Consider the following 54,751-nt stretch of genomic DNA (forward strand, 5'->3'; position numbering starts at 1 on the left):
GTATGTGCCAGGTAAATATAGAGGCTGCCCTTGTTTGTTAATGCACAAGTGAAAGTGAAGGAGACGGAGAAGGGAAGAGCATAACTGGATGTTGCAGAGATTCGATTGCGCGGGCTGTAATGATGGAAACATGTCATGTGCAGGTGGAACAACATAAGGACACTGTTGTCATTGATGGTAATGATGATGCACTGCTCTGTCTGACTGCTGAGGGAAGCTCTGTTGCCGCACTAGTCAATTCGTCTTGACTGAGTGTGTGTTGAGTCGCTTAGACGTGTCTTATCTTCACCTCATAATGCGCAGGCGTGATCCTATCTGAGCCCAGCAAAAAGCTGTTCCCGTCAGTATTGGCCGTCGTGTGCGCTGCTCCTCATGTGGATCTCAAACGAATGCTAAAATTGTGATCGGCTGCATCCATTTTGTTGACAGTCGGGGAATGAGGATTTGCTTGCTAGCTGATGTTTTCGGACAACACAGTCCAACCTGTGGATAGTGTGGAGTGCGTCTGTGGCCACCGGCCAGCCTCCACTATCTGGGACGCTCTGCTTTCAGCCTGCTGAGCGAGTCTTTCGTTGCGTCCGATCTGTGTCGGAGTGGGATCCGGTGGTCCGTTTGAGCTACACTGTGTGCAGGTATTCAGTTTATGAATGGCACTGACATGGAGGAAATACCGTTTCAGAAAGTCAAAACCAGGCGAAAGAGAAGTCACTGTCCATCGGGTGTCCCTTTGACCACCATCGTGTGCGAGGACGAGTTCGACTGCAAGGAACTCGAGTCCCTCTTCCAAAACTACAACCTGAAACTGGAGCAGACGTCCACTCTCAAAGCCCTGGCGGTCCTTATCTTCATGTCCTCTACACTGGCCGTAGTGGAGTTGCTGTCCGGCCCCAGCCTCACCATCTCCAAGGGGTCCCACCCGGTCCACTGTGTCATCTTCGTCTCCCTTTTCATCGTAACTAATGTGAAGTACTTGCAAGTGACTCAGCTCCAACAGATTGTCAACCTTACGTTGCTCTTCGGCTTCACTTTCTCCTTCCTTTGCTGCCCCTTCTCCCTTGGCGCGATGGGGATGGAGCCCCCGACGTCCCCGGAGCAGGGTGTGTGGCAGATCATCCTGGTCACCTTTGTCGCCTACTCGCTCCTACCTGTGCGGACACTCTTGGCTGTGGTGTTTGGAATAATGGTGTCCATCTCACATTTAATTGTGACTGCCACTTCTGTTACAGTGAAAACACAGAAACTATGGAGAACAGTAAGTATCTGCTGATTAGACTAAAGGGACAATCAAACCATTGTCATGATTGTAATATTCAAAATTTCAAAATAGCATTTGCATCCACATGCAGTGGACTGTAATGTAACTTAAACCACAACAGATACACAATTTGAACGTCAGTTCAGGACCAAGGATAGCTCCCTGCAGTGAGATTTGATCGGCTTTGCTTGTCAAATCTGCCAAAAAGCCATAACAAACTGTATTCGTGCCACGACCTGCTTTCCAAAAAAGACAAGTGTCAACTCAGCCACTGGATGAATGCTAGATAAATTCAAAGAGTGATTTTTCAGTTTACATGCCATTTACAGTAGCTTCCCCCCAAAGTACAACATAATGGTTGTATTTTTTATAACACATGATAGTGAGCTAGGCCATAATTGAGTTGGTCTGTATGCAGAGAAAAACAAAACAAAACAGGGTCAAAAAAACAACAACACATAAACAAACTAGTCAGTATGCTAATGACCCTTTCCTCAGGGATGTGATTAAATCCCAAAAGAGTTGGTTGGAAAGGAAGGACTACAGTGACATTCTGCTAGCACCAAAAATAGAGCAAATTTGAAGGACACACACATACACTTCTTGAACTAAACTATGTGCTTCAGTTATGGAAAAGAGGGCAAAGTCATGTATGTCATGACAGAGCTGGAATAGAAATTGATACACTACTCTCTATATCTTTGTTTTGCCACAATGTCACACACACACACACGCGCATTCACATTCTTGACTGTCATCAGGTATGTGAGAAGAAGATATGTCACATTAGTCAAACCCTGAAGGCATTTCAGAGCATTTATGCCAATTTGCAACATATGATGTGAAGACTGTGTGGTACTTGGAGGCAAAATATGATATTTGATCAGTTCATCGCACTCTGGGATGATGACAGCATATTGACAGAGGAGATTGTTTTTCTGTTTGTCGGCTATGAGATACCTGTATTGCCATGTGAAGGACAGTGTTAGCTGTACTACTAGAGATAGCTAATCCATTAAGCTTTGAGATGAGCTTTGTGGCATAACCCCGCACATCGCAGGCTTGGACCAATCACCCAACTATAGGTCCCAGGCACTCAGTTCCTAGAGCACTGTCTACTTCCACAGCTCAGTCTACATGAAAAATCTTATTGCTGAAGTGAGCGTGGACTTCAAAAACATGTTTTAACTGGTTTCCTGCTCTTCAGCGTTAAGTCTAAATGTCCTATTTTGCATTAACAGAGCACCTTTAAATGTTTTCTGACAAGAATAGGGCCAAATTTGACACAGCCAAGTGTTGATTGTAGAAATATTGTAAAATGTTATATGGTGTTGGTTTAAAACCTTGTTCCTAAAAATAATGCTTATAGAGTTTAGAGTTTCATTTTGATATTACTTCTTCTTATCATAATCCACTGCATATACCTGTATGGTACAGTTTAATACACTTCTGCCGGTAAGCATCACCATTATAATGCACTTTTAAAGCAACTGTTTTACTAAATTAAAGTTGCAGTGTGAAACTATACTGATCTGTCTTTCATGGATAAAGAGTTGGTAAGCCAGCAAGGTCAGTATGGCCAATTTCATCTCAACAGATAAGCACAAGAGTGAGCGCTTTACACCAATTAACTTAGATGTCCACACATACAAACTCCAGGCTGTAAAGTAACTTGAGCATCAGTTGAGCATGTCTATGCTTGCCAGCACTGCTGGCCAGCACAAAGATAGAGTGCTGTCTTTTCAAGGCGATGCATTATTCATTTCTGCGGTAGACAAGTCTGTCTGTTTTCGTACAAGTTTGTCTCAATTTAGTGGAGGTGTGAGCTTTGACAGCGGATCTATGATGTTTTGTAAAAAAAAAATTTTTTTTGCATTTTTCAAGGCCATGTTGTGAAAAGGCTTATCATAAATAAAAGGTATGCGCATAAAATCATTCATCGTTCTACAAGTATGTGATTTATGCCCACAATGATAGATTGCTCGAACACACTTGAGAGTTGATTACAGGGCCAGTTTGTTCCATGTGCCAAGTCAGCCTGCCGTGATCAAAGAAAAGTTGTGTCCTAAAACAAGGTTAAAAAAAGTTGTGCTACTTCTACATCTGTTGTGATGAAGGTTCGGAGAGCAGATTCTCAAATGATTTGATGCCACAGATACTCAAAATATAGAAAAATAAGCTCCACTTCTAACTTAACTATCCTAAAATAGGATGATCTACTCAAACGCTCCAAATCACAGCTACATTATTTCTCCTAAGTATACATAAAAATAACTATGAATTTCTGCAAAAGGAAGATTCTTGAGAGCCCGTACAAGCTGTATATATGCAAATGTACATCTTTATATACATCAAATATTATATGGTAGACTGACTCACAAACAAATGCACACAATTTGTGCATCAACCAAATGACATATTTGAGATTTCAGCATTTTTTGCTCATAAGGAGACATATGAATACACTTTTCATCTGTTATTCAGGCAACACATAATAGTAATTTCTGTAATATCCATTTAATAATAAACTAATGTATTGGTACTAATCAAATTCAAAGCTTTCCGTGGTTAATTAACTGAAAACTGAATGTTTCTGTAAAATCTGTACAAAGAATTAACACTGCCTTTTTTTCTCTTTCCTGATTTGCAGCTAGTTGCCAACACAGTGCTGTTCACCGGTGTCAACCTGTCAGGGCTGTTTGTGCGCATCCTGACAGAGCGAGCCCAGAGGAAGGCTTTTCTGCAGGCTCGCAATTGCATTGAAGAGAAACTTCGGATGGAGGATGAGAACGAGAAACAGGTAGAGGCACCAGGATTCTACTTGAACCCTGGGTAAAATTAGATATGTGTGCCCCCCGCCCAAAGCTGTGACTCATTTCAGCACATTATTCATTTCTGTTAGATTTCATACCCTTTTGTCTAGCACATTTCTTATTGCCACTAACATTTTATCTAATGACAACTTTGCTGTGTTTCACTGAATAATGCTTTACCCCCCCCCCCACAACCCCTCTCCCTTTTTCACACACACACACACACACACACACACACACACACACACACACACACACACGCACACACACACACACACACATACACACACACTTAGGAGCGCCTGCTAATGAGTCTGTTGCCCAGGAACGTAGCTATGGAGATGAAAGAGGATTTCCTGAAGCCACCTGAAAGGATCTTTCACAAAATCTACATCCAGCGTCATGACAATGTCAGGTAGGACCTTATCAAATACAAGGTACATCACAGCTGCACATTAATTCTCATGACATTATAACTCTTCTTTGCAGTGAGTTGACTCAAGTCTTCCCATTTTTAACAGTGGGATCTGGAGAAACTAGGTTGTCTTCATGGGAGAATTTTCAACTGAAATAGTAAAATAAACACTGTCTCAGTTCATTACAATACACTCTAAAAAGATCTGAATTAAATGACTATACACATTCTTTGGAAGGAACACTGGGGGCTATACAATGTGGTGTAATCTGACCCAGCATTGTCTTAAGACATTAGCAGCACTCCAGGCTGCTAAAAATAAATATATATTTCTTCACACTATATATCAAGGGTTATTCTCTTCTTTATTGCATCTACTATGTTGTTTTGGTTACAGTTCTAGGTCAAAATACATCTCATATGAAAGTACAAAGGTAGTAATTGGACAGATGGTCTTACATATCATTAAGCTAAAGAAATAAGCAGTACTTTCAGAACTGCTTATTTCTTAGCTGTCACCATGTAGATTGTTTGCCTCCTAATTTTCTTCAAGTTGAAATCCTCAAGGCAAGTACATAGATTTTAAAATTTCACTCTGTGACTATGCTTTGTCATAATCTAGTGTTTCAAAACTACATCTGGCTCCTGCTCTTTTCCTCCTGACTCTGCATGTAATGTAGTTGTGTTTGACCTATAACCCTTCGTCAGAAAAGAGTTACCAGTGTGTTCGGGGAAAAACACACTGATGTGTGGAATTTGTTGCTTTCCTTAGCTAGGAAATTGTTTTTTGAATTGGCTTTCTATGTATGAATTAGACTAATTTTGAATTTAATTAATTGGATTTGTTTGGATTATGATTACAATGAATTGGACTCTCATTGGCTTGAATTGGACTGTGTCATTGAAGTGCCTTTTGATGACCTTTGTTGTGATTTGGCGCTATATAAATGAACTGAATTGAAAAAAAAAGCATTACAAAAAATCCTCCATTCTCCACAAGAGGCAGATTTTCTTTATTTCTTTCCTCCTCTTGCTGCTTCCCCGACTGCATTGTCAAATTTGCCCTTTCAGCTCCGACATTTCCTTGTTTTCTTGTCTTATCTTCTGCTGTTCATCCTTTCCTCAGTGTTCTCTGAGCAGCAGGGAGGCTTGAGGAGGAGAGTTTGCTTAGCCCCAGAATTAAGTTGCTACAGGGGATTAAATGCAATGGAGACTAAAGTCCTGTTGCATAACGCTCTATGTGTGTGCGTGTGATTGCACACGCTGGTTAAATATGGACAGATCTCAGTGGAACTCTACTGATTGCTTTCTGTGCCTCAAACTCCTTTGGACAGCAACACCCTATGAGGGCAATCTAGTCTGGAAATAATTAGACAAACATGATTTATGCCTTTTTGACAGACTTTAATTAGAAACTTAGAAACTGATTAACTGTGTGCAATACAATTTTCTAATGTTTCTTTATTATGATGTGAATATGTGGGCAGTGTTTTATTAAATTCCAACAAGAGGGATATTGTAGTTATCTGTTAGTAAATAAAAAATTAACATAACTCTTAAATTTGATTTAACAAGATATATGGGACACTACCGCACCATACTGAGATACGTTTTAAGGCGTTTAAGCATAGTGCAGCATTACTATTTTTCATTTATCCAGTTTATTAAAAATCACATGCTGTGAACAACCCCACTTTATGAATGCTTGTTGTTTTCTATCACTTTGTACCATGTTTATTTGTAGAATTTCTGCTAAACTGCACACGTGTGATAGGTATTGACAAAATGGTGTGGTTAAGACAAGTTCCCACACGTACATCTACTGATAGAAATACAGTTTAAAGTTGCTAAGCTAAAAAAAAGAACTTAAGTTGACTTTGTGTGAAATACTTGATGAGGAGCATATGAGAAACAACTTAAAGTTGAATGAGTTTTTTGAGAGAAAATCAAAACAATTAAAGCTGCAGTCTGCAGGATTTGTTGTTGTCATACGTAAAGTCCTAATTTTTGGCATTTTAAGGGTTTACATGATCTATCAGAACGCTTGAAGTTGAAAACGGTGACCTCCGTAGTTGCAAAATGCAAGAAATGCTTATTTTTTAACCGAAAAATAAAAAGTTATTCAACTTCCTGTCCCGCCCCATCAAAACACATGAGAACTCGTGCACGTCTACGTGCACGCCAGATTCGCGTGCACGACTCCTCATTCATCAACTCACCTGTCATTTGCGATCATGGAAGACACAGTAAGTAGACTAGCCCGTAATGAAGTTCAATAGTCTAGATAAATAAGCGTGGGGACGAGCCTACCTTGTATCGCGCGTGCATAATCGGTGATTGACAGGCAGCAGAGCCCAGCTCGTAACCTGATTGGTTACCTTTTACCGGTCCGGTCTGCAATTTTGTAAACAAACCTGCTGGCTTTGGAGGGACCTAGCGGGACATATAGGGGACCTAGAGAACTCTTTTTTTTTTGTATTGGGGTATTTAATGTACTACTTTCAGAATCCCCGGACAGTTCCAGGCATTATGCTTGAAAAATAGTTGCAGACTGCAGCTTTAAAGTTTCCAAAGAAGACCTGCTTGGTTTGCTGACAGGAGATTAAGCAATCTTTGTAGATGCTTACTCTAACTAAAGAGATTGCACATTATCCACCTAAAGTTCATCTATAAGCATATTGCACACTTATTGAATTGGCGTCAGCACATCCGCTGCCCACACTGTATCTCCAGAAGGGCCCATCTAAAGTTAACCCATGAGCTGGCACATGGCTTGTATTTTCTGCTGCATGATTAAATTGACATCACATCTGCCAGTGAAGCGACAGCGATGCCTCCCAGAGAGGGAAAGAAGAGATTAGCATAATTGGGGAAATAACTCTCTTCAAATAAGTGCCACTGGAGAGGAAACGATGAATGAATGTTAGTGTGTTTGTGTGTGCGTGTGCGTGTGTGTGTGTGTGTGTGTGTGTGTGTGTGTGTGTGTGTGTGTGTGTGCGTGCGTGTGCATATGTGTGTATGTGAGTGAGTTTTCTTGAACAATTTTAAATATTAGATATTACAAAGTCGTAGTCTCCACAGCATTAATTCTGTTTTTATTATGTAGCTTATCTAAGAGATATTCAGCTCTACCATAGATAAAAGTTCCTGACTGAAAGCACCTGGATGCTTGAGATGGAATGTGGTTTTGACCCTATAATGCTGTCGGTTTTCTATAGTTAATGGCTTGGGCTCGAATAACTTGCTCATGTATGGTGTACATGGATGTTCGAATAGATTGGCTCATAAATAAAGTTCTAAAATTCATAATTGGTCACACGTTTTGAAAAATTACCTGTATGCTCCACACACACTACTCTCATATTCATATTTCATATTAATACATATATTGATATGTTTTTCATTTAGATACAAAAAAACACCATATGTTTTCTCCTCTTTCATGTGTAATTCACGTGTTAATGAATGTTAGGTTCAGTCATAAACCTTTTAATGTGCCGAGTATCCTGTTGTAATATGTTTTTGTGGCTTATGTGTAATCGAGTATCTCTGGAGACATATTATTTGCTGACTGCAGAATGTATTTTTTATGACTAATGCTGTATGGTATTTATAGGGAATATGTTATCATGGTGACATGACAGCAAATCTCTATATCAGTGCAGATCATGACCGAAGAAATTTCTCTCTTCTAAGCACTTTGGTTTAAAGAGTTTTCTCTTATGTTTGTAGACTTTTAAAAATGCTTACAGGTCGTTTGTTCATACAGGAGGCTCATTATCATTACGCTCGCAGAATATGCAACCTGTACTGGTTGTGAGAGCATCTAAATGTAAACTGTAAAATTAGCTTCCATGAGGGTGACAGCCGTAGTGTATGTTAGCCTCTTCTATGATCATTTTCTAACCCAAACCACATATTGATATTGTCTAAACCCAATCGGAAAGTTATAAGGGTTTCAGAAAAGTGTTGTCATGTTATTGACTGAACTTAACTCGGGGGTGAAAAAAGCAATTCTCATATGTTGGTTTCGATGTTCAGTAGCCCTGTCATCCCCCCGATGAAATAGATGTTGATAAGGGTATAAACAAACAGCATATCCAGCTATTAAAAATCAAATTACTTTTTGTTTTTTTTACAGGAAAGCATACTGTATGTTTCATTTCCTGGACTTTGAACACAAGACTCATGGATCTGAGCATGCTTGCATCATGCATGCATCATGCATCTGTGCATGCATCTGTGCATGCATCTTGTGCATGCATCTGTGCATGCATCTTGTGCATGCATCTGTGCATGCATCTGTGCATGCATCTGTGCATGCATCTGTGCATGCATCTGTGCATGCATCTGTGCATGCATCTGTGCATGCATCTGTACACATTCATGTGGAGCCATTGGGTTGTATGCATTTGACATGTAGGAAACACAATTAAACACAAGCGAGGGTCACATGAGGTCTTGAGATTTAAGACCTTGCATTCAGGGAGATGCTGTCTGCAGCAGATCATGGTCAAATATACTTCATGCTCAGTTAAATATAGGACTCTATGTAGACGTGTCTCCTAGTTTTGAGAAAAAATAAAAACTAACTGTAGAAAATGTCCATCGCAGAATTCATGAAAGTCAACTGCCTTGCCTGTTTAATGTCATCACGTCACAGACACATCGCACACAAACCCTGAGCAGACTGTGCTTGCCTGGGCTCTGAAATAAGTAGGACTGTTATATAGAGGTCACGATTATCCTCTCCCTTGTCTTCACTCAGCTTCTCTGTTCCACAGTGACATTTGGATTTGAATCAAATCAAAAAGTTGATGAGTAAGAGGTTGTTTGTTTTAAACTTAAAGCAATTTGCATAAACATAGACATCTTAAACAGTTTTGGCTTGAAGTCATGTTCCAGCGAGGGCAGGCATGTAACACATCTTGTTGTGTTAGTCTGAGGATAAAATAACTGGACATGTGTTGTGTAGGATGATTTCTTAAAATTAGATGGGATCTTTTCCCTGGTTCTTTCTGGATTAATCACTGGATAATAACCCATGTATTATGCTATATAGGGTCAAGTGACACTTTTTGCGATTTTCATACGTCATGTTAAGTGTCATGCAGCTTTTTATTAAAGAAAAGGTCTTCAGATTTACAAAGTTCCCATCAAAAGGAGCCCATGAACTGCCTGAACTGCTTTTGTTTGTTGTCCAGACTGTTTTCTTTTACTTAACAACATTATAATGTCATATGCTAGCCTGGAAAACCAGCGCCAACTGCTGGACGGCAAAATGTTTTGCCTGCGGTTGGGTCTGGCCTCGAACCACTTTTCATTTTGAAAATACTGCCCTGAATCTGGCAGATGGCAACTAAACCAATCACAACGCAGAGATGTGTTTTGAATCAACGCGGGCGGGGCAGATGGTTCTGGTGCGGGGTTTTGAGGGAGTGACGACAGAGCAGTGCGACGTTGGGCAGTGGAAGCGAACATAGACAGCGAAAGCACAACAAGAAAGATGGCGGCGGCAATGGAACAGCGCTCGTTTGATTCAGCCTTGGCATCAGTTTTGGAAGAGTCCCCTCCCACCAAAGCTTTCTGTCGCGCTTACTACGTCACAGTCAGTTGCGCTGATTGGTCAGAGCGTTGGCCTATAGGCACAGACACGGTTTGAAAGACAACGGGTTGTGCTCATCAACAATGTTCCGTTGTATCCATTGATCGGAGCCAGACTAAATTAGACATCCAATCCATTTAGGCTGGTTTATCAGGCTAGTCATATGCAGTATCTGTATAATGCCTGGCTTATGACTTGTATGGCACACCAAAAACAAAGAATTAGCACCCATTGCACTTTGTAATTTTTGACCAATCAACTGACCAATTTGAGCAACCCAGGCCTTTATAAAAAGTGGGTCTTAAAGAGACAGGAGTTAAAACAGAGCATGTAATCTGAAATATGATATCATATCATAGAAGTATGATTTAAAAAAATGTGCTTCCTAAATATGAACACGTGCTAATATATCCTAGGAGACCCTAAAAGAAAATGATTTACCTGAAATTGAAACTTATTTGGAATCACAGATCAGAGTTTTAGTGAAAATAGCTTGAAGTTTTTACAGAAGCATGGCATTTGCAATTCCAAATATTTGTCAGCCACAGATGGTTGCCAGTTAAGATCTTTAACACAATCGGAATCAACTGCCCCTCATTATGGTGACATCTGTGGGACAACGAAGTGACATTTAACAGCTCCCTCTTAGAGATCCAGCACTCTGTCACACTGTGAAATCTCAAACCCACTTGAAGGCCCCAGTCTGCCATCCCATTCACACCAACCACTGCCACACAGCTCTCAGGTTCAACACAACACAACACAGAACCTATCTACCGGGGCATTTTGTCAAAACTGTAATGATAATCAGAACTAAACTTATATTTCCTCAAAAGTGATAGAATTATCATCAGCTTGTTGAGCTGGAGTATATCTGATACATAATAAAATTATAATGTTAAAACAGAAAAAAGTGTGAAGACAATATCAAACCCTCAGGCCTCTGAATGGGGGTGTTTTCATGCCAGTACTGGATTTGAAAGCGAGCCTCAACTGTTGGTGTTTTGGTTGTCTGTTGGTCCTTCAAGAGAAGACAAACATATATAATTATGTTCCACATTTGATGAAAAGAACCAGCAGGCGTGGCTAATTAGCTGCCTCGTTTAGCATAGCTTCTGTCATCTCTCACATGTTCGACACAATGTAAAGGAAGGTACAGTAAGTCTCTCTCATTGCGCAGAATACTGAGAAATCAAACTTATACAAAACACGTTTTTCTTCACGAAAAAAGAAAAGGAAAGAAAGATTGAAAGAAACACCTGATAAGTCATCCTCTGAAGGAGGTGGAAAAAGGGTGGTGATTGTATGATATATCTATCGCATATCATAGATAAACATAAACCATCTTAAGAGAGGAGGCAAAAAATACATTTCCTTTGAGAAATGCTTTAAAAGTTGTTCTTTCCTCATCCTTCATTGAGCTAATTCCCCCACATTATGTTAAAGCCTAAGAGCTATCAGCTATGCTTGCCACTTCAGGATTTCCAATTATATAAAGAGCAGTCGTTTCCTGCTTTCATCACCTAAAACATGCCGCTAGCTCATTCATTATAGGCCACTGACTGGTTTGAACCGTTGTTGTTCATGAGTGCATAACTTCAATATTGACATGGATTCTCATGTGATCTTGTGTGTCTTTTCAGAATTCATTAACCATGCAAGGTAACTGAAAAACTCATATTTAGTAACCTCTGCCCTCCATACGCTACTCATGATTCATGTCACACTCAGATTAATGTGTGGAGTCCAGGCAGAATCGCGCAGTGCTTGAAAGGCCTCATATTATGGAAGGGAAGAGCTAAGGCACTGCTTGTTGTTGTCATTGCCCTAGCTGGTAAACAGCCATTTGAAACGTGGTGATAGTAGGAGCTGTTTTTAATGGCCACCAATATAGATATCAGACATTTAAACTATATATAGCATCATCAGCTGATTAGGTTAGCATTTATTGCTTTTGACAGTTACAATTTTGATTAAATCACAGGTGCTTTCAATCCTATTTCAAGTCTGTCAAAAGAGAATCCAAGTTCACCTGGAGACAGTGACAGCATCTTCATGGGTTGCATTATTTCCTATAATGGCTCCTCTTCAGTTCCTAACAGGACATGTCTCAGATCCCCATGAGAATGCTACCGCTGCTATTTTGAGTTGCTCTGCTTGGCTGACCTGCCAGTCAAAGCATGGAACAGATTCCCTCTCTCTCTATCTCCTCATTTTATCCTTCCTTTTTTTGCAGGTCATTCTTTTGAAAGTTTGATTAGTTCAAAAATTGTCCTAAGAGAGTGTTCAAATTGACTTTGCCTTAGGCTTGCTAAATGCCATTTTAGATAAAAAAAGGTACCTGATCTGATCAAAAACCCAAAAGATTACTCACACTCACACAAATGTCTATTTTCTTTCTCTTTTCAGCATCCTTTTTGCAGATATAGTTGGTTTCACCAGCCTGGCCTCTCAGTGTACAGCCCAGGAACTGGTTAAGCTTCTAAATGAGCTGTTTGGAAAGTTTGATGAGCTCGCCACGGTGAGTCTGTTTGCCTTACTTGAAGCCATACCCCTCAATTACAGCCATTTTTGGCATTCAAAGCACTTCGTTTTCCCTCTATGCATTGTGTGCTTTGTCCAAACTCAATAGGAATGTGTTTGTGTGTAAATGAGTGCATGTGCGCGTGTCCGCATTGCTATGGCTACAGGCTACTGGCACATGCCTGTAGCTTAGCATGATGTCACAGTGAATATTGGAAGCCCATATGATGCTTAATATGATTATCAAGTGCTTCATTTGAGGAAGAGTTGACAGACCTCTTTAATCTCAGCCAGATTTACCCATGGCTAAACCTCGCCTCCTCTCTTGTTGTGTGAATGAACCAAATGAAGGGATTGCAGAGTTGTACTCATCCCCAATTGCTCTTGGTATGGAAGTGGAAAAGATTTCAGCTCTACCCATCTGTCAATATTTCACTCTGCATGATTTCAGGGCTGAAAATCTGCTTTGTTTTGTTGTGAATATTGCTGCTTTAGTAAATCTACTTGCTTTCTCGTGTGGCACTTTCAATGCTGATGTTATGTCTTTAATCAAAATATCATAGGCACCTCACAAAAGATGTCACATGTCTCTATCCTCTATGATATGAATTTGGCTGCAGTTACAGTATCTTTGTTTGTGCTACAGTCCAATCTACATATAATCTGGCCTCCATGATTTACTGAAGGAACATGTCCATGTCAAATCCATTAATCCACAGGATTACAACTAACCTTTTTTTGTTTTTACAGAAGGGTTCACTTGGCTCTGTTAAGAGTTTCTATTTTTAACTCATTCGTTTACAGGCACAAATTTAGATCTAACTAAAGAAAATGCCACTCATTAGCTTGTTATCATCAAATAATTTTAAATTAAATAAATAAATTTAGATGATTTTTTTTAGACCTGTTGTTTTTCCTGAATCTTGACATTTAACTTTTTTGTTTTCTGCGATTAGTCTTTATCTTTTGGAAACAAGTTGGTGCACATAATTTGATCTTATTTACTTTGGTCATAGACCCAAAATCTAATTAAACTTCCAATGATACATTGTCACTATCTTTCTCCAAAGTAATTTGGCTTGAAAAAACTGTGTTGTGATATGTTTTGATTAGAGCTGTGTCATTCTATTATGTACAGCTAAATAGACTGGTTTGTTCTGCTATTGGCTGCTAGCTTAGAGCCTAATTTTACTTTGAAAAAGGCTGTCTGGCCATGAAACTTGTCATCAAGCGTTCTAGCCTAGCCCTGACCCAAAGCCCCACTCATTTTGATCCACTTTGGCAGGAAGTGGCAATGCCAGTGAGTCATAGCTGTGGTCACTGTGGGCACACAGGCTTCCTTTCGTCTCATACGAAGAGCGGGCGATGCCACATGGCCACTGGGCATCATCTCATCATACCATTCCAGCACCATCCCCACACCACCTGTCCACTCTTTGGACTTGTCAAGCTGCATGGGAAGTGGGCCAGGAACACAGTGTTCTCCTAAAGTGCTGTTGATGTAGCAGACCAAGCCTCCTCGCGTCTCCTTCCTCTAAAATCTTAACAAGAATGAATCTGAGCCAGTCTTTATCTTCAAGCATCCTCTAACTTAATCCAACTAAAATCCAATTCTTTTTTTAACCAGTTTGTCAGCAAATTCATTCTATTTTTTTTTTTTTTAATTTACACATGGTCTCTGAATGTGATCTTAGCCACAAGTGTGTTTTACAGCCTTTAAACAAACTGCTACTTTTCGACCATATCCTCATATTAAAAAGCTTATGTTCTTAGATAAAATGTGCCATTTCTGTTCAGGCATCCTGGTTAAAGGAGCCAGCACTGTACACTCAAGTGTACGAGTGAGAATTTAAAACCATCCTTATCTTCCTCCTGTATTCTCAGTTGCATGCCTGTAAGAAAATATGTTAACTAAATGCTAACATTATGTTCTTACAGAGATATATGCATATTAGAAAAGTCAGCCAATTGCTCATCTATCAGACACAAAGCCGTACTTGTATTAAGAGAGTAAGAGCTTTGTCTTTCACTCATGGCCAAATCTAAGTTTGTTATTGACTCCTCTTTTAGCTTTAGTTTAGTCTCTACCAGCTCCTCACCCCATTCAACATGCAGGTATCTCCTTTTCAAACAAGAAGCAACATTTGTGTTTTCAAACTTGATGCGATGTGAGAATGTTTTATTTGACATAATTGATTCCCTGACCTACATTTTAATTCTTGGTCAGAGACAAAAGAAGGAGCTAAATAATGCAAAAAAATGATGTCGAGTTTTTCAGAAAAGCTTCAGATTTTAATGGACTGTTTTAAAGCAATGCTCTGGTATCAGAGTGCTTTTTTTTTTTAAAAGGTGTCATAGTTCTTTATTAGTCAAGGAGTACATTTCTTAATTCAGGAGCTAAATGCCTCACTATGTTCACAACTTAGTTGCTACATCTGTCTTTACTGTAGCACACAAGGGCTTTGTGTTTTTTACTATCTGCTCCCGCTGGACACAAAGGTGATGAGGTAGATTAGAACACAGACTGGATGAAAAGAGAAACACAAGTTGCTGGCCATAAAACCAAGACAAACTATGATATAAAAACCTGAGCTGTACTATAACACTAAACACTCTATGGAGTGGGGTGAATAGCAGAGCTTGGCGACTGTTCTCTGTGAGTTTGACCCAACAAGTTATTGTACTTGTCCAATAATGTAACTGTGAGTGCAATGCTTTGGTGTTCCTACACCTGTGCACACATACTTATGAGCAAGACATTTTAAACGGTCTCTGTGTCTATTCCTCTTGTTATTCTTTTTATAGGCCAGAGCAGGAATGTGGGTTTTTTTTGTGTTGTTTAGTGGCACCATAGATTAAATAGATAGATGATTAGCTTGCATGCATATCTGTGTCTTTGTGAAATGGAACATCAACTCATTAACTCGCAGATACATGTCTATCCATCCATCTATTTTCTATACCCGCTTAATCCAATTTAGGGTTGCGTGGGGCTGGAGCCTATCCCAGCTGTCACTGGGCGAGAGGCAGGGTACACCCTGGACGGGTTGCCAGTTCATCACAGGGCCACACAGAGACAAACGTGACACAAAACCATGCACGCTCACACTTACACAATTTAGAGCCAACAGTTACATGTATCAAAGTTAATCAATTCTAGCCATCAATATTGTTGTAACTGTTGCTGTGCCATTGGTTTCGACTGTCTGTCTGATATTGAGTAAAGCTGGGGAGTATTGTGGTTCTGATGACAAACTCAGTCATTGTTGTGGTGTGTGTTGCCTTTGGCTCACATCTTATTTGTTAACACACAGTGGTCCGAGAAGGAGTCCTCTCCGGAGATCTCAGAGAAAGAGCTAAGTAAGTCCTCAACCCAGAGGGTTTAGGAGAAGTGGGAGCTCTGACCCTCACCAAAGAGGGCAGTATTGTCTTTCTTCAAAAAATTGAAAATAAATGTTATAGTTAAAATGTTAACTCCAGTTCAATGGGATGTCCTTGCATGAAAGCACAGCAGAAAAATGGGAAGTTATTTGAAGGTATGGTGTATATTACCATTGAACAAATTAGAATTTGCAGCTAGCACATGGCTACACATACTATTGCAGCATTATGGGCAGACCAAACACATTTACAGCCTATAACATGTTTAATTTGTTTTCACAGAAATATCTTTGCACAAACCAACATGCAGTGCAAATACTCAAAGTCAATCAGGAACAAAGCATACTTGTCATGTTCCATGTTGTATTTTTGTGTTTTTCTGGTTTGTCTGTTTAGTCTTGGTTTAGTTTTACCATTTCCTCACCTTTCCTCAGTTCCCTCCTGCCGGTCATCAGCTCCACTCCCTTCACCTGTATCAATCGTCCTCAGCTGTACTCATTCACTAATCACTCTCCCCACAGTATTTGGTCTCCTAGCTCCTTCCAGTCCTTGTCAGATCCTCCGTCTAACTACAACGTCTAACTTCCCCGTCAAACTATCCCGTCTTCTTCCCATGATTTTTCCGTCTTTGTTTCCATGGTTATCCTCGTCAGTTCTTTCCAGCCTGGTTTGTTAATTCTTAGGTGTTTTATTTGTACAAGTTTAGTTTCATGGTTTTCCAGAGTGGCTGCGATTTTCTTTTATATTTATAATAAACCCTTTAAGTTACTTCTTGCTCTTGTCCCGTGTCTGCACCTGGGTCCTCCTTTACCAAAGCGTGCCAGAAGGATCTGACAAGGACCGGAAGGAGCTAGGAGACTAAATACTGTGGGGAGAGTGATTAGTGAATGAGTACAGCTGAGGATGATTGAAACAGGTGAAGGGAGTGGAGCTGACGACTGGCAGGAGGGAACTGAGGAAAGGTGAGGAAATGGGAAAACTAGACCAAGAAACCTAGACAGACAAACCAGAAAAACACAAAAACACAACATGGAACATAACAATACTAGGTGAATCTGTCAGTAGTTGCCGTTCCTGTTACAGCAAGTTACATCTCATGAGAGGTGACATGAAGTATGTGATTATCTTCTACTAAGAATGTTAACCACAAACAGGGATGTTGCAACACCATGGTTTTAGCATTAACTCTCTCTACTGCCAACATCGATATGAAGGAAGCAGAGAGGAAAGCTCGCACACTGTGGCAAATGTTGGTATTATACAAATAGATCAGATTTCTACAGACTTTTCTTCACTAAACGCATGACCCGAGTAGACAGTTGCATACGATTTATAGAAATAAAACACAGTAACGAGATCAAAAAAGGTCCTTCATCCTGTACTGCACTGTATGAATTAGGTTGAAGTTTACAGGAAATCCAATCTCTTTGATCAGTATGTTGTGTTTGATTCCGACCACTCACACAAAACCAAGCTATGAGTAACTTAACTTTTCACTACCAGGCGGTAGAGAGGGCAGCTATAGCTGTTACCAAAGAAAAGGGGCACATCTCAGGAAAGCTTTGAAACTGTATCCCCAACCACATATGGTATTTGTTGAAACAGTGAAAATGTAACACAAGAATAACCTCAAGCAGACAACATGATTATAGAATAGAATGGAAAATACTTTATTCACTCTTTATTCACTATTCCATACATGCTTGATATAAGTGTGTTTGCTGTATTGCAGCAAATATTTTTATATATATATATATCCAGATTCACATTAGCATTCTAAACAGTACTGGCAGGTTTTTTTTTTTTTAAGAACATTTATGGATGTTGGACATTAATTTCCAAAGATAAAAATGGAAACTGACACACCAACTGGTCTCCTCGAGGCCCTCTCTCTCTGTATACACTTCCTCTCCCTGGCTGAGTTTGTCCAGCACTTGAAACAACAGCTTCGGTTGTGAGAGGAACCGTGATAAATTTATGGTTGTGGTGCTATGTAACATTAATAGCTTTCTACAGGATGAGCTTTTGCGTCTGCATGCGCGCCTTGCATGGGTACAGTCGCTGTTTCTGTGGCAGAGATTCACAAAGCTTTTCATTCTTGTCACTCTTTTCTCTCCTCTTGCAACACCTCCCTGCATCACAGCTTTCAGACTCCTCCGCTCCTTGTTTCTCAGCTTTTTGATTGACATGCAGCAGCCTACTTCCCTCATCTGTGTCTTTTAAGCCCTTTCTTCCTGTTTTCATGTTTCCATTTTTAGGGGGGCTCAATGATGTATCTATCTGTCTCTTACTTCCTTGGCAAGTCAGTTTCCTTTTCGTTCACTCGTACAAGACTGTAAGAGCTAACAGAATATTTTTCAACGCAAGTGCAGATCGTGAAGGCATGCTGAAGTTTAGATCATTCATCACGATCACTATTTTGCGCAATTTTGCTCTTTTATTCTGCAAAAAGATCTTTAAAGGAAAAAAGTTCAACAAATGAGCATATCTGACAAATAATGGCCATTACAATATAATGTCTGTTTAGTGGAAATTTTCTGTTAATATTTCAATAACTGCAATCAATGTTAGATCAAAGTCTCATCCATGCATGGGTAATGTGAAACTAGTCTTTGTAAAAATATATGAAAACAAAAATGTTTGAAGGATCTGAACTACTGTGAATGATATCCTAATGAAAAGGACATTTAGGAAAAAAAAAAAAAACACAACTTTGAAAAGCCTCTCCACATTGCTTGGTACAGCTACATGAACAATATAAAAACCTATGCCAGGAAATAAATAGAAAATATAATTGTATTACTCTTAGATTGAGAACAGGAAACTGTTCACTGCCCACACAGTGACAGCTGTCCAGAAAACTAAAACCTAGGCTTATACAAAATCAAATAACCCTGTCTGGGTTTGTCTCATGAGCAGATGCAAGGATCCCTTTCAAGTCCTGCTGTTTCCCTCAGATGCCTGTGTAGTTAAAACTGCAGACTAAAGTAAAACCCAAACCAAACAAGCCAGCCTGTGTCCCTGACAGAAGAGCAAGAGAGATGCTGCTAAGAAAAAGAAAAAGATAAATAAAAGGATGGTTTCTTTTGCAGTAGACTTAGTATGAAGTAACTTCAGCTCACAGAAGACTCTGAGATGTAATTTCTTATCCCAATTATGGACAAAAAAGAAAGAAAAACAATAAAATCTCTTGTGTAATTTTTTCAAAACCAGCATATGTTTACAGACATTTTATCCAAACAGACACAAAAACAAGGATTCCAAAGGATACAATCCTACCTCACGGTATGTGTCTTGATTGATGACTTTCTCTGACCATGTTGCATCAGTATATTGGTCATGTCGTTTGCATTTTACAGCATAAGAAAAATCGAACTGTTTCCGACTCATTATGCAATCCAACTCCTGGTACAGGGCTTGTTTACTTATTGCCTCAACTACTGCAGTGCTCTTCCAGCAGGTCTCCCAGCATGCACAGTGAAGCTCCTACAGATGGCCCAGAACAGGTCACTATGTTACTAATTAAACTTCGCTGGCTACCAGTAGCTGCTCAAATCAAATTCAAATTACTAATGCTTGCCTACAGAGTGATGATGGGGTTAGAACCCAGCCATATGAACTTATGCATGCTTATGCTCTTTCTTGACCTCTGCGTTCCTTTCGGAACATTGTCCAAAGCAGTGCGAGTCCAGACTTTATTTGGTGGCGCAAGCTTTTAAGACTCATCTCTTCTGAGAAAGCCTCCTCTACTTACCTCTGACACGCCTAACTTGAACTTCGTACAGCTGTATCTGCTCTACTTATACTTTGTCTTTTAAATAGTGTAGATTGAGCACTTAATGAGAAAACCAGGATTTCTTGCTGTACTGCAGCTCCCTGTTGTGACTGCGGTATGACAGTGCCTTAATACATTTTTACGCATTACGTTTAAAAAGAAAGACCCATTTGGTCAGTTGTAAATGCAAATAAAATGCATGGATGTGGAAATCATTTCAATCCAATGTACAACTGGAAATCATTCAAAGACATTACATGAAATTTTTAAATATTCATTCAAAGACTAAAAAGTATGGACAACATATCACAAAATGTATGTGAAACTAAAACATTTCACATCAAGATATATTAACTGGCAACAGGCCAGTTTAATGATTTAGGTTTAAAAAGTGCATTCCAGACAGGCTGAGTATTTTTAGAAGTAAAGATGGATTTCACTACATTCTGTGAAAGACTGCATGAATAAATGGTTCAATCTGACGAAAAAGGAGAAGAAAAAACAAATAAGGAGACTGTGTACTGAGTACTGTATTGAAACTGGGTGTAAAACAAAAAGAGGAAACATGTCACATCTACAAAACCTGATCTCCTAAGCTCCCAAATATATATGATTTGTTGTCGGAAATAAAAGAGGATGCAAAACAGAGATAAGTATTCCATGTCCCAACTTTTTGTAAACATGTCGCTGGCACAAATTTCTAAATGATAACACATACTTATCAAAAACACAGTGATGTCTGTTAGCGTCATCATTTGATAGATTTATGGGGGTTGAATAATTTGCAAAAACATTTTGTTTGGATTTAGATTTTTCCACCAGGTCAGAACTTTTTTGCATTACTGCTGAAGGTGATAAACGTAGGAGGAATAGAAAAAAATAAAACTGCGTTCTGCCACAGCACTGATTCACTGTGTGTCAGTGTTGGCAGTATTGCTCAAAAATACCGGGAATCCAAGAATATATTACCGGCTGCGCAAATATACACCCAATTTCTTTATATCATTCCAAGAAAACAGTGCCTCTTGTTTCCAAATCTGATCATCTGTACAGGAAGCAGTTTAAACAGTCTTAGAACGCTGAGCATTTGTCATTTGTCATATCTGCTAAATATATTGATGTTAGCTTCACAAGCCTCACCCACTCGCTCAAACCCACCATGTTGGAGTGAGAGGAGGAAGTGTTGATTCTTTTTTTTCCACTTGCTGTTATGGAAAATTAATTCAAATCTATAAAAGCCAGGCACTGAAAGCGAAATATTAACTTATAGAAATGGAGGGAAATTTGTGAGGAAATGTAAGTTTTCTTCTTCTGCACACTTAAAGAGTTTTCCCAACAGATGCCTCCTTCCAACAAATCTCTGTGTCTGTGTATTGACAATAATGAAAGAGTAAATCATCAAACCAAGGTAGAGTTGAATAAAACAAAGTCTTGTGTATTAAATGGAAAATTTAAAAATTCATGACAACTGTGTGATTACTTGTAACTGAAAACAGCATGGGGTGTTTTTCAACAAGGTATCGCAGCTGGCACTGAGATCGAAAAGAGGGCAAATTCGGGGACAGATAGCAGCCAACACTCCATCAAAGTTACAAGAGTAGGAGTTCTAATCTTTAGCCCCATCAACGCAGCAGTGATCTTTGCCTTTGTATCAAAAGCAAAGCACAGTGTGTTCTGCTCTGTCCTTTGGGAACTTGGAGGAAATGAACTGCTGCTCTCAGCTGGCTCATCTTTTCCTTTATTACCATTTATTGAATGCTCCCCCTCCTTGTATTTATGCCTTGTTCCCTTTTTTGCTTCCCTCTATGTCTGTGTGCACTGAATTGTTTTGCAGTTTGCATACCTATAAGTCTATGTGATTAGCCAAATGTAGGGGCCTATATCAACTGCCCTACTTTCTTAAAGCTGATGTTTACATAATGTTTGTAACTCAAAAACTGCTTTTTCTGCGATAATATAGGTGTTAAACTCGACATGTTTATTTTTATCTCTCTTTCTATGTTTCTATTCTTTTGACCACCCAGATTGCCTGTAGTGCGCCAGTCACATGACAGTGGTAATCCTACTTGGGTCTGAATCAGCTTCTAAGCCCTCACACAGCAGATTAGCAAAGGAAAAATACAGTGTAGGAGACTCTTTAAGTACCAGGGCTTTCCCTTCTTCCTGTAGCTTCGGCCGTGCCTCACCATTGCACCATCTGTTAGTGTGCCACTGTGCCCCCAAGTAACCTTAAGGAGAGCTCAATTGCTCGCTTTCAAACAAGCTTTTATTTTCAATCACAAAAACAGAGAGATTTGAAGAAGAGGCTATTTCATTTTCATCTGTAAGAATTTAAGAAGCATGAGGCAAAAGTGAAAAGAGAGAAAAGTTAGGAAACTATTAAACTGGACTGAAGTGTTTAAACTTCCCTGTGAGGAAATCAATTGTCTAATTGTACAAGGCGAGAGGCCTCTTGATTTTCTTAGTTCCCTGAAGCCAAGAGCTTTGATTTTTAGGAAACCAAACACATTTACGTAGTTTTTTTTCCCCATGAAAAATAATGTAACCAATCCAAATCCAGTTATTATTTCAGGTTTCACAACTATTTCTACTGTTGCCCGCTATTACTGCTATTACAGCACATTTCTATTGAAATAGCTCAAGCTGTGCTGAAAACCATATTTAGGTTTTTTGCCTTCCTTTTAGTCCCAGTGTTGAGGGAGGCAGGTAAGAACAGGATCCAGTAAAATACAAAGATATACTAATTCTTATGGATATACACAGTATAGTAAGATGCCTGCAAATTGTAAAGTGAATAAAAGATCACCTTATTTCCAACTTTTGGGAATCAGTCCAGAATCTTTATACTATTTTTTTTTGTTGCGTGTGTTTGTTTTTGATTTTTTTGTTTTTTTCCAGTCTTCTTTGAAGACAATCTTTTGCTGTTGAAGTTGTTCATTTGCAAACATCTGACAAAATCTTGCTTAGCTGTCTGGGAAATGAGAAATGAAAGAGGAACAAACTAATATTTAACTAGCAGCTAATGATTAACTCATTACCCAGGTTTATCTGAAAAAGAATGATTAGCTATCAGGGAAACAAATCAGAAATAAATGAGGAGCCGATGGTCAGCCTGTAATTAATTAATTAACAATTAACTCGTAACCCGTGTTTATTGGTAAATTAATTATTAAGTAATTTCAATTAACTTGAAATCTGTGAATGTCTAATCAGGAACAGCTGAAAGGTTTATTAATGATTTGACTTTTCTAATAATTCCTAAAGGATGGCTTAATGGATACATTCAAACTGATTTTACAGGCCTGCCTCTTCATGAGAGTTCTGGATTTACTCAGAACCAGTAGGTGGACAGCACAAAATGTATAATGACTCATTCATGACTAATTTCTTAAACATTAGTTACTGTCATCTGCCCATACTCAGTAATGTTACATAGCAGAGAGCAGCTTTCATATGCAGAATACCTGCATTTGATCATTATCTTCACAATTTCTTCAGTACTGGCTGTTGAAGCACTGCCTGTCCTTTCGTTACCCTTTCTGTGTACCTTTAAGCAAAAGGTGCATCATACAGATTAGTTCCTCATTGCTTAACCATCACCTGCAGTTTTTGTTATCTTCATGTAAAGTGAAACATATCATTGATTAGTTACACAGTAGCTCCTCTTGAGTTTACAGTCCTTTCTAAAACAGTAAACCAAAGACCAAATGACTCTCAACAAGTGTTTTTTTCATTGTCATCACGCCACTTAATTAACAATCGCATTCAGGTCCATTTTTTTAGCATTGGCGATACGCTCAGAAGGAATACAATTAAAATCATTTGTACCAGCAGTAAGAAAACAACAAAGGTCCAGGTGCAGAGGGGTCTCCAAAGTAACATGGAGTCAAGTGCACTATCACAGATGTTATTTGAGTGATGACATAATTCATAAACAGTCAATGAGTTTTATGGACCTAGCATCATGCTATTTCCATGGAGGACTTGAGTTAGCTAGCAAAATCGTTTCACTTATCGTAACTGATCATTACTTTCCTCATACTGTAAACCTGGGTAATGAGTTAGCCTTAAAATACCCGTTACCTATCTGCTAGTTCCTCATCCACTCCGAATTTGTTCCCTGATAAGTGTTAGCAAAAGTTTTCCTCTAGGGCCTCTTCCATTGAAGTCATATTTGTGCAAGTTAGGCTGCACAGCAGAGCAGTGCACAGTGAAAGCATCCATCCATCCATCGATCCATGTTCTGTACCCGCTGAATCCGTCGGTCGGGTTGCGGGGGGGCTGGAGCCTATCCCAGTGGTCATCGGGCGAGAGGCATGGTACAACCTGGACAGGCCACCAGTCCATCACAGGGCCACACAGAGGCAAACGAGACAAACAACCACACATGCTCACACTCCCTCCTAAGGACAATTTTAGAGACCACAGTGAAAGCAGAGGCTGCTAAATCTTCTTTAAGGTCTTTTGCAATTTTGCAGTTAAACAAGGTGTCACTGCTAGGTTGCTAGCCACCTCAAAATAACTTGGACCCAAGAGCAGACACTAGAAACACGGAGGATAAAAGTTAAAAGTTTATTGAACGGAAGAGGTGGTTGTAGACTGTAGGGAGAATCCAGGTAAGGCGGTACTCTAAAGGAGGAGAGATAATTAAGAAGGTTCCAAATAATGATAATTCCAGAGGTAATGGCTGGTTTATCCTTACAATGTCCGGGAGGGAATCTAGGAAGGAGGGGAGGGTGCTGGCTGTGGTTCTGTGGCTCTGAGTCGGCGGGAGGGCGAGCAGGCAGGTAAGTGAAGCAGATAGATGTCAAGAATCCAACTGCGGGTGTCAATCCAGGCACAAGAAATCAGAGCACAGAGACTGGACGACAGGAGCAAAACTGCAGGAGAAAAGGCAAGGTAAGCCCAAGGAATAACTCGCTATGGAACATAGGAGTCGGCCGTATTACCACTTGGGAAGTGAGATAATCTGGCAAAGACTGGTTGCTCCTGTAGCTCCTAAAAGGGCGTCTTGATGAGAGAAGATGAGGAGCAGGTGTGAAAGCAGGAGTAATCCAGACCCCGCCCCGCGCTCCAAGGAAACCTGCCCAGCCCCCACCTAAGACTCAGAAACCAAAGCAGCAACAAAGCCAAGCATGATCTTGACACAAGGGTTTTGATTTGTCTTTCTAGCAACTAGTCCTCTGAGTTTTCTGTGCCCTCCAGACTTCAACTTGACCTTTTCCTCTCATTTCCCAATTCATTTTCAAATGGATGAAATAGCTACACGAAAAGACTTTGCCCTTCTCATACAAACGTCTCCTAATCTGTGGGTATCAGTTGCCTGTATTTTCTAAGAGCTTGTCAAATGCTCAAGGCAGCCCGTAGCAACCGCTTTTTAAAAACAGAGTTTATGAATGGGTTGATAAAGCTTTGAAATGTGCATTACCTGGATTCCATTCATGATAACTGTGAACAATATTTAGTCTTCACAAGCTCATTAAGCTATGAAACTGATGAAATCTGTGAGAGAGATTACATTTTCTAGTGTGGCCAAACTTGGGCATGTTGCTGCTTACCTTTTTTCACTCTTTAATTGTTTGAAAGATAATGATACATCTCTAGGTCTCTATTTCAACCAAATGTATTTCCCAGGGCAAAAGAGCTGCTCAGCATCTACATTTACAACATGTTGCACTTGTTCCTTTGTGAATTTGGGTCTAAGAATATATTTGTTACGAACAGCTTCCATGCAGAAGAGCATTCAGAAACCACAGCAAGTAAACGTACAAAAAAGGGAAATCTGCTGCTAACGAGTCCTACCTGTCTTGCAATACTGAAAGTTATGTGGCTCCAATGTTAAAAATAGAGCTTCTGTTTTGTCTTGTGCCCACCGATGTGCATAATTATGAGTCTTTGTGCTCTTCACATGCATGGGCAGCAATCCCATTACCTCCATGGAAACAATGAAGGATTATGAGGAGGTGCCCACAGTAACCTGGTCTCCGTGGTAAAATGAATGTCTGTTGCTCACATCCTCTTAATGATGGGTTATATTTGTAAGCTGTCTTTTCATGCCACTGCTTATTGTTCCAAAGCGTGAGTGAATCACCTTGTTCCCTAAAGAGAGACTGATCTGTTGTATTGTTGGGGCCATTTCGTTTCAAATTTCAATGATGAAATGTAGGATTGACACTTTGAACCTTAATGCGATTGTTGTGTTTATGTTGCTTCCCTGATAAAAAGAGTGAAACTCTCTGTTGGCTCTATTTGTCCGATATAAACTTCTTAATGTTTATACAAACAAACAACCTCATTAATCAAAAATGTATATTTGATAGAGGTTCATTTATAAATGAAGTTATTTTTTGTTAATCATTTATCCTTTGAAATACAAAGTGAAATGAGATGGATGGTTTAAAACGTTCTCAAAGAAGAAGAAAAAAGACGTTAGAAGCCATTGTAACAAGTGAGTGTGCTGTCAATCATTAAAATTTAACTCCTGTTAATAATTAGATACCATTTATCAAAATGCAGGTCTGATTTTTAGTTTTTCTTGTTTTGGTGTTCTGCTTTGATGTCACACAGCAAACTAGATTCCATTTTACATGCCCAAAGACAGATCACAGAGACAGTTGTGTTCTTTGGATCAGAGCTGAACAACATGTGGCAGGTGTGAGCTGAACTAGAGCTTTTATGATTGAGATTCTTATGAGTCCTTCTTTGCAGGACTTCAAGACATTTCTGTGCTCTTGTCAGCCTTGAACATTACTGGGCCAACTGACAAAACCTAGATGGATTAAAAATCTGTCACTGTACCACAACGTCTATTACTCACTGACTCATACTGAATAATCTCTCTCAGCATGGAATAACACCTTCTCTCTTCGATCTGTCTTTCTGATTGACAGGAGAACCACTGTCGCAGGATTAAGATCCTGGGGGATTGTTACTACTGTGTTTCCGGACTGACCCAACCCAAGACGGACCACGCTCACTGCTGTGTAGAGATGGGTCTCGACATGATTGACACTATTACGTGAGTTATAGGATTGAGCTTTTCTTTCATTCTGAACACTTAACTGCAGTTGGTTTCAAGAAAAGGATTTTATGGAGAAAGAAAATAAATACTACGACTATATATAACACTTTCATGACTTTACGAAGACTCTGTTAATCTTGTACTTTCCTCCTTTTTTTTTTTTTCTATTTTGGCATATTAAAGCAAGGAGCATTTTTGATCGGTATTTGTTTCCTGCATCTTTTCAGATAGCCATATCTATTCATAAGCAGTGACTTTCATTAGCGCTTGTGTATTTTTAATATAATGATTGTAATTACCTGTATTGGAGCTTCGTTATTAAACATCAAGACTGTGTCTAATATCAAATTATCTATGTATGCAACATTGAAAATTATTTGCTCATAAAGAACAAATAAAGCTACCCATAAGTATATCTTTACATCTAATTCACTAACTATACTGAGCTCATAGACTTTAATTGTAATACATTGCTAAAGTTGCATTGTCTGCTTTTCTGTTCGTGTCTTCCACGCTGCCTTTTTTATGTTCTGATTATAAGTGTAGTATAGACACAGATATAAGTATAGACATATTGTAGCTACTGAGTTTATTCTCACTCTCCCTGTGTTTGGACCCTGCAGGTCAGTTGCAGAGGCCACAGAGGTCAACCTTAACATGCGGGTGGGATTGCACACTGGTCGGGTACTATGTGGAGTGCTGGGCCTCAGGAAATGGCAATATGATGTTTGGTCTAATGATGTGACGCTGGCCAACGTTATGGAAGCTGGAGGGCTGCCAGGGTCAGTATTGAACATTTTAAAGGCATATAAGCCTCACAAGCTTCTCACACGTGTGTCTGTCTGCTCTACTGTGATACTGTGGATGAATATCTTGTCTAATTATGTGAATAGGAACTGTTTTTTTATTTTATTTTAGTGAGGTTATAGCATTTTTAAGCATAAGCAGAAAATAATTGAATAATACCCGATGAGTGGTTAGTTTGGTACACCTTAAACAAAGACTGACCAGATATTCTTAACGTCCTTTGTGAATCAGCATATTCATGCAAGGAAACTGAACTTTTCAGGAAGTTGGAGCTGTTGCTTAAAGAAACATGAGGTTTAATGGAGCATTCTTGGAAGAGAGTTGACAGGAGGTCTTGCATTAACATAGATAATGATTAAAAAAACATGCTTTATGAACACTGGCATCTGCAGACCTAATCAAGTAGTCGCTGAACATGAATTTCTGAACTTGTGACTAAGCATAACATCTCTCTTTAAGACAAACAGGAAACAAAAGGAAAATCTCATTGCTGTGGATGCTGCACAATGTTGTTCTGAGCATTCCTACTGATAATTTGTGTGAACGCTGACTCAGCTTTCACATCATTGTTTTCCTCCATCTGTAAACTTTTTGAACATTTTTTTCTTCTCTATGATTTTTGAAAGCCTACTCCTCCTGCAAAGTTTAGGCTACTTAAGCCATTCAAACTGCAACACATTCATCTAATTTCTGAAGATTTGTGCTTTGATTTTTGGTATTTCTGTTATTTATAGTTTTTGATTTATTAAATAAGTATTTTTTTATACTTATATACTTAAATCATTGAAATGATTGGACAATCCTTCATTTGTGACTGTTGCACCATGTGCGTGTACATGCACAGTTAGTGACTTCCACGGCAACCATATTAGGTATTGTTGATAAGATGCCAATACAAAAATGTTAAGCACCGTATTAAGTTTTTAAGATATATGTTGTTCTCTACTTTTAGTAGTACTGAACTACGAGACTGCTTTTTTTTTTTGCCTCGAGCTGTTAAAATCATTCAAGTTTTTAAACAAGAAACCATACAAATAAAAACATAAATCTTGCAAAGCAGGTGTATATCATTATCTCTGGCATTTCTGCCCTTCATAGTTTTTCACTATATATCAAGCATTTGTTTTCATTTCAAAGTAGTAAAATGATTGGACGTGCCCAAACAATAAGCAAGACATTTATCACTATTAAAATGGGATTTTAGAATAAACTCCTTGAATTTGATATGAACAATGTCAAACATGGCGATTATTATGAAGGTCATGATCCATCCATGGACACAGTAAGCACAATGTGTGTTATTGTTAAATAGAAAATTCCCAAACTTTAAGCAATTCAACAATTTTTTAGCAGATTAAAGCATATGCATTTGGCAATCAGCATTCACATGGCTGTTTTGCAGGAACAGCATCTACTAGTTAGAAATAGGTACATTTGTCATTTTCTTATGATGCTCAAAAGCCAGCGGAAGCAGAACTTAGGAGCTTCTTTCGATCATCTCCTTCTGCTCAGAGCTGTTCATTCCGAAGCTGTGCGGTTCTCAGGCCAGTTGTGTTAAGGTTGCCTTTGTTTGTGCCACAGGAAAGTTCACATCACCAGATCTACACTTGAGTGCCTAAATGGAGATTATGAAGTGGAGCCTGGAAATGGTCATGAAAGGAATGCCTTCCTCCAAAAACATGAAATAGAAACCTTCTTTATTGTGCCATCTCACCGACGGAAGGTATGTTTTGTTAAGTTCAAGTGTGAATGTGTGCAAGTGACTGAATTTATTATATTTACTTTTAATATCTTTATAGCATAATGTAAAAGTAGCTAGTTTAAAAAGTAGCCGTTCTATGCTAAGATCTACAAGCTAACTACAGTGTTGGAATACAGCATCCAGCTTCTTATGATGAAGCCTGAACACATGTGTTGCTGTGCTGGTCTCACTCCACCATGTAATGGATTCGGCTGGGGCTTTAAAGAGAAGAGGAAAAATAAAATAGCCTTTGGCATCTATCATCTCAAATTTGCACAGTCCGACAAACTTCCAGAGAAACATGCATGCCTCCAGCAGATGTGCCACAAGCAGCTGGAGAGGGAATTTCATTCTTGTCTCTGTACAACTAAACAATGCTTCCTCTCCACTCTTTTTTTCTTTTTTTTTGCTTTGCTAATCCTGTTAATTTTGCTGATGATTTAACTTCATCAAAGATATGGCCCATGGAAAGATATGCCCTGACTGTAGTGTTAGATAGTCTGCTACCATTGATTGGGTCTCACCTAAAGAAGACCATATATATCATGTTTAAAAATTACACACAAAGTTCCTCAAAGCCCTTAACGTACTCTATATCTTTATCACTTTTTCTGAAAGCTTTAGGGACAGCTGAGTCCTAAAATTATACAAATCACCTCAGGGATTGACTTACCTTATTTTAACCACTTCTTATTTAAATTCTTGTGCCTGATGATAATGACTACATGCCTGTGTGCATGTGCATACTGTCGGATGCCTTTGCATGAGTTAGAGTTATAGACTCATACATATATAATACTGTGAGGGGTATCATATTTTAATCCTTCTTTCCATTTCTTATCTGGTGGCAGATATTTCCAGGATTGATTCTTTCGGATATAAAGCCTGCCAAAAAGATGAAGTTCAAAACTGTGTGCTACTTACTAGTACAGCTTATGCACTGCAGGAAAATGTTCAAGGCTGAGATTCCCTTCTCCAATGTCATGAACTGCGAGGACGGTGATAAGGTAGAAACTCTCTCAGTGTCTGTGCTGATGTTTCTGTGTTTGTAGGTGTTGTAATTTACTCAAAGACATTCTGTTTGGAGTTTCCTACAGGAGCAAAAAATTATCACTAAGGGTTTGTTTAAATGTACTGATACCAGAATGCTCATGAATGTGGCCTGATCTTTATTCAAACCTTTCTGCCTGCCTACACTTCAATGAAAAAAATAAAATCGCATCTCAACAGGAACACAACAGTGTAATATCCACAGGTTCTTCTGAGATCCTTAAAGGAGCAACAAAATGTGTATGCTGCTTTATCCATAGTTTTATTCATAGTTTTATCCATAGATATTACCATGTACACGAGCAGCTTTCATAACCATAGCTAACACCAATGTAATGTTTGCACTCATACTGGTAATAAACTCACACTGATGTCTGATAATGCTCAAGGATTCTTCTTTTCATTTTCTGGGCTTTTTTCCGCTGTATTTCCTTTCTACCATCTCTATTATAGACTGAATGTAGATGAAGAAGTTTTTCTTCAGAATATCACAATCTCTTTTACATTTCCTTTGAATGCAAAATTTGTAATCCTCAATCTTGGAATGAAATATGATATGAAGGCTTTAACTATTATGTATTTGGAAAGAATTTCTTTTTTTAATTAGCCGCAATAACATTCAGGATGCTTTTACAGGAAGGGTTCTGTATAATTTGGAGAGTTGAAAAGATCAGTTTGTTGGTCCTGTCGGACACTAACCTCCACATCCTGTAAACTGTCAGTGAAACTTGCAATCTGGTCAACAAATCTTTAAAGAAATCATGTGGCTTAACTGCTGTACAATTCCTGCCAAGACCGTTTTAGCACAGATTTTTATGTGTGGGTGGGTGTGTGCATACACTGCATGTGTTCACACCCTATGTAATTATCACACTGTGGGTACATAAAACAGGTTCACACCTGACATGTGGGGGCGTACCCCCCCCCAAAAAAAAATTATACCCACAGAGTTAATAGTTTATTTCAGTTTAGGCTTTTTATTAAAAAAAAACAACACATGGAGGTTGTTTGGAATAGTTATTTTGCTAGACATTTAAAATTGACTTATGAAAGTTTTACAAAAGTATCATCCTTTAATTTTTCTAATTTGCCCTCAGTGTTGTACCCACACTTAATTGATCTTTACCTCAAACTTCCTGATTCCCTTTTTTGTCTGTATTGCCAGTAATGACAGCATCCCCACATCATAGACAGAGGGCAGAATAGTGTAGAGCAGAACAGAAAAAATGGAAAAGGGGGCAGGTTGTGTAAAATAAACCTTGCATTGAAGGGTAATATTCTATTCAGTTTGCATGGACTTGTGCTATGTAAAGTGGCACATTTATTCAAGGCACGAAGGTGAGCCGTATGCGGGACATGGAGGCTTGATGTGTCCTGTGCTTCTGAGCAGGGTGTGTTACCTGATGAGAAGTGAGGATATAGAGGCCACTGTATTGTAATCTTATAAATAACCCAAAACAAGTGTGATGGATAAAATAAGTGATGGAAACGAAAATGGGGGCAGAAAAAAGAAGAGGTAAGATGTGTGACGGAAAAATAAACTGAAGTGAAGGGAAGTGAAGTGAAGTGAAGTGAAATGAAGTGAAAAGGAAGTGAGGAAGAACAGGAACACGGGATTGATGAGGGAAGGCCATATGTAAAAAGGAATTTAAAGAAGTAAATAAGAGTGATGATAAAGAAGATGAGTAGATAAGCATACATAAACAAAGCCAGAATCAGCAGATGCAGGTAGGGGCAGAAACATTAGGTTTAGTGCTGAACATGTCAATGTGATGAACACTGTGGAAAACTTCCCCTCCCCCCAAAACGCATACAAACACCTCTCACTCTGTCATGTTTACTCTCTGGCTTTGCTCCAATGCTCAATGTATTTCAAAGCTGCTCACTTTGGCAACCAAAGACACTTAGACACAGTGGGATGCATTTAATGATGAAGTTAAGTGTGTAGGCAATGTTCTAATTTGAAAGTATAATCAGCTGCTGTGTTTATTGTTGAGTATTATTCGCCCTTGTTCTGAATATGAATATACTGAAGTAGCCCATAGAATAAAGAACGCTTGCAGCACATCCTGTTTATTAACTTTTCTTATTCATGTTTTCCATGAATATTCTTTCTTCACTCTCACTCCACCAGCGAAGGGCCATGCGAACGGCTCCACAGAAGCTGCTGAGGAACCGCTCCAACGCTAACCAAGCTAACCTGATCCAGAGCAGCCCCAGAACCCGGGTCAACCGCTACATCGGTCGGCTTATCGAGGCCCGTCAGACCGAATCAGACACAGCAGACCTCAACTTCCTCACACTTATGTATAAGTGTTCTGAGCGCGAGCATAGGGTGAGGCATTTAAGACACTATAGACATCAAGTGTGCTGTATATACACAGTGAGATGTTGTGGATGAAGCAAGTGAATTATCACCATCATGTTAAAATTTGTCTCTCGATCCTTTTTGCTGTCTCGTTAGTACCACCAGGTTCCTGATGAGTACTTCACTAGCGCAGTGGTCCTCTCCCTGATCCTAGCTGCCTTGTTTGGCCTTGTCTATCTTCTCATCATACCACAGTATGTACAAACAAATTGTAATTAGATTGCTTCATTTTGACTGCTTTTTCTTTCTTTTACATATACTCAGGTCTCTATACTAACTTAAACTACATACTATACTAACTACTATACTAACCTTCATTTCCTTCTCTTGTTTCTTTTTTTTCCACTTAGGGGCACAGTGGTACTTGTCCTTCTCGTCTTCTGCATGTGTTTCCTCGTAGCTTGTATCATGTACCTGCATATCACTAAAGTACAGGTAAATACCGATGCTCCCTTAGCTGCCCCTACCATACCTGGGTAAAGGTGTTCTTTATCATAATACTTTTATTTATTCAATTTTTTGTGAACAAACAGGGAAAATGGGAATGTCTTTTTTCTAAAGCCTCATATTTAGAATTAAATGCCATTGGCTTCAGAGTTATTTCTTAAGCCCACATCTTGTATTTAAAAACAGGTCTGTTACTTTCAGCTTTTGTAGAGGTTGGTTGTCCTCACATCGGACCAAATCAGTTTAAAAGTTTCTTAGACTTTGGAGCTTCTCTGGGTTCATGTCTTGTCTCTTTTATCTTCTATCTTTTTCTAACTTCTATCAAAGTTTTTCAAATTCTTTGTTCATTACTCGCTTTACACCCCGTCGTCCCTCACAGTATTCTTTCTCTTATCAACACTTTGTCTCATTTTAATCTTCTTCTGTAAAAACATTGATAGTGTTGCTTTCACTTTGAAAATATGTCTCTGCCAGTTGTGTTCCTCACATTTGCTGTGATTTGCATTTCATATCATATCTTTTTTTGTCTGTTAGTGTTTTCCAGGGTGCCTGACCATTCAGATTCGCACTGCCCTCTGTATTCTCATAGTGCTCTTAATCTACGCTGTGGCCCAGGCCTGTGTGGTAAGTAAGAGGTGCAACAGTAAGAATCTATCACAAATGGGCCCACCTCATTTACCAGGCAGTAGGAAAAATATGCCACTGCGCTTAAGCTGAATCCATCCTGCTCATTCATTCCTGCTTGTGATGGACATAACATATGCAGGCCAGTTTCTCTAACAGTTTGGACACTGTAAAAAAAAAACAATGAATGCATTGATTTGCAATTCATCAATACCCCTGTAAATGATAATCATTGATAAGAGAACAAAAACAAAGACCTATAGCTACAGCTACAGCATATACTAATTTTGATTCTAATACCAGCAGCATCTTTCAAAAGAGTTGGGAAAGCGTTGTGTTTACCACTGTATTGCATCGGCTCTTCTTTTGACAACACTCTGAAGATATTTTGGATCTGAGGGAAACAGTTGTTGTAATTTTGAAAGTGAAATGTTTCCCCCTTTCTTGCTCAATATTAAATTACAGTTCCATTATTATATTATTTTGTCTCATAATGTATCCGGAGTTTTCAGCGTGTGACACCTAGTTGAAAATCTCAGAACGTTTTTAATTATTTGGCAAAAGATAAGTACCATGCATGGGTATAAAAAATGTGAGTCAGCATATATTTGTCTTCAAATATCTTGCAATCTTCATGCACTTGTATATTTCTGTTTGTCTTTGACAGGTGGGCTGTATGCCCTGGCTGTGGGGTAGTGCCACCACAAACAGTTCCATTGTCATTATTGATGTGGACAGCGGAGCCAACCACACCATGGCAGAGCTGCCCTGTGATGGTGCCCGTTACGCCTTTCTGTCCTGTGTGGTGGGCACTCTCACACTGGCTCTTTTCCTGCGTGTCTCCTGGCTGCCAAAGATGGCGCTAATGCTTCTTCTGGGGGTGCTTTATGTCACTGTTTTAGAGCTCAGTGGCTTTCGCAAGACAGCAGGGTGAGGTTCACGGCACAATATAATTGCAAACACACACAATCAAGCCCTTTAAATTTCTGTCATTTCCTGAAGTTGTATGCAAGGAATGTACACATTCTATCAAAGCTTAAAGGAACTGATCAAGTTTTGAGGCCTCGTGCATCATGTTCATCAATTGAGCATCAGATGCGTATGAATGAAAGTTTTATGTTTGTTTGATCTAGAAGAGTTAGAAGAGCATTTACAGTGCATGTGCTGAGATCTATGTGTACGGAGGAGTCGATGCTTGTCTTCAGCCCACACACTCTTTCATTTTCCACCCTTTGAAGCAGCAAACATGCTTATTAGTTCCAAATCAGAAGCCTGAAAGGACAATGTGGGCTGGATGATGGGACACCGTTAGCTCAGTACTGAAGGGCTTGGCCAGTTTCATTGGAACTCTGATCATAAATGTGAAAGTGAAAAAATATTACGTTCAATTTGTCAAAGATATTAAGATGAAGATTTCTCTAAATATACTCTAATAAAATATTCTCTGGAGTAAAAAAATGGTGTATTAAATTTCACCAGCTTTAAAGTACATTTTTGAAAGCTGTTTTGATTTGACGTCCCCCTTTAAAAAAAAAAGACAAGACCTTGTTTTTATACTTTTCACAAGTAAAACAGTGTTGATTTTTCTCAACACTGTGGGGGGTCCAGTCAACCCTCCCGTGTAGTTTTCTGTGTGGTCTGATCCTTTGCTAACTTGGTTGTTGGTCTCATCCACAGTGGGGGGTCCTTCCACATCCGGGGCTATGAGCCCATCCTGTCTCTGGTGCTCTTTGTCAGTGCCCTGGCCCTCCACTCCAGGCAACTTGACCTCAAACTGCGCTTGGACTTCCTTTGGGCTGTGCAGGTCAGGTAGTGTGTACTGATATATCTGTGAAGGCTTAAATCTTACAACTGCAACAGAGACTTTAAAAAAAAGTGCAGAAATTTCCGAATTCATCTGTTAGGGTTGTGTGAGGAGGTTGTATTATTATAGGCTGCCAGCAGTCTGTTCTTTGGCAAAAAAGAACAAGGCTAAGGATCTTTATTGAACTCTGTTTTACTTGGATCAAGGAGTTATGTACAGAGAAGTGGCTATAAGTGCTAAAGCTGCATTTAAGCCATTTAACCTTTTAAATAGCAGCATTAGTCTTACTATGCACCCGTGTCTACTCATCCAACCATGAGGCTTTGTCCACAGTGAGAAGCTCAGAAGGCTTTTTGCCGACCCCATGTGGTGAAAATGTGAAACAAACTCTGGCACTCACAGCTGTATCTGGATTTTTATGTGTGCCTCCAGGCGGAGGAGGAAAGAGATGGAATGGAGAAAGTAAAGCTGGACAACAGGAGGATCCTCTTCAATCTTCTGCCTGCACACGTGGCTCAGCATTTCTTAATGTCAAACCCCAGAAACATGGTGAGCCATGTTAATAAACAGGCAGGCAGGCAGACAGACCAACAGGTAGATGAAAAGGCAGGGAACAAATGACAAAAGATGACGTCAGAGGACATATTTATGTTTTACTGTATTTGTATTTCTCTTCAGGATCTGTACTACCAGTCCTATGCACAAGTTGGTGTCCTGTTTGCTTCGATTCCAAACTTTAATGATTTCTACATCGAGCTGGATGGCAACAACATGGGAGTGGAGTGCCTGAGACTGCTAAATGAAATCATTGCTGACTTTGACGAGGTGTGATTGTCAACCTCACTTTTTACTCTACCTTTGGTTGTCTTGATGTAGTTCCCTTTGTAGTATTGAGTGTTTAACTGAATGTGTGTTTTGCAGCTCATGGATAAGGAGTGCTACAAGGAAATAGAGAAAATCAAAACTATTGGCAGTACATACATGGCAGCTGTGGGACTTGTACCTACCATCGGTACTAAGGTTGGTTTTTTTGTTTCTTCTCTGCTCTTGTTTTTCTGTCATGTAAACTGATGAAGCACATCATTGAAAAGAATATGATTGGTAGCTTCTTGTGAAGACACTGATCTTTTTGTTTACTCCACCTTTTCAGGCCAAAAAATCAATCTATGATCATCTGAGCACAATAGCAGACTATGCCATTGAAATGTTTGATGTTTTGGATGAAATTAACTACCAGTCATACAATGAGTTTGTTCTGAGAGTGGGTAAGTCAACCTCTTTGTTCATATGCATAGTGACTTTGAAATGTGACAGCTGGAAAACACAAGTTAAATGACATGTTTTGGTTGTTATTTTTATCTGTATTTGCACAGGCATCAATGTGGGTCCAGTGGTCGCAGGGGTGATTGGAGCACGGCGACCTCAGTATGACATCTGGGGTAACACTGTCAATGTGGCCAGTCGGATGGACAGCACTGGAGTACCAGGAAAAATACAGGTAGACAAGCAGCCAGAGTTACAAATAAAACCTATTTACTAATATCACAAACTGATTCCTTTCAAATTGTTTTGTACCATATTTTCTTAGATTTAAGGTTAATTGTTTGTGACCACTACTATGAAGGCCTAACTAATGAAGAGCTGAAATGATGATTGTCCCTCTAAAAAGTTCTTCCCATCTCCACAGTGAAATTTAGATCTTATTCATAGTAACCACTGGCTTATTGGTTACCTTTCTACCCAAGGTTTTTAATACGGTTCGATCACCAAATATAAGCATTTGTTAGTGGCTCCAACCTTTTTTCATGTCTGGAACCACTGCGGCACAGTGAACACTGATTCAAACACCAATTGTGGGTCATCATGGCAAGGAGTTTGAATACTTTTGTAAATGGAATATTGTTTTTTACAGCATTTTTGCAGCGTATGCAGCATACTCCAAAATCTGTTTTTCCTCTATCATGGAGAATTATGAGTAAGTTAATGATAAAAAAAAAGTACTGTGGATAACTGAAAAGTATTATCAAACATACTTGGAAATATTGCCTTGTGTTCATGTACTTAACTTGCAATGCAAACCTAAAGCTGAGGGAGAAAGTATTCAAAACTTAAAGTATTGGAGCCACTTCTTGATCAATGTTGATTTAAATTTCTGTATTTTCTTGCCTCCATTATCCAGGTGACTGAGGAGGTTTATCGGCTACTAAATAGCAACTATGACATGGTCTGCCGAGGCAAGGTCAGTGTAAAAGGCAAAGGCGAAATGCTGACTTACTTCCTGGAAGGGAAGGTGCAGGGCATTGGCACTGTTACCACCTCATCAGTGATGCGTTCTGCCAGCCTGGCACGCCGGATTCACTCCTGCGGTAAGACGAGCGTCCCTCCCAATCTGGGCAGCGTCTCCTCTGCTGCCAGCCTGACCGCTCATGCAAGCATGGGTAGCATACAGATAAATGCTGCCAACAGCAGCAACAGCCAAGCAATGTGTCTGCCCTCACCCTGTGTGCCTGTGGTGGGTGAAGAGGAAGAGGAGGAGGACGTAGAGGTGACAGGGATTCAAATTGAGGCTGTGGGAGCTGTTGCAGATGTAGCAGTGTAGGAAGAAAGACATGACTACCTGGAATGCTACGAGAAAGCCCTGGTTGGAGGCCCGCAGAAGTCCAGGCATTCCCTATTAACCCTGAGCTACAGGCACAACTCAGGGTGTGCTGATTCAGGATATGAACTTTCTCAGACACAAAATTATATGGACAATCATATTTGCTTATAGAGATTTTTAACTGCTTGCCACTCTTCGGATTCAAAATGTGGAGTGAAGAGAGGGGCACCCGGAATCTCAAATCCTCTTTTAACATCTCTATAACAGATGATTACATGTGGTGATCTTGGGTCCCTTCAGATCCAGGTATAGTGTGAGTATTTGTTTTGTATGAAGTGCATATTCCATGTATGAAGGACATATACACTGATACCCAGAAAAAGACTGATAATGCTATTGCTTTTGCACTGTCTTTCTGATTATGCCAAGGATATATTGCATTATTTACAGTGTAAAATTGTGTTGTTTCTTTTTGCTGTATGTCAGCATGCATGTGTGTACTTGTGAGTGTGTGTATGCATGTGTGATCAGTTCGAAATTGTTACAGGAACAGCACAAAATCCTTTTTTTATACTCAGCGCTCACTGGATAAAAGCTTTTTATGACGCATATTTAAATATTTATTCTAGTGCATGAGTTTATAAGAGTTAACAGCCATAGTGATGATACTCCTGTTGAAAGAAAACCAAAGTACTGACCTTTCCATAGATCTTGAGTTTTACTATTTTTATTGCCTCACCTGACAAAGAGCAAAATATCACAACAGACTAACATCATCATCAGTAGACTTGAAAAGTGTCTTTTTGAACCTTGGAAAGACTTAAAATGATAACCTGATGTCCTGATATCACCCTGATACACAGGTTTATTGTAATGTTGTGTGTGTGTGTGTAAGTGTGCGTGTGTGTGTGTGTGTGTGTATGTGTGTACGTGTGAGAGAGAGAGAGAGACAGAGACAGAGAGAGATAGTGGCTGCTTTGAGGGAAAGGAGCCAATAAAGGTCAATGAGAGCAGACAAAGGTAGAGCAGTTCTACTGAGTCGGACGTGTGCTGCTATAGAAACTAGTTTATGCCAAAAGTGGACCAGTCACAAAAGAACACCATACAGAAGACAAGTACGTCCCTGCATTTGGGGCAGACATGCACATAGACTAAGGAGTTAAAGATGGCATTCATCCAAAAAGAAGAAAGCACATACATGACGATAAGCACAACATTTACACAAGTGCATGACCTCTACGTGTAAAATGCTCCATGTACTGTACGTTCAAATATTTTCTTGAGGCCACAGAAACTTTGGTGCAGTGTCTGGCTGCTGGTGTCTTTCAGGCATATACATTGATGTATTACCGCTTCTCATTATATAAAAGCTACGGTTTGAGTTTTCTGTGAAAAAAATAAGCTTGAGCACTACTCTCTGATGCAGTTTCAGAAATGTGAAGCGCTTCAGAAATCTTTATCATAGCCTGTATCTTTACAAGTGCATAGACATTTCACTTGATCTGTAAAAGTGTAAATACGTCATGTCTCAAGTTTTTGCCTTACTCAATAAGCTTACAGTGATTGCAACCTGCCTTTTTAGATTTATTCACTTTGATATGCAGATCATACTTTTTTTGTAAATAGCCAAAAGCTGTAAACTATGTTGTATCTTGTACAGTGTAAAGTTGGGTTATTGAATATTTTGTAATAAAGACAATATTGGTGTATAAAATATCACATTTGTGTGTTTGAATTTCAAAAATGAGAACGATTGATAACTGAAAGGGATATAAAACAAGTAATATTGCTGCGAGTGTGAATGATGACCTTTTTGCTGATTTTTTAGCTTACCAAATAGAGCTTTTACCCTGGAACACAATATTTACACATAACCCCTTCCACAGCAATTAAACACCACGGAGCTAACACTGCATTTTACAGGCAATTTTGCTTGTTAGTTCCACTCTATAAATTCTTATTTTTCACACCTCAGTTAATAGCTCCTAAAATACTTGTTTTCACTCTACACAGCAAAACATGTGAGACAATAACGGTTTTATTATGTCAGTCAGTTTAGCTCAGCAGCCCACGGCCTGATGTCACCACGTCTCAAAACACTGAGCAGGGGCCAAAATTGTTTTCCCAATGCAGAGGTGGAGTTTGTCTAGAGTTCACTCAGTGTAAAGTTGAGTCAACAGAACACCTGTCTTGAGCAACTTTTTTTCCAAATGGTAAACCATTAGGACTGTTATTGCTTTGAAATGACATACAACAAATTCTGTTCAGTCATTAATGACTTTTAAGCCACTGTAAAGTTTAAGCATCTTGTCAGAAAGAAGCTAAAACATCCAGATGCCATGAATGTGCTTGTAAAGTCTCCAGTTCTAAAGCTAAAGTTGTCATGAAGCAATAAGGGGAAACCAAAGCAAATTAAGGTCAACAGATATCACAATCCCGAGTGTCATCAGGCTAAAAAGGTTCGAGTTAGGCTAATTATGGCCCTATCACACTGTTGCGTATGAGAGAAGCGTATGAGTTGCGTATGAAAATTAATAATATAATTTTCATACGCACGAAAAGTCCTTGAAAATAAAGAATTGTGCGTATACTTACCATATTGAACCTATGAGTAGCGTATGAGTAGCTTATGGTCAGCGTATTGACAGCGTATGTCAGCGTATGAACAACGTAACCAGCGTACTCTGCATATGACTAGCGTATGAGTAGCATATGAACTGCGCATTCCCAGCGTACGTTTCAACGCGCCTATATCAGCAGCCTTTCCACATTGCTCCAGCTCCATTATTGCAGTATACGACGCGCTATCAACATCTCTCGAGACATTCATCTCGATCATGCCTCCCAAGAAGCAATCGTAGTTTGCCCGGGCCCTGGGCCGAGGTCGACGTCGAGGAAAAGGCAAAAAAAACACAAGAATCATTCTCACCCAAACCTGCTGAAATGCCTGATGCACCTGCGGCTGATGAGTTACATGCTTCTGAGCGATCAAGATCCCCAACTCCTCCTCCTGACCGCTCCCATGAATCGTCGGTTGCCTCAGATATGTCAGTTGCCGCCTCCATCTCCGCCCGTCTGGCGGAGATTGAGGCTGCAGACGGGCGGAGGCTATAACTACGCTAGCTGTACGGTACACCTTCATGCCAATGTATGGCAACTTATGTCCAGCGTTCTCGACCTATCAGTAACGTACCTATATCGTACCTCTAGCGTATTCAGCGTATGCCAAGCGTATGCTTAGCGTATTAACCATACGCACAAAAGTTTTGAGCATGTTCAAAAATTTATTTCTGCCTCAGCGTATGCCAACGTATGCCAGCGTGCTTGAAACGTATACAACCTATGCCTAACGTTCCCCTAGCGTATGTCAGCGTATACCAGCGTATGAGTGATAATTTTCATACGCTGGCATATGCTAGTGCCATACGCAACAGTGTGACAGGGCCATTAGGTAATTACATTCATCGTTATTTTCATGTCAAATAGATTGATTTCACCAAGCAAGTCAGCAAAATAAAGACATTTCATTAAACAGATGCATTAAAGTTCATTGGAAAGATGTGACGTAATGTTTTGAGTTTCATTTTTTACGTTTTAGTTCCGGAGTGTGCTCTTTCAATCATTCACTTATTAGCGCAAACACAGATCTGTATTGTGTATCGTATGAGGTTTTTTAGCATCTCCAGACAATTTGGTTTGCACTAAAGGCAACAGAAATCAGGTTAATGTCATTATATGTCATCATAAAGATGTACATTGTTCTGTATCTGAACGTAATCACATAGACATTAATCTAAGGATCTATATTTCTTGTAATTTCTTTAAAAATAATAAGCAATTACAAACTCATGAATGTGAATGAATATGCCAGCAATTTTTGGGGGGTTTCTGACAGGAAGAATAAGCTTTTTTTCAGGTGAACTTCACGTGCCTTTTTTTCTTTTTTGAGAGATAAATAGATATTAATTAAGAGATTAAGTAAGGAAAATCATGGCTTTCCCAGAATAAATGTCAGGATTTACCAAACTATGGAGTGGTGGTGCATTATTCTACTGTGCAGTGACACGTAATTCAGCATCAAAAGAAACATTTAAACAAGCCTGTGGAGTAACACCTATCTACCTGCTAAACCCTTGCAGTCATGCATTGGAGTTGTGTTGCAATCACTAGAACAGGAAGCATTTCATTGGAGGACAAAACTGATTAAACTAAATACCAGCAAATTCTAAAAGCAAACATTAGACTGTCTGGAAAACAGCTAAAGACGAGAGGATTCTAAAACGGAATAATGACCCTAACCACACCTCAAGTCCTCAACTTCCTAGACTTTGGATGTCACTGTGTATCCTGAACTTTTTACCTCTAGAACATATCAAACTATTAGAAGCGTTTGATATTTTGGAAGCTTTTGCTTAGTTTATTTTGTTTTCTTTATTTCCTTTGCTCCCCCCAAAATAACATGTCAAAGTGTCACAGAAAAAAGTAAAAAAAAAGGTATGTCGTTAAGTATCCACACCTGAATGGAATAATCAGCTAACAAACACCTTGCACCACTCACAAGAAACAATTCAGGATCTTTATTGGGAAAGCGCACTCATCCAGCTATGGAACTTCAACAGCAAAATGTAAGTCTGTATATATTCATATTTACAACAAGGCAAAGTCACAGAATTTGTCATGAATTTTGCTGTATGTTTATTCTGCTCTGAATTCCAATATAATGGAAATGCTGAAAAAGAGACCACTGGATCCCATCCAAGAAGAATCAGAGCAGGAGGATGAAGAAAACAGAATAGGAGAAGAAGATTTTGCATTCCAAGTGGATGTTGAGACAGAAGAGATACTGGCAGAGAAGGACCAGGAAGAAGAAGAAGAAGAAGATGATGATGATGTTCCACTTAGGGTTCTGAGACCAGGGAGACGCTCTCTTTCTCTTTCTCTTTCTCAATCTAACAACCACCTGGAAGAAACTGAGGAATCCTCTATGTCAGATATGAGCATCCATGCTGCAGATCGAAGTGATGAATCTACACAAATCCCAATGTTGGGAGAAGAGAGGAAATCAAGGAGGTCAAATCTACAAATAAAGGTAAGAACAACTCAATGTTTCTGTTGAACATCTGACAGGGCATGACTGTGATAGAAAATCACATGCTAATCTGTTGTTTTAGGTCTACAAATTTAGGTGGCAAAAACCGACACCACGTGAAGCACCAGTGAAGAGGAGAGGGAAAACCAAGAGAGTGTCTGAGGTGGTTAGTGTTCATTTCAAGCACAGATACTTTAACTTAAAGAAAATAAATAAACAAACAAACAAACAAAAAAATGATCATAGTTTAATTTTTTTCCTCTAACATTCATTGAAATATTTCTAAGGAGGAGCCGTTTCCTAATTGGCTAGTGAACCTGATGGTCAACATCGAAGAGGCAACGACTCATCAACTGGTGGTTGAGTAACATTCATCATCATAGGCTTTAAAAAGCCATCGTAAAGTATGTGGGATGCACCTGGCAAGATAAATGGTGAATGTGGATCACACTCATCACAGCTAACTATTTAGGGTATGTACCGCCCAAAGTAATTTTTTTTTTAAGTGCAAATCATTGTTTTTCTTATGCATTGCCTACTGGTTTCCTGTGAATAAAAATTAATTGCTTGATGTAAACTTTTGTTTCATTAATGTTTTTGTGCAATGGTCAATAAATTCTGTTCTGTTACCATGTATTATCATTTTTGGTATGTTTGCCTCCAACTCTTTTGTGAGCTGATGAGATCTACTTAAATGAAAATCACTGTATGTGGTAAAGGTAAAACGATGCATTCTAGCATAGGAGCCACATCCTACGTATAAAACATGTTGGAGGTAGCATCATAGTTTGGACCTGTTTTATTGTATCTGGGCCGTGATGGCTTGCCATCATCCACAGCAGTGTTTCCCAACCCTGGTCCTCAAGGCACACTGCCCTGCATGTTTTCCATGTTTCCCTGCTCCAGCACACCTGATTCAAATGAATGGGTCGTCCTCAGCATTCTGGAGAGCTTTAAGACCTGACCCAATTATTCTAGTTATTCTAACTTTCAAGCACCACTGTATGATTTCATTTATCCTGTTGTACTTCCTGGTCTTTCATACAAACATGGATTAATGAAAATATATGTTGTAGCATTACCACAGTGGGTATCTGTTTGTAGCCAACACCTTTTAAATCGGAGGGTAGAATAAGACATCTGCATGTACTTTAAGAATTAAAACCTTCCCCAAGGATATGCCTGTGATAATATAGCTTGTATATCATAAATCTGGCATTTGTTATAGATAGTTATAACAAATACTACACCGGGGAAATAACCAATTACTGCCTCCTTTCTTTCGACAAACATGTTGTGATTCCAGCAGTGAAATCCATAATGTCAGGGTTATGCAACTCTAAAGGGGAACGATCTTGTTTTTCTGTCTGCCTGATAAGAGGGACAAATAGGATTTTAGTGTCAAAACACCGTCGGAGCACAACGTGTCAGCAGTACTTTACAAGATAAATGTTTAACAACGGCCAGAATGGAGTTGTCCTACTGACCAGTCATTATCTTATAATCTATAACTTGTTAACATTTCTGATTCGTGGATGTTATTCATCATTGACTTCTTTATTGAAATGCTTCGTCAAACAGTAGCACGTATGCAACTGTCATAACATCAAACTTAAAGGCATGAATTAGTTAGTTATTTTGTCATCCGAAAACAGAGTTGTTTTCATGTGCTGCCGCTTTATGTTCTAAAGTCAATATTGACAGCGGGCCTTGTGATCCTGGATCTGCGTACGTCAAGTGGAGTCACCCATCGTTTACATTAGCTTTGTCAAAAATATTTTATATCTGCGGTCACTATGTCAATCATTAACCCCCCTGCAGCCCAGATTCTCGTACAAATACTGCTGGTTCACAGAAATCTCTTTAGAGGAAAACCTACAGTCATATAGAGCAGTTTAAGGAGACAAGTCCAAAAAGGCAAAGAGTTTTATCAGAGGACTGGAAATGCTTGGATTATATAAGAAGCTGATTTTTGTGGCAGCAGTGGTGCTGGCTGTCTTGTCTGTGGTGAAGTCGTCCCCAGTGGTGGGGCCCGAGCCCATCCGCTGTGCCCCATGTACACAACAGAAGCTGAATGACTGTCCTGCGATCCCAGTCGACTGCACGCAGGTGCTGAGGGAGCCTGGCTGTGGCTGCTGCATGGCATGTGCCCTGGAGAAAGGGGCTTCTTGTGGGGTTCACACAGCCCACTGTGCTGAGGGTCTCCGCTGCACTCCCAGGCCCGGTGAGGCCAGACCACTCCATGCCCTTACTAGAGGACAGGGGGTCTGCACTGAAGACGAAGGCTATGGTAGTCTTAGTCTCTCTTTCTTATGTCAATTGTTATTGTTACTTTTTAGATTTTAAAATGTTAATGGGTCTCATTTTCAACATTAGCATTGAAAGATTTTTTTTTTAAATGTCCACAGAGGAATCAGATGGAGGTCAGGACCATGGTTCCCTTCACTACTTGTTGGGACTGAACTTTCCGTCTGACCTTCAAGATACTGCGGAGGGCCAAGAGAGTATAAAAGCCAGAGTTAATGCCATCCGCAACAAACTGGTACAGCAGGTGAGAAAAACATCAATCTGATTCATGAATTGTGGAAGGAGTTAGAAATTGTGCAGTGTTTGTGGCAGTTTTGTGTGCAGATGTGTTTCTCACTGTTTGTTTTTCCTTCTTTGAACAGGGTCCCTGTCACACTGAACTGCACGCAGCACTGGACATGATAGTCAGCTCTCAGCAGAAACTAGGAGATAAGTTCACAACTTTCTACCTCCCCAACTGTGATAAGCATGGCTTCTACAAGGCCAAACAGGTGGGTTTCAAAAATTTTCCTGAACTTAATTCATCACAGTTCCTGGGAGATTTGCTAAATTAATGGGGGGATTATTTATTTGTGAGTGTTGAACTGTCTGTGTCTGTTTCAGTGTGAGTCATCTCTGGTTGGACCACCTGCTCGCTGCTGGTGTGTCTCCTCTTGGAATGGGAAGAAGCTCCCAGGATCAAGTGACCTTCTTGGTGATGCAGAGTGCTATCAAGAAGTCACTCACTGAGGGATGGACACACTCATGAACACACAAACAAAGTAGCTTAACTTTAGGTAAATGTATAAATGAACTCTCAGCCATATACTGAACTGAAACAGTAAAACCTCACATCATAAGGGGAAATATCCTCCTATCTTATTTGCATGATGTATGTATCAAAGATTTATTTATTCTGTACATATATTTTCCTACTCACATTAACCATTTCATTTTTAGATTTTTTTTTTAATACGTTTGCCTATTTTTTCAATTGTAAATAGGGAAAAACTGTGTACATTTGTGTTTCTGGCTAAATAACTCCACTGCTCAAAACCACAGGTCTGCAACTCTGCCAAAGAGTGTTCGAGATTTTTTTTTTTTCAATTTCTTTTTTTTTGAAAATTCATTCAAAACCCAAGCTGTGCATGGTATGAAACAACACAGCCACTCATTCATTCAACCTGTTGACATTGTCTGAATGTATCTCCATTTCCTCAGTGGGCATTTGGGGAAATACTTAAAATGCCACAAATATGTGCGCAGTGGCTGAGCACAAACATATCAGGGCTCATCCAAGCCACTGTGAGGTTTGGGGTGGGTTGGTCAGCATTTGTCTACCTCTGCTACTCTCTGCCGGTCCACTGGTTAAGCAGATGGCTCTGCCTTCTCTCTCACATCATTTGCCTTTTAAATCTGTTCTAACATTTATTCTTGTATTTATTTGTTTTTGTCTTTGTTTGCTGAAGAGGTTCTGTGTATGGACCAGATTTTTTTGTGAATGTAGTTTGCAAGGAATGTTGCTATTCCGTAAATGCTCTTATTGAATTATGTGGATGTGTATAATTAAAGTGTTATTTCATCCTGATGAACTAATTTTACCATTTCATTTGTTCATCTTATTGAAAGATAGAAATGAGAGAACAACTTGACACTTTTTAATGCCTTTAATAAGTAAAAATAAACCTCTGAGGGTTGCACTGTTTATGCAAACATATTTTCTTAAATTGAGACAAGTACAGAACACTATCACTGGCTACACAAAAATCAAAAGTTATTGGCAGAGGCCTTTATCTCAAGTATTCAGCTTATGCAAATTGACAAAACAGTAAAAGCCACAGTACAGAGTAAAAGGAATACGCCCCCCACCTCTGTTTCTTGAGATCCAGCATAAAAAAATCTTTAAATGCACATGGTGCTTCCAACTCCCTGTGGAACGGGAAGCAACTGGAGACAATGGAATTTATACAAACAGGAATTCATGGTGAGGCACCGCATGCTTACATTGAAGGACATATTCATACAACATATATTTCATGGTCACAGTGACCACGCTCAATGTCGTTACAACAAATCACAAGCATACAATAAAACGATTACACTCAACAAGCATGTACACATATGCAATTTAACTTCATTGTCCGTAAATGAAGAGTACACCCATCACTGTTTGTGACGCATCTCTGTGTTTTATAATCATTTAAGGCCTCTGAAGTGAATTCTTTAAGTGTATTGTTTTCCCAGAAGCTGTCCAGGTGGAGTCAGGAATAAAACAGCTTAAGAGGAATCCATCGAATAAAAGTTCATGCTTTTCCTCCTCGTACAGTTACTCTATGTCCCTTGCTCTGTTTAAAAAAAAAAAAAAAACAGGTCCCACAGGCAACAGATAGAAATAGCAAACATCCATATATCGGTTGAGCCATCTCTTGACCTCTCTACCAATATCCTCAGTGTCTCCATTTGTTTACAATTCTTCTTCTTCACTCCAACTCTCTCCCCCTCCCTCCCATCCTGTTTTGCTCCTATTGGCTCTCAGAGTTGTAGTACTGGGCGTCTCCTTGCTCCTTCCCATCAAACCCTGGCAAAGGCTGCCCATATTTGTCCACACACCAACAGAAGCCTCGCTTTCTGCCTTTGGATGGACGACACTGAAAGTGAAGAAAGGAACAAGGTTTAGAGTCAGCCAGACAGATGCAGGAGGTGGCAAGGCTAAAAGTGAAAAAAATCCAGTTAAATGAGTAGCATTCTGAGTAACCATCCACTTTAGTCAATGAAGCAGAACAGCATAGTTAAGAGGCATTAACAGTCAGATTGTGCTGACTCGACAGCCAAGGCCATCCAAAATGCTGTGGTATTTTGAGCTGCTTTTATGGTCTACCTCCTGTTACACACACATATAGAGACCTTTAAGGTAAACAGAAACCTGGTAAAATATTTGCTTAGTACCGTTTGTGAACAACTGTGAACCAAGATCTATTTTCAGAAGCTGGTGGCCAGTACGAATCATCTGTTGCTGATTATACCCCACAGCTCCAAATTATGGGTACTACAAATGACTTATAGAGACTGTGGATCTACCCAAGGGCTGTTATTTTACTGCCAATTTTACTAAAGGTCAACCTCCACTCCAGTAAAACATGCAGCCATTCATTTCAAGGGCTAAAGCAACTGCACCGCTCCTCCACAGAGGAGTTAGTGCTGATCAAGAGAGAGGACATCCTTATTTAGCTCAATATTTCAAGACGGGGGTTGACAGAGAGGCTTATCCAAGGTGAACAAGGGCTTATTTATGAACTAAGTTTCAGAGACACAGCTCATATCATTGTGAGACAAATTTGCATGACGATTTGATGCTAAATTAAAGCTGGATATCTACACAAAAGTGTCAAAGACCTTTACTAACTATTTACGTTTCAAAATCTTTGAGGACAAAAGTGCATCTGCTTCAATCTTGAATTCTTTATAAGGCAGATTATTTTTTCCCTTTAAGAGGCATTTAATAAGAGCTGTAGTAATGTAGTATAAACTACTTTTTTATGAAGCCATGCAATGATCCAAATTAAACTGACCTACATGAAATGTCTGCCACTCCTTCAGTGCCTGAGGGCTAAGTGCGGTATGCTAGGCCCATTCTACATAAACAAAGACAATGAGCCTGGCACTGTGAGGCTGCTTGTGAGATGATTGCAGGCCAACGAGAACACTTCTATTAAGCAGGAGAGACTGCTATGCAATGAGAAAAACTGACTTGGTGATGCAGTTGCACGGGAGCCCTAAGTGCCTCCATATGAATTCATCAGAACCACTCATTTAATACAACCCAATCGTGGGTGAAACATGTGAGCGTAGGGATGGCTGCAGCTCTATTTCTGTGTCTGCCTCTCAAAAGTCCAGCAATTATGGGGTGAGCACATGGGGTGCCGGCGGCCACCTTGACGTCTGTCTCCCTGGGAGGGTTCCCATTAAGACGGCCATCGTCCCAGCCATCAACCCCACTGGGGTTTGGCCCCTGTGGTTCCTGTTTCCAGAGCCAGTGGCTAGGGTCTGCTTTACTGGTGTGGTGGTGCAGTGATGAGGCTCTAATAACTACCGATGAATGCAAGAGAGCAGCAACAAAGCCATTATAGGGCTGCGGGAGGACTAAAGTTTGAGTCACCAGACTTCAGCGTTTAATCTTAATAGATGTTGTTTATATCACAGCAAAAGCTGATTTCCTTTTGGCAGCTTGTTTCAAGTTGTGACAAAATTGGAATCAAGCATATTTTTAACAATAAAACTCAAACACTGAATAATGATGCAAGAATTTTAGTAGACATTATCAAATAAAAGAATATATTTTACCTGTTTTTTCTTATAAAATCCCCTCTTATCGCAGTTTGGTATGCGGAAACCTTTCGGGTTGAGTATGTTAGTGATTTTGAAGCTTCTGAGAATGCTCTCCATCTCTCTTCGACAGGGACCCTATAAATAAAGGAACACATAGTCAGTTTCTTTCAATATCTGCAAAGCTGAGGCTGCAACTTTATGAAACAATCATATATAAAATATCCCTGCTATTAGTAGCAACAGAGTCATAGTATGATTTTGACAGTAACGGCTTTGGGACCCTACTAAAGCTAACTCATGGTACATCCCACCTTGTCCTGCTGTGATACCTGCACAATGGCAGCGACAATATGAAAGAGAATAATATGCACGATAGTAATACGTGTGCCCTTATGCCTTTGGCATTGGCACTCATACTGATAAATTAATTAATCTGACTTATACAGGCTTAAAAGTGTGTAAAAGCATCTTAAAACTCTTACATGTATCACAAAGGATGGGGATACAGTTAATTCAAACAGCTCTAAGATGGAGCCAAAAGGCTTGTCCTCAAGTCCAAGTACTCCAGTCACTAATCAGAGCACCCAGTTAAAGCCCATTACTAGAGTGTGCTCACTTCTCTGGCCAAAGAAAGATCAAAAATAGCAGCAGGGCTTCCCAACAAGCACTCACATCGGCCAATCCATCATTCGCTGGCTCTCAGTACCCCCGGCACGCGGACGCCTTGTGGCCAAACAACTGCCTGACCCAGGTCAGCCGCAGGACCATGGTACTAGCTTGCTGCCATGCCACTCTACTGGTCCAGATCCCTGCCAACCATCAGCACCGCTACCCCAAAGCATTTCATCACCCGCAGGGGTAGAAAAACACCAAAACACAGAGGAAGCGGAGAAAAACATTCCTCTTGTGTGCTCTGAAGGCATACAAACATGTTTGTGGTACTTACATTCTCAAGCTCCTGTTTGGTTTCAAGAGAGAAATTTTGTTGGTCAGTGATGAGTGGTCCCGGGATATCCTCCTTTTTCAAGTTCTGGTTTCTCTTCTGTTGTTCACGTCTGAACACATCTGACTTTTCAGTGGAGAAGAAAGGATGGAGATGAGGCTTAAGTGGTCCAGCAGGTCTTTGGGTGCTGTATGACGTCTGAAGACCCGGGCTGGTGCAATTCTGCTCCTCATCCTGAGTCTCTGTATTCTCTGCTAAAGTTTCAAAACAATATCTTTATTCTCAAAACTGAACAAAAAGATATAAATGATCTTCCACTTGAAATAACGAAAAGTTTTAACATGTCCTCAGAAAGCTATGGTTTGGTTTAATATTATGAGTATCCAGTTCTTAAGCGATGTCTCAGATAAAGCATGCACAAAATGACCATCTGTTCTCAATTTCAGTGTTTTAAAGGAAAAATAAACTAAAAGTGCAAGCTGAATTGTTGCACAACTTGAAAAATAAAATAATAGCTTTAAGTCTGAAAAATATTTCAGGGAGGTTCATGTTGCCACACCGTAGGCTACTAAAGGAAACATTTGTGACACAGATAGGCATCTCTCTTTTCCAAAATCAAAATAGTCCTGTTAGTACTCTATCGTCCTCCATCCTCACATTCCATTGAGTTGTAGAGAATTTAAATAGCATCACCAAGAAGATGTTTTTAGCTTTCAGATGCATTTATTTGTGGTTAATCGAAAAGGATTGCCCAAGACTGTGTCTGTGGGGTATTTCTGGGAGTTAGCCTAAAAAAAGAGCGCACGAGATGCATGCAGACTCAAGGTGCATTACCTGGCAGTTCATTAACCGGAGGTGTCGGTCTGACAGTTTGTCTCCTGTTTGTGCCGTTTACACAAATCCCTCGTCCCTCCAACAGAGCCTGCAGAGGTTTCGTTTCACCGGGCTGATGTTGACAGGTCAGCCCGGAGCCACACCGCCCGCTATACACTCCGCACGGCTGGCCGAAACTCAGAGCGCAGGTCAGGCAACAGCCGCAACCCGGTTCACGGACTTTCTCGGTGCAGACCTTAGGCAAAGGTTTGCACAAAAGCCGGGCTCCAACATCACATGGCTCGCATATGATAACCGGTCCGGTCGCACTTGACCTCCGCGTGAACGATGCCACAAGAAAAGTCATGCAAAGTGCTCGAAAATAGGAATCCATAGTGTGGCACGAGAGAGTATGTTACGAAGAGGCGCACTGTCCCGATGTGGAGACTTTCCACTGGTCAGCTTTTCTCATTCACATAAAGCCAACGGACAAAACATCTCAATATATAGACCCCTGACTGTAGTCACACCCCCGAATGGCTTGTGGTGCACTGATGAATAGCTTCGACTCCGTTAATCCTATAGAATATCATACATTTATTTGGATTTTTTCGAAACATTCGCAGCTTTAACAAATAAAACACGTCAAATGAGATTCTTCTATCTTTATTTTGATCTATCCTAACTGATCATTGAGCCCTTAATAATAAAAGTTATGGAAATAAAATCGAGTTTCCAGACTATTTATAGACTGAATACTTGAAGAAATAATAAAGAAAGATGATTTATTTTCTTTTAATAAAACATTTCACATTTATCATGTTTGTTGCACACACTGGTCCATGCATCTGCTATGCACCTATTCGTCTACAGAGGGCGCCACTACGTTCGTGTTCTGAGCATTGACTGTGTTGGTAAGCGTAATACAGTTATCTCAACTTAACATAGCTCCAATTATAGAGGGGTACTGTGACACTTTACAATGAAAATAACCAAAGTTTTATCTGATTGAAGTTGGTGTGTCCTTAGCTGATTGAGTTATGTCTCCATTATGTGTCTTTCTGGCCAAGAAGTTGCTGCACATGGCTATTCATGACCAGTATGCTTAGAAAGCATATGGTGGTGGTTATGTCAGGGTATTATTATTCATTTTAGCTGCAAAAAGATTTAAGAATTAGATTAAACTGCTTGGGAGTAATGCTTTAAGCAGACGTGATTAAACACCAATTAGCTACAACATTAAACCTGCATCTTGCCTCATATTGTTTAGGCAACGGAGCTGTCCTGAGTGTCCAGTTTTGGGATGTGGATGGGTCCTTGGTCTGCAGTCCAGCTGGGTGGTAGAATAAGTATTGTTGACACATTATTCTATGTTTCATCAAATAGTGAAGTGGATGGCTCCAAAGGTCTTCTGTAAGAATGCCAGGACCTAAGGTTTTCCAGCAAAACATAACAAGATGGTCAGTGTTGTCCCTGTCATGTGTCGGTTTAATCTTTAGGCATGTGGATAGCTTCCCAGCTTTGAAATACTTTAAAACTGTATGGCCATTGTCATTTATACGGTAGCATTTGCAGAACGCTGTCATATCACTCGCATTACTGCTATGTGAAATGACTGGTAACTAGGTGAAAATCATGGAGAGAGTCTGGCTTTAACACTGGCCAAATATGTGTATGTCACATCCAATACAATTCCCTGTACATGTGTGATCTGGCAGTTGTATTGCCAGATCCTGCTGCAGTGTTGCTGCCATTGGCAGTCTGTAGGTTATTTGGTCATAGAGTTTAGTGCTGACGACGCAAGGAGTGAATCTATGTTTGTGCCATCTCTTACATCTTTTTCAAAAAATTGACAAAAAAAGTAACACGGAAGTCTGAGCTATATAAAAGATGGACAAAACCACTATGACACCCCCACTGATTTGTGGACAATCACTAAATAAAAAGAAGATGTTAAACTAGAGTCTGGGACCATCAGCTAATGTGGAAAGTGTTTATTGAAGTTATAAATCAATTGTAAGTAGGGAAGTAGTAGAAGTAGTTTTTTCTCCTATAGTTCTATACAATTCAAGTTTTTTTTCCACAAAGCTTTGCATTCATTGGCTAATCTAGTACAGATGCTATTTCTTTTTTTTTTAACAGTCTAAAATGTAAGATTACATATGCATGAATTATTTCAGAACTGAGGTAAACTTGAAAACTGTCAACCGCGGTCTGATGTATCAATGTCAGAGACTGATTTTGGAAATCAAAGACGCCGTGTCTTCCAAGCTAAAGAGTAGAAGCTGTGTCCAACTTGTAACATGCATAGAATTAAGAACTCAGCATATTTGATTGCATTAGTGTAAATGGTGAAGTAACTTTGACAGTAACAACACAATTAATGTTGAACGATATTAAGAGATTTTGGAGCTGCCATCTAGATGACATCTCCTTCAGAGAAGGCATTTCTTATTTCTGCAAGACAATACTTAACCACGTTGTACATCTATTAGAGCACCACAGTGCTGTGCAGAAAAGATCTGGGAGCTTAACTAGCAAGTCTGCTGTCCAGACCTGTCACCCACTGAAAACATTTGGAATTTTATGAGATGAAAAATATGACAAAGGTGGCCCTTTGTTGTAGAACTGTTAAGTAGTTAAAAATCCTAGAACAAGCAAAACCGTGAGAACATTTTGCTTTTGATTTTACAACTGCTCGCTCTTCAGTTAAACACTGAGAGGATTGCTAAAAGAAGAGGTGCAGCACAGTGGTGAACATTTTTAAAGCGTGATGTATGCAAAATCATAATGAGAAGGTAGAAAAAAATCTCTTTCACAATTCAATATGTAGATTTTCATTATTTTTAACTAGTCATAGAGGTTATATGATTTGCTTGTTAGTAGTTGGCCTCATGGTAGTGAGGTGGTAAGCACCATCACCTCTCAGCAAGTGGGTTCCTGGTTCAAATACTAGCAGGTGCCTTTCTGTCTGGAGTTTGCATGTTTTTTTTCCTGTGTGTGGGTTCTCTCCTGGAACTCTGGGTTCCTCCTCCCAAAAGAATGCATGTTAGGTGAATTGGTGAT

At 39.6% G+C, this 54,751-nt stretch overlaps 3 protein-coding genes across 4 annotated transcripts; 2 read left to right on the forward strand and 1 right to left on the reverse strand.

Annotated features, from left to right (window-relative positions):
- The first annotated feature begins 261 nt into the window (after positions 1 to 261).
- On the forward strand, positions 262 to 39,929 carry LOC142398995 (adenylate cyclase type 1-like). Of its 2 annotated transcripts, none has more exons than XM_075483304.1 (20): positions 262 to 1,252; positions 3,906 to 4,055; positions 4,365 to 4,483; positions 12,498 to 12,609; positions 26,658 to 26,785; positions 27,412 to 27,570; positions 29,177 to 29,318; positions 30,188 to 30,343; positions 32,521 to 32,721; positions 32,851 to 32,948; positions 33,105 to 33,189; positions 33,736 to 33,825; positions 34,493 to 34,755; positions 35,503 to 35,629; positions 36,062 to 36,223; positions 36,308 to 36,454; positions 36,551 to 36,649; positions 36,780 to 36,894; positions 37,003 to 37,127; positions 37,809 to 39,929. In XM_075483304.1, exons 1-20 carry the CDS (start codon positions 644 to 646, stop codon positions 38,226 to 38,228), a joined length of 3,507 nt encoding a protein of 1,168 aa, XP_075339419.1. In that variant the 5' UTR covers positions 262 to 643; the 3' UTR covers positions 38,229 to 39,929. The 2 variants fall into 2 exon arrangements, with proteins under 2 accessions (XP_075339419.1, XP_075339420.1); XM_075483305.1 differs by having other exon boundaries at positions 36,062 to 36,178.
- A 5,332-nt stretch (positions 39,930 to 45,261) lies between these two features.
- Positions 45,262 to 46,353, forward strand: LOC142398996 (insulin-like growth factor-binding protein 1). Its single transcript, XM_075483307.1, has 4 exons — positions 45,262 to 45,607; positions 45,726 to 45,868; positions 45,987 to 46,115; positions 46,228 to 46,353. The coding sequence occupies exons 1-4, from the start codon at positions 45,262 to 45,264 to the stop codon at positions 46,351 to 46,353; spliced, it is 744 nt and encodes a 247-aa protein (XP_075339422.1).
- Positions 46,354 to 47,341: 988 nt separating this feature from the next.
- On the reverse strand, positions 47,342 to 52,079 carry LOC142398316 (insulin-like growth factor-binding protein 3). Its single transcript, XM_075482275.1, has 4 exons — positions 51,707 to 52,079; positions 50,876 to 51,126; positions 49,945 to 50,064; positions 47,342 to 48,251 (listed from the first exon to the last, which is right to left on the reverse strand). The coding sequence occupies exons 1-4, from the start codon at positions 52,077 to 52,079 to the stop codon at positions 48,126 to 48,128; spliced, it is 870 nt and encodes a 289-aa protein (XP_075338390.1). The 3' UTR covers positions 47,342 to 48,125.
- Positions 52,080 to 54,751: the final 2,672 nt, after the last annotated feature.

Source organism: Odontesthes bonariensis, chromosome 14 (genome assembly GCF_027942865.1).
Source record: "Odontesthes bonariensis isolate fOdoBon6 chromosome 14, fOdoBon6.hap1, whole genome shotgun sequence".
Taxonomy (NCBI): domain Eukaryota; kingdom Metazoa; phylum Chordata; class Actinopteri; order Atheriniformes; family Atherinopsidae; genus Odontesthes; species Odontesthes bonariensis.

What these genes read in the sequence shown, in the direction of transcription:
- LOC142398316 (XM_075482275.1), bottom strand. Translation starts at nt 52,079, where the DNA reads ATGGATTCCTATTTTCGAGCACTTTGCATGACTTTTCTTGTGGCATCG. An exon ending in TCCGGTTAATGAACTGCCAG is followed by an intron (nt 51,127 to 51,706) that starts GTAATGCACCTT and finishes TTGAAACTTTAG; the next exon opens with CAGAGAATACAGAGACTCAG. An exon ending in GATTTTATAAGAAAAAACAG is followed by an intron (nt 48,252 to 49,944) that starts GTAAAATATATT and finishes CTTCACTTTCAG; the next exon opens with TGTCGTCCATCCAAAGGCAG.
- LOC142398995 (XM_075483304.1), top strand. Translation starts at nt 644, where the DNA reads ATGAATGGCACTGACATGGAGGAAATACCGTTTCAGAAAGTCAAAACC. An exon ending in TGCCATCTCACCGACGGAAG is followed by an intron (nt 29,319 to 30,187) that starts GTATGTTTTGTT and finishes ATCTGGTGGCAG; the next exon opens with ATATTTCCAGGATTGATTCT. An exon ending in GGCTTTCGCAAGACAGCAGG is followed by an intron (nt 34,756 to 35,502) that starts GTGAGGTTCACG and finishes TCTCATCCACAG; the next exon opens with TGGGGGGTCCTTCCACATCC.
- LOC142398996 (XM_075483307.1), top strand. Translation starts at nt 45,262, where the DNA reads ATGCTTGGATTATATAAGAAGCTGATTTTTGTGGCAGCAGTGGTGCTG. An exon ending in GCAACAAACTGGTACAGCAG is followed by an intron (nt 45,869 to 45,986) that starts GTGAGAAAAACA and finishes TTCTTTGAACAG; the next exon opens with GGTCCCTGTCACACTGAACT. An exon ending in GCTTCTACAAGGCCAAACAG is followed by an intron (nt 46,116 to 46,227) that starts GTGGGTTTCAAA and finishes TGTCTGTTTCAG; the next exon opens with TGTGAGTCATCTCTGGTTGG.